Source organism: Pteropus alecto, unplaced genomic scaffold (genome assembly GCF_000325575.1).
Source record: "Pteropus alecto unplaced genomic scaffold, ASM32557v1 scaffold12, whole genome shotgun sequence".
Taxonomy (NCBI): domain Eukaryota; kingdom Metazoa; phylum Chordata; class Mammalia; order Chiroptera; family Pteropodidae; genus Pteropus; species Pteropus alecto.
The window spans coordinates 11,740,084-11,812,172 of NW_006432669.1; the positions used below are offsets into that span (position 1 = coordinate 11,740,084).

Sequence of the window (72,089 nt, forward strand, 5' to 3'; positions counted from 1 at the left end):
TCTTGTCTCAGATGATAAAGGCTTTGACTAAGGTGATGCCTGTGTAATAGACATGAAAATATAAATTTAAGAGACACTTTTCAGAAAAACTGTTCCTAGTGGATAATTGGCTATGGGAAGGTAGAAGGTGGGGAAATGAAAATTAAAAATGTGATTGAGTTTTTGTGATCGGGCTTTGTTACTTTATTATTTGTTTTCACATTTCTATTTCTTCTGTGAAAATTTTCCAAATCTATTATACTGAAGTTCCTTATGATCTTATTCTTGGGGATTCATGATTATATATTCTAAAAGATTGAACTTAATCATTAAGAACCTGGTATGTTTCAAAATAGACCTATCTTGGGAAAAAACAAATGTTACCATCTAATCAAATCAAGTCATCATATGGGTTCTTGGTATTAATTTTTAAAGAAAGTTATCTGCTGTACTTCTTGGATATTTAGGAAAGACCAATTCAGTTGACAAGATCACCTGCCTTTGAAGTTTTATCTCAGTTCAAGGAGTATTGAGCCAGAGAGAATAGAAGTTGCTAGTGCAGGGAATACATGAGCCAAAGCTTAATCAAGAATAACCTCTGTCAAGCCTGTCAAACTTCTCAGGAAAAAGAAAAGTTCCCTTAGGGAGCCATGAGAGGGATGAATAAATCATTTAACTACACAGGAAAGGGTACTACCAGGAAGCAAAGGTATCCTAGTACTGTGGGAAAGAGCACTGGACCAGAACGCAGAAGACCTGCATCCCAGCTGGGCTTTGGTGAGCAAGTCACCTAACTTTCATTAGACCCCAGTGACCACATCTGTTATATAAGAAGGTTGAAGACAACCTCTAAACCGCATTTGACTCAAAACTTCTAGGATTCTAATTCTTTAATGCAATTAATTGAAGTTTTTAAATATCAGCAAAGGAAAACAAAAACATGATCCGTGGTCCACTGAATGGTGTAGAATTCTAGAAAGGATACAAAGAGAGTAAGGCATGGTCAGGAGATGAAGGAATCCATTTAGCGACCGGGACAGTCCACGCAGTAAATCGTGGTCCAGGCCAGGCATCTGCATAAAAGGTCTAGTACTGCTGAATAGCTCACACACACTGAGTATAATAGCCACCAGCTCTTATATTTTTGAAATTTTACTTTAGAATAATAATCATCACAATTTTTAAAGTGAATGATATTGTGAAGTACCACAATCTAGGTAGCCATCGTTCTTCTTGAAACAAAGCCTTCTTTTGTATGATTTGATCACAGATAATGATAGTAATAACAAATGATAGTAGTTTGGGGGTGGGGAATTTATCCCATATAAAATCTAAAAGCACCCCAAGGCCACCAGAAATAAAATTAAATTTACATTATTTAATATGAATAATTGTATTTTTTTCAATATTATAAAAGGGTAACTAAATGTACTTTTTGACAGTTTTTATTTATTTTTTTTATCGATTTAACACAGAGCCCTTTAAAAAGCCCCATGCACCATGTGCTTACAGAATGATCACAAATTGAGGCTAGTACCTGAAAACTCCTTCCCGTGAAATCACAGCTTAAAAACCTTATGCAAAGTTTAAAAACCTCTATTATTTCTAGGCTACGATGAGTCATAGAAATATTTTTATTTCTCTTTTAAATAGGCATACTTGAAAGTTGTCATTAATTAATTTTAAAATAAGTGTTATTAGAATCTAGAACAGATATTTATCTGTGTTCATGATTGCTCATTCAAGGTCTGTGAATCCCCTGAAATTGTATGCCAGTCTGTGGTTTTGTATGTTTGCGGATTATTCCTGAGGAAGTATCCATAGCTTTCATCAACTTCTAAAAATGGTCTATGACCCAAAGGAGAATAGGAAATTCTACTCTGTGACCAAAAATAGGCAAAATCACAAAATTAAACTGTATGAAATATTTGTAAGGATTACATAAAAAACACTCAACACTAAAAATATAATTAAAATTTTCATTCATCACAGTCTCTAAATAGTGCTCTGACTAAATTACTGGCAGACATCCGCACAAAAATCACAATGTTCCTTCAAAGAATCACATTCTTCAGACCTAGTTCTCAATTAGGAATTAGGCAAACTCCAAAGAACAATTTAGAGACAATTCCTGGAATCTAGTCCAGTATCTGCTTAATTTGTTCAGTTCTCTTTGATTCACCTGGATTGCGAAACACGGAGGTCTCAATACACTAACTTAGTTGCATATGTTATCCAAAATCCAAAACAGAGACAATAAATCCTTCCTTATCAAAGTGGTTTTCAAATAATCTTTATAAATCATGTTGGGTCTGAATTGTCTTTCCACATTAAAAAAAAGTTTCTTCCGAATTTTGATACTAAATTATTGATCAGTAGTTTCACTTAGGCAAAACTTGTCATTGCATAAGCAAACTGGATTGAAAACTTAATATCTTTTCTAAAAACGTTTGCATATATATATGTTGAGCGATTTAGCTCAAATTCTGCCTTTTGAAGTGAGTGCACAAATCCAATGAAGCAAAAAGAGCCTTGTGCTTGTTTACTGGAAGGAATAATTTGGGAAGAAAAGTAGTAATAAGACAGCTACAAGTTAAATTGAAAACTTAGTGGAGCATTGATAATGCTGAGAACTGGTTACTCTTCCAGGCCTGAGGAGCTGATAGAGGGTGGGACTATGAACCCAAATGCCTTTCCTCAAGATCAGACATATTCAGTTAACTCTTTATTTGAAAGCCTATTGACTTTTATTTACTTCATAGATTTTCTTAATTGATAAAACAGTTCTTTTTTTCTCAATGAGTTATTAATTGACTTTATACAAAGTTCCAGAATTTATTGTAAATTCTCAGTTTTTCTGCTAATTTTCGTCATCCATCGTTATTTGAGGGACATTACTAATTAAACCACAAAATAAAATTCCATGTGATTTTTGCTCCTCCCTATCTCATCCTTTTATATGAGATAGACTTTTATGTATGCAACATTTGTGACAATACTGACAGCGCAACCTCGTTTAAACAACAGAATGAATAGTCTATGCGGAGTTGTGTATTATTTATTTCTTTAATGAAATTGCTATTTTCTTATTAGAGTAGTCCTGGAAAACTTTCTGCATATATTTGCCTGCTGCATCACAAAGTTTAAATCATATGAGTTTTCCAATCTGGAATTTTAGTTTAATTTTTTAAAAAAGAATACAGTAAATATGTAGTATAGTGGAAGATTTTTTTTAATTGAATTTTTAAAAATTCCTTCAAAAAATCAAAAAAGACTTTTCTTAGTTGCCTGCCATGCAATCTCTTTCTAAAAACTAAGGTATATATATACTATTTTTAATGACCCACTTAATAGGACTCAAGTCTATTCACAATCATATTCATTAAATTCAGCTTTGGGAAAAAACTCACCCTCTTTATGTAAATATATGTGACAGCTAGTCTTCTCTCTAGGCCTCCAAGAGTTCCATTAACCTTCTGCAGGTCCTGTCTGGTGGGATAGGTCTGCTAATTGATGCATTATTCATATTTCTCTGCCTGATCCATTCCCCTCAAATAAGTAGAACCTTTGTAGAAGCCAGATTTATCACATGTCCTCCTGCCTGTGACTAGACAACCAAGGAGACCAAAGCGACCACATAATCAGGAACAATGAATGTTTTTCTGAGATCCTTATGAATAACTCCTAAATTCTGCCTCTTCCTCAATTTTTTTGATCCAAAATAGAATATATACTTTGGTTTGAATAAAACAATTCTATTAGACATTATATTATAAAATAACTGAGAGGTTATTATGTCTGTTTTGTACTGATTACTAAAGTATTACTTCTCACTATAGAAAATTTGGAGTGAGTGGAGAAGCATAAAGAACAAAATGCAATCCAAATCAATTATAATCCCTTTATAGCTATGTTTTCCATTAACACATTATATACACATATATAAAATATTTAATTTTTAAATTAAGATCACAATGAATATACAAATTTGTGGGTTTTTTTCACTTAACATTATACTATAAGCATTTTCCCTTGTCATTAAAAATTTTTAATGGTTGTAAAACATAGAGTCATATGGATTATTGGTGCTTATCAATACCATCACCTGGGAGCTTTGTAAAAATATGGGTACACCGCTCCTAATTCAGAAGAATTTGATATAGCAAGGCTCGACCTAAATATCTATATTTGTAATGAGTGATTCTGAGGCTTGAATCAAGCTTGAGAACCACTGTTGTGCACCAAATTCTCCTTTTCTGTTGGGCGTGTAAGTTGCCTTCAATGTTTTGCTCTATAAAGGTACTATGAAATCTACCATGTTACTTATTAATTTCTTAGGAGTGATTCCACAAAGGGGGAATTGGTATCAATAATTATCAATATTATCAATAATTATTAAGGGTAAGAATTAATTGTTTTTAATCTATTGTTATAGAAAGCCATATTATTATTTCTAATTTTTAATTCTATCATCAGTATATGGAGGCACCAATCTTATTAAATCTTTGACTGTATTGAACATTACTTTTATCTTCCCCAATATAAAGGGGAAAAAAGGAATTTTCATTTTTTTAATTCATATTTGTTTAATTCCAGTTGGATTGAATTATTTTCATATAATTTGTATTTCTTCTTGAGTGAGTTATCTACAAATGTCCTTTACTGATTTTAAAGAGATTTTCTTATTCGTTTACATAATCTCTTGTTGATTCACATAATTTTTAAGTTTTCTAAAAAATATATTTAGATTTATTGGAGACTATAAATATATTCCTAGTATCATTCAGGTAAATATTCTGGACATTTTAATACCTGATATTTAACTTCTATGAAAGTTTAATATGAGAAGAACGCTCCAGTTAAGACAGCGCAGGTCTAAAACTGAGGAGACTTTCTCGTGTGTATGTAACTAATGGATCTTTTCTTAGAAGGATAATAAAGCACTAGCAAAATTATTCAATAGTTTAGACAAATAGACTGCAGTAAGTCCATACATTATTGACATCATCGCTAGCATTGAAATGTTCATCTTATTAAGTAAAATAGAACTGAATTTGTTTTAAACAGACCAAATATAATATTGTAAATTATTTATTCTACAAACTATATATGCCCTAAATATTCTGTATGCAGACACTGACTAAATCTAGACCTTATATATCAGTCCTTTACAAAAATATTCTCAAATGTAGGAAATCATGAAAATACTTTACCAAATTTAAACTTTTAAAATTTTTCCTGTTTACTTGGGTAGACATTTTATCAGATATAAACTTTACAACCTCACTAACAGAAAAATTACACTATTAAGAAGTATGATCTGGAAGTAAATATAATAAATAAAGAATAAAGTAAGCATAAAAGCATATCTACATCTATAGAATTTAGTGATAAATTATTTATGGAAGGGTAGAGGGTAAGAGATAAATATTTCAGCCTGAATTAAGCATGCTTTCAATAAGAATATCTTACTTTGCACTAGATTAATTTACCCAAAATTAATAAGTGGAAAAAGTTGAGGTCTGCTAGGTCCCGTTCCAAAGCCTTTGTTTTATGTCATATTTCAACAATCTTCTCAGTAACAAAAATGGATCTCAGATGCTAGAGCAATCAGGTATGGATTTTCATAATCTCAAATTCAATTGAAGGAAATTTGAGGAATAAAAACCCTTGGAAGTTTTCCAGAAGTCCTGGAATTTGTCCAGCTGAGTGTTTTCTTTCCAACCCTGAATCAAGTTCCCCATCATCTCGCCACTATGGAAAAAGCTATTTAGAGAGGGTTTTTATTAACCTAAAGTTCCCCTAAGGCGTAAAAGACAAAGGCAAACACATAAATTACCTGGGCCTTTTTTCAATCTATAAAAGGTCCTTGTGAATACACCTGGGCTCTTAAATGTGGTTTACACATCCGTCAAGTACATGGTCACGTGTTTCTTCTTCTCTTCAAATTTTAATTGAAAACAATCCGTTTCATTTGAGTTTATTCTGGAAAAGCTGTATTTAATATAACAAAACGAATAATTAATGTAAGAAAAGACCCACAATATTTTTCTTCTGTCTCATCTGCTTGGCAGATCTGATGCTTAGCGTCTCTGATGCTTAATGAGGACAAAACTATCCCTTATTGTCAATGTGTATTTCTGACATTGATTTTGAAATCTATGTCTGAAATGTACAAAGGAGATTCCAAAGCAGAAGTAAAATGTGCACAGCAAGGATCTGCTTTCTATATCCCTCATTTTCCTGACTCCTTAAGACTTCCTTAAGCTTGCTGACAATTACTGTAAGAGTTCCTTTCTTTTTGCCTGCATGAAAAATACTTTTTAATCTAGTCTAGCAAAATGAGTGAAATAACTTTATATATACATTTTTAAAGTCATTTGATGATTCTTATTATTAGTAACATGTAATAGCAAAGCATTCCATAAAATAGAACAGATATTCGAATGGTCCTCACATGTGGTTTATGCTACAGTTTAAATAGCAATTTAAAGAACCTGTTAAATCTAAATGGTTATAAAGAAATTATATCTTTAGTCAGACAATTTAGAAAACAGGCAGTTTTATCATTAACAGAATTATTAAAGAAATCTTGAAATCCTGAAAAGTATCCCTAAATATGAATTATAAAATGCCTTCTATACATCATTAAAGAAAAATAAATTTTACAAATGATAGTATAAAGTGGACTTTATCGAGGAACCACGTTTCTAGTAGGAAAACATGTGGATTAATTGTGAACTGGGCAGTGAATTACCTATTGGTCAAGTGTATTATACTAACCAAATATAGATGTATAGATATATGTATACACACATACGAATAGCAGTGTGAAACTAAACTGTTTTTACATGGCCTATTAGATGATATTAGAAAGACGATGTCTTAGAATAATTTTGTAGAAAGCTTTATTCCAGAACAATTTTCTCAATGTAAAGCTTTTTTTCCTTATCCATTCCTTTATTTTGCTTTTTTGTTTTCTATTGTACTGTGAAACTGTCTTTGGATATGGCTAATAACCCTGTTAAATAACCCTCTCATGAAATGGTTTTAGTTTTATCAAAGGAATGGTCTAAACCAACACATAAAATAATTGGGATATTACTTCATTTAAAAAAAAAAACTAATATAAATATTTCAGGCTAAAGTAGATTATAAAACTTAATTTCTCCAAATAGAAATTTTAGTAGTTAGGTTTAAATATTGAAAGACAAATTTAATTTCTATGGACACAAAATCAATTAAAACAATTCTTTTCTCCTAACAGCATTTTTTAAAAAATAGATGTCTCTATCATCACCTAACTTATTCATACCTACATTTCAGTCTGGTCCTTTTGGTGATTAAACTGACAACCTTATTTTGTTTACTTTAGGAAGTATATTAACTATTTCACACCACTAATGAGTCACTTGGTAATGTAGGAACAGCTAATTATTTAATTATCATTTAATAAATGGCAGTCTAACTCTTAAAAAGAGTTACTATTCTTAAAGTGTGTGGTTTACTCATGAGAAATGTTTACTCTCCAACTGGATCAGACCACCACAACAGGAACATCACGTAAAATGAACATCGTTTACTTGAAATATTACAAACACATGTTAAGAGAATAAACATATGAATAGGCTGATTAATGATGAAATATTATTAGTTGACTTTTATTATTATTATATTATTATTATTATTATTTGGTTGACTTTTTATTAGTCAACTGAATGATATTTCACTTGCAAATCAATGTTCAAGTGCTACTCATTAATATGGTGTAGTTTTGTTTTCTTTTGTTTATAATTCATTTAGCATTAAGTAATCACCAAACTCAGTATTTATCAAACAACACAGCACAAACTGCACCCAAATTCTCTCAGTATATAAGCCATTTCCTAACTTAAGAGAATTTCATTATATGATAGGAAAACGTCTTGAAAGAGATAATTCTTCATTTTAAAAATGTAACTTGAAAGTAGGAAAGAAATCAAATGCATTGGGGAGAGGGCAAAAAAACCACGACACTTTTTTTTAATTCTTCTAGAGAATAATTAGAAAATGCTACTTCTATTCCTCTATAGAGAGAAACGTGGAGAAAATCTAATCTAGAGTGTTTGCAAAGTCCACATCACATGCAGCAGGACTTCCTGGGGTTTAATTACTTAAACAGTCAAATTGGCTATGTGATCCTAGTTTCTAAATAGCATCCAATTTCTTTAAGAATCAACACGTAATTAATTCAAATATAAGAACTTTTCCCTAGAAACTGTTACCACCTTGACTATCCTATGACTTCCAGCCCGAGTAACTGAATCAAACATGGAAATTCTAAATTCTCAGACCAACTAAATCAAGCAAATGAACAAACTAAACTCTCACAAACAATAAAAGGAATAATAATTAAACCATACTCTATTGTCAGGAAATCAGCACACACAAATTAGTGGCTGGCTTGTTGGTTTGTTTATGCCATTATGTTTTTCCTTATGGGAATGAATTTTCATTTCAGTCTCTTTTGAGTCGTTGACATTCTAGGCAAAGGAATTCAAGACACAATTCTTTCTCAATTACTAGTAAATTTAAGGTTGAAAAGAAATTTATGTAATTGGTTGATGATGATGTCGGTTATTTGACAGTAAATGAACTGTGAAAGTGAACAGCACTAAATACTACATGTTTAATACACTTTGAAATTAGTTTACCATTGCCTTTGGTTTGGACTCTGTGGAAGGAGCTGCAGGAATGGCAAAATGAGAGGTTTATTTAGCGTCTGGGAGAAGCTTATGAAAGAGCTTACTTAAGTCCTCATTCCTTCTAACATCTTAACAGCTGTGCAGTTTCTTACAAAATATGTTTTATCGTTTCAAGAAATGCTGTTAACCTCGCAGTTTTAAAACTGAATGAACAAGGCCTCTTGGACAAATTGAAAAACAAATGGTGGTACGACAAAGGAGAATGTGGCAGCGGGGGAGGTGACTCCAAGGTTAGCCTCAATGTCACCAAAAGCGGGTAAACAGTATGTAAAGTAATAGGTGCATCTGCTGGGAGACTTACAGTTTGGACCTACTAATACCACCAGAATTGCTAGTCAAGTCCCTTCACAAACTTAAGTATGCAATTACTGTCAAAGCAAAAATATTTGCAACAGTTATCAATTTAAGGACACACTCACCAACCTAATTAAAATAGTCACTGAAAATCTCTGGCTTTGAAAAGGTTGTGGATCACACATTGTAGTCCTATAAACCTTGGTTTTGGAAAGCAGCAAGGATTGCTAGTTTTTTAAAGAGTAATTTAGTGAAGAAAGGAGGGAGAACAAGAGAGGGTATGTGTTTCTTGTTTTCTTCAATAGAACTTCTATGAAATGTTTTTAAGTAACGGCAACAACCTGGCTTCACCTATATCGGTCTAGCGCACCCGCCAGAAAATCATTTCTCCACCTAAACCCTCAGGCTTCTGTTAAATAACAAGTTAAATAATAAATCAAAGATAGTCATACGAGCTAGATATTTTTGCCTCCTATAAATGGATCAAACTGCAAAACGATCAAGCTCTAAAAACAAAAGCAGTTCAGCTTTGTCTTCACTACATCCATGTCATATTTCCAGCTTCATAAAATTTTTTTAAATTTCTAAACAGTGTCTAAAGAAAAAAAAAGTATACAATTAGAAAAAAAAAACATTAAAAACAATTCAGAGATGGCAATATTCTGATTTTTCTTTTCTTATATACCATCTTCCATTGATATATAAGAACATTGAAAATTTAGAAGTATACATTCTTGTGTTTCTTTTAAAATCTAGAGAATTACCCAAAACAAGAAGTTCTACTTTTCTTCAGGTTCTTATTCAGACTATAAATTCTCTCACTTGGCCACCCAACCCACAAAACAATGCTCTGTTTTCAGGAAATATCTGCTAAATGCCTGCCGACTTCACCTTTTTTCAATGCCACAAACTTCCCCTCAACTCCCATTCTAAAGAGCCTTTGAAATTCAGCTCACTTGTGTATTTCCATCTAATAACTTTGCCAAATGATAATTCTGGCCACAGAGGGAGGCGTGTAAGAGAAAGAAACAATAGAATTGTGTGGACCCACTCCTGATCATCCACATCCTTATTCCGAGAGAGAATCTGAGTTCCTGCAGAACAAGAGCAGAGAGAGGCTAGAAAGAGTTCTTAGGGCTTCCTCCAGGATGGTTCCCCTTCAAGACATCTCTGTTCAAGTCACCAACCATGTTTTCTTAATGCGTATTAGTTCTTTTGATATTATAGAGCCCTAATTTGCCTAGAATATACTGATAGTTTCCATAAAAATATAAATAAATATATGCGTACGTATATATGTAGAGAAAATTATTCAAGTTTACACTAATAATCTACTATTTCTCCATGCAAATTAGAAGTGTAAGAAAATGTGCTCTAATAGCACCAGAGGAAACAAAAGCAAGGATATTCTAGTCCATTAGAAAAATTTTACTTGCAAATTTTAATTTTTTATTACAAATAGAAAAGAAGTATAACACCGCTTAACAGATAAAATGTTCCACAAAAATGAATAATGAAATTCTATTTTAGTGTATATTAAAGACTCAAGAAGGAAAATAAATAAGCAAGCAGAAGCAGAAATGTACACATAATGGAAAAAATCTATGTAACAAGAGTAATTTTAATTTATTTAAATAAGGTCAGACAACGCAGTTGGATTTTAATCTGATTCCATGAAACTCACTGTTTGGTATATAATGGACACTAAATAAATATTTATTGTCTAAAGAAATAAATATGAATCTAAACTTATAATTTCCAAAAATCAAATTACTTGTTCTCGTAGGTATTCGGTGAACTACAAAATGATATTTCAAATCTTAACAAGTAATTTCTAAAATGTTACAAAAATTAACCTAAAATGCTCCCCCAAATAAAATTGCATTATGCTTCATTTTCCCTCAGGAATTTTGTTTTCATACTAAAAAATATTGATCTAGTATTTATCACCAAAAGAATAGGTGATTACAATCTAAACGATAATAATGCCCTAATCTGAATTTGTGATAAAAGGTGATATTTAAATGGCCTCACCTAATTTAGAACAAAGTAAATTACCAACAGGTAGTTGTTGCTTTTTCATTGTTGTTTCTACCTTCTTCAGGTGTCTGATTTTTTCTTTCAACTCACCTTGCCTCTCCCATTTTGCCTAATCTTCAAAAGAGGGAAAATAAGGAACAAAAATGCTGAATTGGAGAATGAAGCTAGATCTTAAGCCTTTGCTGAGTGTAAAGCCAAAGCAGAAGAGCCAATTAAATATTGCCAATTCGCTAGGAGGGGCGGGGCACAGGGGAATACACATTTAGAGATCTCAGCACAAGCATGCTGAAAACTGGTGTTATCTGATTTTCATATACAGAATCTTGGTAGGAGAAAACTAAGGGGAAAACCATGTTCCTCATATGAATAGGTTCCTATAAGGAGAAAATTGACCCACCTGTCATTCACAGGATTTTAACCAGGGAGGATATCTTCAGCCTTGTAGTCAGCAGCAAATTATTAAACTTCTGCTTTAACCAAGGCCATAGCCCCAGTACCTGTGGGAAAAAGGAGAATTCCCTATTGTCCTTTCTCTCAGGGAGCTTATGACAATATAACCAACCAACAACTGAACTATTTAAAGTCTCTGGCAGCTTCCAGTCACACCCCAGGGCTGCAAAATAATTAACATCCCCACTCAATTGATAAGCATTCTCAGAGCATGCAGTTCTGAGCGTGACAGCCCTTGGCCCAGAGGCTTCACAGTGAAATGTAAAAATTTTATAAAAGAAACAAGAAAATAGATTCTACATCTTAAATGAAATAAAGCAGAAAGGCATGATTTTGGGGGTACAAATTTGTTTGTTTAAAAACTTATTCAATAATGTTAACATTATTGCAATGTGGTCTTTTTTATGATCATAAGAAATTCATACTCGTTCTTGTGAATACAATAACAGAGATTTACTAATTGACAATGAACCAATTAAAAATATCATTGCAATGTCTAAAACTCATTTTCCACTTTGGTTAATCTGATATCATTTAGCCTAAGCACAAACCACATACAGAATTTTATGCCAATTGTTATGTAAGTTGTTTAATCCTGGCTCTAGATGGAAATGTTGGCAAATGCCTATAATCATCCATGATGTATAAAATTATATTTTCTGTGTTTTATACTTTATTCTACTTCTATGTGTATAAAAATAGGCTCACTCATGGATATGCATAATTATATAAAAATCATTCATTCTGTAGATGCAATTATCAAATAATGTGCTCTTCGGGAATTATATTAGATCACAAAATACCCAGTTTTTAATTTAGCGCTTTGAAGAATACAGCCCATTCCTGTCTAAAATAGGTTACACTTGTAAATGGCCTATACCCCTTCACAGCAGCCATGGAAGCCAATGCAAGAATAAAGGGGTTATTATAGAAAATATGAATTCATAGCAAGGAAAACTTTTTATAATAAACAAAAGCCAGTAAGAGAAGCTAACTCTTGGAAAAGGGATCTCTCAGTAATAAAATCCTTGCTCAGTGCCTGACATTCCACCAGTCAACCATTAAGTCTGGTTAATAATAAATATATTTAAAATTTCAATCTAATCTTACTCTCTAAAGTCAGGCTACTGGAGTGAATAGAAAAAGGGACAAAGAGGCAAGAGAAAAACAAAAGGAGTGGGAAAAGTAAGACTTTAAGAAGGGACAGAGATAAGCCAAAGGCGGTCTTCATCTAATCCTCTAATTTGCCTGCAACCTCCTCTTCTGGAAGAAACTTGAAGGAAACTGCTTTCATTTTTCTTCCATTTTCAGCATTAAGTCCTCCTCCCATTGCACCCATTCAAGAAGTGCAATATAGGTTAATATAATGTACCTAAATGGGTTTTAAAAGGCTTCGGCAAACCTGGGCTAGAAACCTAAAAACTCTTATAGTATCAGTTAAAGGAAAACTCTTGTTCTGAATTCAAAATAATTTAAATGTAGCAACTTTACAGAGCACTTACACTGAGTTGGATACCCTGGTAAATGCTGTTTTACATAGATGAGTGAAACGTGGCTTTCGCTCTCAAGGAATTCGCAGTTCACCCACCAACCCAAGGTGTGGTTTTATAGGAGTCACTTCAGAAATAGAGGTGGAGGGTGAAGTGTGGAAGTAGGGGAGGGAGTCTGTAGATAGCCCCTAGATTGGGGCTAAATTAACCAAGCACCCCAAGAAACCATAACCTTTACCCCATCTCATCCCAAATTTGGCTTTTAGTAAAAAGTGTAAAATCATGCTCATGTTAGATTTTAATCCAAAAAACAGGATTCTGGGAATGCGGCAAATGCATATTCTTAAATGGAATAATGAACCTTGTAAGATCTTATAACATTCATACAAAAGTTAAATTCTGTTTAGAAACCAGATAAACAAAAAGAAAAACATATTTTTAAAACATTTTTCAGAACCAACAGTACAAAATAAATGGGTTAAACTAAAGCTGTTACCCAGAAAACTCAATAAACCAGAAACTCCATTTCATGAGTCTTCTGTCGTTAATGTTTTTAATTGCACAAGCTGTGAAGTCAGACTGTTACGAATTCTGATTCAGCTACTTCCTAGTTCTGTGAATAGATGAGTTAAACTCTCTGTGCCTTGGTTCCTCCTTTGTAAAATGCAAATGATAATAGCAACTAAACATATAAAATGTTAGTTACCATTATCACCATCATTAGAAATGCATTACCTAGTTGTGTAAATAGGTTTATGGAATTAATTTTCCAGTAACTAAATAAATGCAGCTGCGTTTCTCCAAAAGCACTCAACCTTTCCAAGAAGAAGAGAGGCATTAAGAGATACAGCCAAATAAAACAATTGTGGTAGCCTTATAAATGTCAAGAGGACTGCGACAAGTCTCTCCCTGAGTGTTTGTAAAAGCAAAAAGAAACAAAAACCAACCAACCACAAAAACAGTAACAACAAAAGATGCTAGGAGTTGCCGCTTCCCATTCATCTTCTTGCCCTTTATTTTATACACACAGAGGTGAACATGGGAATGAAAACAGAAAGAATTCTTAGATTCCTTGGATCATTGATGTTGAGAGATGACTGACTCTTTGAGACTCTTTATGAAACATTTAGAATTGAAAGACTCAAAGAAGGTAGAAAATAAAAATGAGATTTTATAGTACGAAGAGTTTTGTCTATTGATAAAGATCTCGTTTACCCCAAACCTATCATGTATTTGTTGTTAAGAATTAGTAGAATATATCATAGTCCCTCCCCTTCATACTTCAAACATATTAATATGTAGACAGAAGATGATTGAAAATTGCTCCTGGTGATAGTTAGTTAAATACTGCAATTCAGAAGGAAAAGATCAGCATGGGCTTAAATTTTAAAATAGTTATTTACATATCTGTGTGTATAAGGACCTTCCTCTGCATGAAGTGGTCCTTAGTAACACTAGAATCACCCTCCTCTTCCAATTCAGTCCTGGATGAGAGTGGTGAAGGAATTCATTTAATGATGGGCTCTGTAGACATCCTTTTATAGCATTAAGTAAAATCCTACTACCTAAATCATAATGCATGTGAGAAATGAAACCAGTCCTATGTACCTTCTATTTAAGTCTGTCTGATAACCTACAACCACTTCCATTTATTTTGAAAGTGGGGAAAAAAGGAACTTTCGGGTTTTGAATGACTCCCACACTTATGTTGGGAAAATTGTAACCCAACCCAGGCCAATAGTTTTGGATTCACAGTAATTGCATATATTTTATTTAAAAATCCTCCCTAGCAGTATGTGCCTGTTACCTAAAGCGATGGAGCAGGCCCCAGTTTTATGTCTGATTCTAAACCTGGGCCTACAGTACAAGACATAGCACCTACTGTGGCCTCTGCTCTGTCACTTTGCCATGCGATTCTAATGTAGTTTTACTTGAATAACATAAAATAACATATATAATGTTATTTATGTTATTTTCCACGTGAAGAACTCCTGTAAACCTTGCCGTTTTGAAACTCAGTGAGGCAGGCGTCTTAGACAAGCTGAAAAACAAATGGTGGTACGATAAAGGTGAATGTGGACCCAAGGACTCTGGAAGCAAGGTCAGTCGCTGCAGTTCGGGCCTCCTCTTGTGTTCACAAAGCAGTAATGAGAGCGATTGTCACACGCACATAAAAAGCATATGGAAACGATTGAAAACTAAACATTTCTCTATACACTGCCTAAATAGAAGCTAATATAAATTTCAGCCACAGGGACTGTCTTTTCAGGAAATTGCAACCTGCTCCCAATATTAAGGCTTTTAAACAAATTTAAATTAACCACAGAAATATATAAAATAATAAAATTCCCTATATTATTCTCAAACTTATGTACCACTAATAAAAGTAGTGCTTTTTGGTCAGGTTTTTATTTGTTTTGGAGGCAAAGACCATGACATTTATTATTTCAAGAACGGATGTATTTTTAAAACAAGAAATGGGAAAACTATCAGCAGTCATTCAGAAAAAGATTTTAAATATTAAATATATCTTATTCAGAAGTTTAGTCTTTTGTCACTATATTGGCAACCATTACACTTTAGTTTGAAGGGGCCCTATTATATTTTCGGGCCGACAGATAAACATAATGAATATTCCAAATCTATTTTATCAAAATGATTTAAATAAATCAATGTTTTCTGACTAATATTCTCAAGTTCTAAGATCTTTTAGTCGTGAATTCTTTTTAGACAAACTCAGGAAACTATAAGCCTGATTTCGTTGAGTACAAATGTAAATAGTGTGACAAATAGTTGTACTTTCATTCTAAAGAAAAAAGTAACAATTTATCAATGAATCGAAATGCTTGCCCACATTAATAGAACATAGTAACAATGCCAGAAAATCATAGTTGAAGATTCTTGGACTCTTATTTTTTTCTGTCTTCTTTTAGAAAGAAAAAAATATACATATACACACACACACACACACACACACACACACACACACACACACACACATTAATAGATACATATTAATCTAAGACTAAACAACTGACTGGTTTAAATAGAAGAGCCTCAATTAATTTAAGAAAGAGACAAAGTACTATTAATTGATCCTTTTTAGGGCTTATCCCTACATTTTAATCACTTTTGTCTGCCTTTGAACCAGGGTGGAATGAGATAAGCTTGGCTAAGTAATGAAATACTTATTCGAAATCCTTATGTAAAGTCCGAGAAGCATAAATACTTGAGTGATTTTTTTTAAAAAATGAAGTTACCCTAAATTTTCGGCCCAGTCAGTTGATGTCATGGCTAAATGCACAGTGTACATGGTACATCTTTTTAATTAAACACTCTCCTAATAAAACTATTTAAGTCTAAATCACATTTTGCATGAAACACTGCTGAGAAGATGGCCAGAGGACATCCTTCAGATAGCCTACCCAAAATATTTTTCAAATAATGTTATATATATAATATACATATTTATAATTTATAAAAAAGTCTGAATTCTTGTTACGATTTTAATATCTTCCAATCATATGCTTGACTATTTCTGAATTTATTATGAGATAATACATATACTGAAGCTCTGGATAATAATATGCCCAAAATATTCATTGATTGTGTTTTTCAGTAGGAATTGAATCACGTTTTTAAACCAATAGAAGTAGTTATAAATTTGTCCATACATAAATAATTTATTTCACAATTGACCATGGTAATTTGTATATTTTAAAAAGTTATCTTTAAAAAAAGTTACCTAAGTATGATGCATATATAATTATTACCAAATAGTATATAATATGTAAAAGTGACACTTTCCAGAAGATTTTCCATACAGATGTGACTGAAAGAACAAATGATGTGTATACTAGCACATTATTTGCATCATTTGGTGAAGTAATGACAAACAAAATATGAAATTGCTAGCTTAAAAACCCTTAGTTCCTTGAGTAGGAAATGTGAAATTAGATTTATTCAAGAGAAATATCAAACATTAAAAGTATGTTTTAATGACAGGAAAGCCAAAAGAGCTCTCTTTCCCATGTAATCATATTTTAAACATGTCATTTTCAAACTTAACAATAATAAGCCCACTTCTGCTACACTATGTAATATATAAATGCTTATTATGGCTAAGTATAGTGCTTTTCATAACATATTTAATAATGATAAAAATGTTACCGATTTTATTGAATGTAATTACACACAATTTATTGGTAATCATCATAATTTCTCTTCTCCTGAGAGCTATAAGCTCTATGTTTAAATCCATAAACCTACGTCAGCGATTTATACATGTAAATAATTTCAGGTTAAATTAAGCATTTATGTTAATTAGTTGTTTGGATTTCATATGTTCTTTTACCTTCTGGATGTGACATTTCCACAGTTAATTAAAGTGTCTTTATCCCCCGCAGGACAAGACGAGTGCCTTGAGCCTGAGCAACGTAGCAGGCGTTTTCTACATTCTGGTTGGCGGCTTGGGCTTGGCAATGCTGGTGGCTTTGATAGAGTTCTGTTACAAGTCCAGGGCAGAAGCGAAGAGAATGAAGGTGGCAAAGAGTGCACAGACTTTTAACCCAACTTCCTCGCAGAATACCCAGAATTTAGCAACCTATAGAGAAGGTTACAACGTATATGGAACCGAAAGTATTAAAATTTAGGGGTAGGACTTAGGGCCTACTACAGTGAGTGGGTGATGCATCCTGTAAACGCGGTGTTGTGACCTGTCTGTCCAGTGGTGGTATTGCTTGCTTCTAATTAGAGCTTTATATTTTTAAAAACTTCAGTGCAAAGTGGTTCGGTTTTCTTTTGCTGCAGATGTACTGTTCGAAACTTTATGTTGCCAATAGATATCTGCATTGAAAGGGTCAGAAAGACAAAAACAAACCTCCAGAATTGCTCTGTGAAATAATTTAAACTATGTGTTCTACTCAAAAATTGAGAGAAATTGGAAATTTGATCTGGGTTTCCTTGTACACAGACTAGGCTATCTTCTCTGGAACAATCCAATTTTAGAATAAGTGCTAACAAAATAAGCATAAAACCTGATTCAAATGATCAAAGTTTAAACAGTTGCCAGATAAGATTTTCCAAGAAAACTTTTCTGAGAAAAAATATATGTAAAAGCTCCATGGCACATAGTAAATGCTCAACGAATTTTAAATCTTATTCTAATTTGTTTTACATTACCCATCATCCTATATTTTTCAGAGTAAAACCTGGCCGTTTGTTTATCTGACAATAGTCCTTGAGCCAGACGTTGAGGCAGGAGTGATCATTAGAATATTGACTACAATTCACATTTGTTAGATGAAAATCAGCTTTTATGTTCACGATATCACTAAAATAAGCAGACATTTTAGGCAATATATAGCAGTTTCTCCATAAAAGATGTCAGCAATATATGTGTTCTTTAGGAGGAACGCTGTAAAAGATAAAAGTTGCAGTGAGTTATTATGAATTTTTAAATTTCAATTGCTTTTAAATAAGCCAGATCAGCCTAACTTACTCATCGTGTCACAATAAAAAATTACAGGCATTCAGTGAAATATAAGAGAGGGAGATCATTTTTTTAAGAATCTAAATGACTACTTTTTTCCTCTAATGATAAAGTTGTTTTAAAATAAGATCTAAAAGCATTTGTTATTGCCCTTCTTAAAATCAGGTCTCTAAAACCCATTTTCTAAAATTATATGTAATAGCCAACTGAATAAGCTTCTCATTCTGATTAAAATAATAAATGAGCCTTTAAACCCACAAGAGACATTCAGTGCTTGATGTGCCCTAGGGTCAAAAACCCAGTATAATTTTCATAAGAATGAGATGTATATCTGAGGTCATGTCAGGTAACCCTTCTTGATTTTAATATTTATTTATTCATATGAAAGCTATTGAAATACATGTCAGTATCTTAAAATGAACAAAAGCCATCCCTTTTAACCAAAATCTTATTACTTTTATCTATAATTTTGAAATCGATGACTGAATATAACTGCACACAGATAAGCCTAAAGTGGTTCTTTCCCAATTTTTGTGGAAAAGAATTAAAAACAAAACCCTCAATCCACTCACATCAGAATGTTTTGAGCATGTCTTCTAATAGCAAAGTAACAAACTAGGATGCTGTCAAGGTCACTTGGCCATTATATGAATGTTTTCATCTTAATATTTATAGAATTGAGGAGAGACTTTCCCAAACTGAGAAAAATAATACTTGACAAATTTTCAAAGCCAGTTATTTGGACTTCATTCTGAGATCAATATTATAAAATGCCTTAAATAAATTTTTTCTTTGGTATAGCAAAAGCATCCCAACCATCAGCAAGATCCAAGGGCAGTTAAGCAAAGAAAAAAGAATATTAGAAAATTCTAGAAAGAAATACTCATAGATGCTAGTTCATTACAAAGTTCTGGGAAGTTTTTTAAAAGAAATAAATTCCCAGGTTATATATAAACAATTTGCATGTATAATGTTTTTGGAGCAGAATCTGGCATTGCAGTTCATCACATGAATTGCCTTTAGGGCTGGGGTGAACTCGTAAGACAATAAATTTCAAATAAATAGAAAAAATTCATATCCATACCACTTTTTAAAAGATTTAATGGCATTCAGGGTAAATGAGATGATCTGTGCCTGTAGAGAAGAGTTGAGAGTAAGCAGTTTTTATCACACTCCCATATTAAAGGACTTTTCCTTTCAAAGACTCTACTGGCCATAATTATGCAAATGATTGATAATTTAGATAACATTGTCCCAGAATCTCAAAACCTGAAACCTCCAATATGTGGTAGAATATTTACTTTAAAAGTGATCAGCTTTCAAAGGGAACACATACAATTAAGGTTATAGCCATTAGTCACAACAATCCAACCAGATGCAGATCATATGGAAATTTTTAAGAACATTTTCTGGTTTGAGCGGCCTCAATAGGTTCACATCAAAATGAATAGAAATGAGCTTTTGTAGAAGAAGCAGAGATACGAGGATAGGAAATAAGAATTCTAAGAACTAAGAACACTAAGATTTAAAGAGAAAATAAGGAATTGGTAAAGATTTATTAAGTAATACCTTCAGTTGTATTGATAAATTACTCAAAACTACCCAGAAACTTTCCTGCTTTGAATGTTTTCCTTTCCTCACAAAGGCAATCAAGAAAAGAAAGGAAACAAAAATAGATACTACAGTAAAAGCCTTCTGCAAAAATTCCTCCAAAAAAACCCACATTGCTTTTATTAATTGTATTTTAGTACTTCCTCTTCAAAAAAAATTAAAATGAAACAAAATTAAACTACTAATTTTTAAAAAACAATTTCTATTTTACTTAATATCAAATGTTAAAGGAAATCTAAAGAAAAAAATTCAGACTTTGGTCTTGGTTTATTTTAGTGATGAGTAGAGTTTCTACAGAGACTGTTTCCTGACTTCTGATTAGGAAGATAAGTATTAATTTTTGAGATGGTTCACTAAAGCAGAACTATGATCGTGACCTGATTTTTATCATAAATATGTCATTAACTAGCAATTTGACTTCAACTTATCAGGGTATCTGATCTCTAAACCTTTTCCTTATAACTTTTCTACGCCAATTATTAACTTCATTATGTAGTGTATAATTATTCAGATATTGAAGTTCTAAGGCAGAATAAATACAGAAATGGAAATTCCTAACAAATTGGTTTTACTTAAATTCACAACAGGGAATTAAGATACATCACAAGTTATGAGAAACTTATGATCTAAGCTATAAAAATGTAAGGAATATCTTATTTACCTTATTTTCCTCTTGAGTTAACAGTAAAATTCAGCTCTAGAAAGAATTTAAAGACAGTGAATAAACAGTAGATTTACATGATAGTGCCTGTTTCTCGTCTGTATAATATTATCTGCTATCTAATATGACAGAGAACAAAAGAATTTAATGAGGATTTCAGAGACCTGAACCCATAACCTCAATCTGCGAAGTTCCCCATTCATAAGGTATTGAAACATGTCCCCTTTTAGTGCACCCCCTTTAAGCACCTAAAGCTTCTTAGAATATAAGCCTTAGCTTCTGTAGTAGGCATAGAATGAACTTTATGTCACTAATTGTGCTGTTCTGGGTCATGTCTATACCTGTTGTGAGTGAATGAAAGTGTCTGTGGATAGATCTGTGTTCTGAAAACAGGAAAATCTGTCATGAACACTCTATGTATATAGTTTGTTTAGAAAATCCGTCACAATTTTAAGAGTATAATCCTTGCAAAGACATTTTCTAGCAAGACGAAAAGACTCAAAATAAAGAAGTTGTCAAATCTAAAGGAGCTTTTAAACTGGACTAGAAGTACTAGGGTGTAGAGTGCAGCAAGTTAAAAGATGTGACCTACCCAGATTTGCTAAACAAAATCTTGTTTTATGATTTTAGGATGAGTTCTTAAACAGGTAGGACCACAAACTCTAGACGGATTCATTCTTCCCTGCAGTTGAGCTTTTCTTTCCCGTGATAACCATTTTTCATGTGACCGAATGAATACGGGAAAAAAAATGCAGATGTCTAATAATTTGGTGTTTGTTGTGTCATATTTTGTTGAAGAAACAGAAATGTTGTAACACTGCACATTCTTTCTGTTTCCTTTCCATGCAACCCAGCTGACCTTTTCTGAAGCCATAAGAAACAAAGCCAGATTATCCATCACTGGGAGTGTGGGTGAAAATGGCCGTGTCTTGACGCCTGACTGCCCAAAGGCTGTACACACTGGAACTGCAATTAGGCAAAGTTCAGGATTGGCTGTCATTGCATCGGACCTACCATAAAAACCAAAAAAATAATTGAGTGCCTTAATTAAACTGTGATGGTGACTGATGGGAACGCAGCCCCGAGGGACGCGCCGCGTGCGGGTCTTTGCTAAACCAATCCTTCGGCTGAGAGCGGGAAGTACGTCCTAATGCGCCGGACTTCAGCAGCAGCAACGTGTGCATGAGCTCAGCTCGGAAACCCAAACTCAGATTTTATATCAGGAAAACTCAACATTTAGGTTTTCTCGGGGAGTGGGTGGGGGGAGCTGGGATGGGTGTATTAACAGCAACAAATTTCACTCGAGTGGACTTAAAAACTAATCAGACTTGCGAGTTAGTGCATCAACTTTGAAGTTCTTGCTCAGAAAGGCCTTGGCCTTCACTGCGAGGGATGAAATAGTTATAGAAGTCAATGAACATGCTAACCTGTGTCTCCAGAACACCCATATAATCGATGAAAGACTACCCAGCTGAGAAAACAAATCACCAAACTGTGATAAGAAAATAATAAACAAACATGTAAATCCTGTGAAAAAATTTAAAGGAAGTATTTACACTTACTTTGGAGAAAAATACTGAAACATGCTTGCTTTTTAACTGACGTAAATTCAGTAGAGAACACGATTCTTTTTTCTAACCATCTTAGGGAACAATACATTGCAATAATTGATATAAATGCCATCACTGTAATAAACTTTAGAGACTTTTTTTTATAAAAGTTGTTGGTTATCTTCTTGTTTGCTGTAACCTTCACTCCGTCACATGAGTTGCTGTCCAGATTGCATTTGTCTTACTACCAAGAACAAAAACAAAACGAAGACGACATTAACGTAAAATCATCAGTCTGCAATGTAGAATCAAAAGAGACTACGGGTCACTCATGGTATCAATATTATTTATAATCTTGTTCTGTGTACAAAATTGTGGTTTTTGTACCCACCAAAAAGAATAAAACAACAGATGTTCTTACAATGTCTACAGAGCTTAAAGTTTTTCTTATCTTTCTCAAAGTTATTTGAGAAATTATAAGACTGAAGGAAGAATTGTACAAGTGTGGGCCATATTGGAAAATGTAGCTAGCCCTTATTATTTTTGCATACTCAGCTACCCTCTTTTACAGATCTTTGCTGGTTAGTGGGTTAAATTGTCAAAGATGGAGTGTTTGAATAGGGGAATGAATCATTGCCATAACAGCAACATACCCTGTAATTGTGTGTTGAAATTTTACTTGACTGTGTTTTGCTGCATAAAATAATGTGTCTCTTTGGGCTTTTCCCCTATTCTCATTATTCCGCTTAAATCATCTGAAGGCACCAATAATAGAATGAAGAATTCGTTCTCGTTTTCAACTGGAAATTGTGAAGAAAATATACCCATGTTTATTTGCAAAAATCACCTTATGTTTTGTATGGATTGAATGAACGTGGTTCAAAAGAAGGTTTGAATCATTTGAAATAATAAGTACTGTAATACAAATAAACATAACAATACTTAGAGATCTTGGCAGAAAGCACAAGTTAGGATGATTTTGGAAGTCTAGCCTTGAAGGATGAGTTGAGTTTTCATAGGTAGAGTTTTACGGATGAGCAGTAGCCTAAAACTATGCATGTCAAAGGCTTGTTTAAGGAGCGTATGCAACTGAATAGACTGGAGAGAGCACAGGGTGTGATATCAGAAAAGATAACATTGGAAAAGGCAAAAGACTGATCACCTCACTTCAGTTCTCAAGATTCCATTCCCCATTCAATCTCTGTGCTGCAGTAAGAGCAATCTTTAAAGTTCTAACCTATAGCGTGTACACTATAGCGTGTACGCACGTGCGCACGCATACACACACAGACACACACACACTGTTCCCTCAGGAAAAATTCCAAGCTCTTGAACAGAGCAAACGAGTCCCTTTATGACCTGGTTCTTGTCCTTACTTATCTCTTCCATGACTTTTCTCACCCCTACCCACTCTCTCCCCACTGCAAGTGAACCTCAAAAGCAGCACATGAGACACTGCATTTACTATTTCTTCCCTATCTCCTCTTTACCTAACTAACTTGTACTCATCCTTCAGTACTCAAACTGACTTTTACCTGCCCTGGGATGATTTCCATCCACCACCCCCTGCCTATGAAACTGAGTTAGGTGCCCTGTTAATGTTTTCTCCCCATCACTGCACTTACCATACCGCATTGTAATTGCCTGTGTACTTGTCTGTATAACTACTAGACTGTAAGCTCCTTGAGGGCAGGGACTGTGTCTATCTTGTTCACAGTTGTATCCCCAGCACCCAGCACAGTGCCTGGCATATTGTAGGTGCTTAATAAATATTTGTTGAATGAATGAATTGAATTGAATTAATTTGATTAAGTGGAAGCAGAAAGACAACTTTCCTCATTAACAGTCTCTAGAATGTGTGCTAACTATATAATGAGTCAAAATGAAGCTGAAGTTTGGCTGATTCCATTGACATTGTCCACCTCACTGGAAAGGAGTAGCTTAAAAAAAATGACCTGATGAACTTTCTGATCTAATGAGAAGGTATTCCATGTATTGTACCTAGCCATGGAATAATTTGTTTAGCTAGAAAAATTGTCAAGAGATAATTAAATAACCCAAAACAGGGTTTTAGTTTGGTCTTCAGCTATACTTCTAAAGATATCTTTCATTTAAATCTGAGTGGATTAGTGATATAAAGTTAAGAAGGTATATTTCTTATAGTTTTATTTCTATATTAGTAATACATATTATATACTTAAATTTATATATTTCTTATAGAATAATTATGCCAAAAAAACCCAAAATTTAAATTTGACATTAGTAAGAAGAGATCTCTCTGTACTCCAATCTGAGGAGATGCTACAAAACTAGAAAATGTGATTTTAAAAACATTTAAGTTAAAAATGTTAAGTTAAAACATTCAGTTTCATAAAGTAAAGAATTCGATTACTAAGCAAGCAAGATCACCATCTAGTGCAGAATTTCCTGAATAAATCAAGCAAAGCCAATTCTGAAGATACATCAACTAGTTAAACGAATACAATGACCACATTTGAAGGATATGAAGAGCCCTCAGGAGAATCGTTTTGCTACACTCAATTCAATAGATAAGTGAAAATACCAGCCCTGCTGTTACTGCACTTGCTTTGGCCTTGCTTTAGGCTGCTCCCTGGTCTCCACACCTGTTGACTTTCAATGTATTCCTTTTCCCTAAAGTGCAGCACATAGTCGGTATTCAATATATATTTATCAGTGCATAAACACAACCTTATATATTAAATCAGCATCAGTTAAAAAAATATTCTAATAATTTTCCCAGAAAACAGACTATCCTAATTGTAACCACAGTGAAGTGCTAATAGAAAAAACTAAATGAAAGTGATATCTAGGAGAGTTTCTGAAAAGACAAGTTGAAATTGTGCAGATTCATTTTCCTTATACCTATTAATATGGTGCTGCATGAGAAGTGTGCCTTATCATTGACATTCATAGAGGTTTTAATTTCAGATAGCCCAGCAGGCTAGAATACTTAGCATTTGTAAAACGAAACACAAAAGTAATAGGTGGCATATTTATGTTTTTTCTAAAGAGCTAGTAGCAAAACAGAACTGTTCTTGAAAAAATTATGAATAGAAAGAGATAAGATTTGGTAAGTATATCTCAAAAAACAACAGAAAACTAAATTACTTTCCATTAAATAAGAATAGACTGTTTATTTATCTTGCTTTCATTTTATTTATTTATTTTGTGGGGGGCGGGGGCAGATTGGGCAGAGGAATGAGAAAAGGTAAAAGAGGAAAGGAGACATTAAGAAAGCAGAAAGCTGGGTAAAAGACAAATAGGATTCCCCTGGATGACCAAGAGAACTTATAACAAGAATGTTTGACATATGATCTTTTCATTGTTTGGTGTGTAATGTCTGATGTATTCCTCTTCCCATGACCTGCATATCTCCATGTTAAATTTTCCTACATGCCTCAGAATGGTGGTATTTGTGGTTAGATTAAAGGAGGGACTCAAGGAGAAAATTCTAAGTCCCTTGTTTGGGTTGACAATAGGCCAGAAATAACCCTAATAATATGTCTCCTTCCCACAGAAATGTGCAGAAATCAAGATTGAGACTTGTTTTTCTTCACAGCAAAAAATGAAGGTTTATTTGATTTTTTTCTTGATCTGAAGAAGATGGTAGATAAAAAGGACAAAAAACAACTATTTACATATAGTTGTTTTTAGGCACTTGTGCTCACCGCAAAGTGTCATAAACAACAAAATAGGCATAAAACATAGATCATTATTTAATTATATAATTTAACAGAATATTATATATAATTAAATAATGATCTATGTTTATGACAACAAAATAGGCATAAAACATAGATCATTATTTAATTATATATAATATTCTGTTAAATTATAATGCCTAATTCAGGGCTTGAGCGAAGGGGTTATTTAGGAGTTTTGTAATCCTGTAATCCCAAATCCCAAACACTAAGAGATCCTGCTTAAGTAGCAGATTATTATGATATCCTCATAGTTCATATGTTTGATCAATACTTCTAAAATTCCTAAACATTTAGTAATGGCTGAAAACTGTGTCTATAGAAAGTTTTTTCTAAAGTTGAATAAATCTGTAATCATTGGCAATCAATGTTTCAATGTATGATTGAATGAACTGATTAACTGAATAAAAATGAGTGAGTGAAGATCATCTAAAGAAGTTAGTAATCCTGACTGGTTGATAGTTAAGTCCTCAATAAATATTTGTGGAATGAATAAAAATAAATAAATAAAGAAGTTAGTAATCATTGACTACATAGAAACTTCTGCCAGCTCCCCAAAATAATTTCCAGAATAAATGCGAATGCTTTCAACATTTTTTTGACACAGAAGGTATTTAGAACAATTTAAGCCATATTTGCCTCCATCTAGAGGTTTACTTAATATTGATTCAGTCACCTAAAACTGGTGCCATTTCAAACTTTTAAAATGTCAGAGGCCACACTTCACTATTTTTTAACTCTAAACACAGTCAAAGTCTACCAGCATTGTTACTCAAGACCGCCACCAAAGCAGATCAGAAATTCTGGATCTTTGTGGGCCTCAGACCTGCACAAGAACTTCTGACACTTTGACTTGAGTGCCGCTTGAAACTTTCAACCCAATAGGCATACATCCATGTCATCGTTGGTCACAGCCTCACATCGAAATCATCCCATTCATCTCTCTCTCATTCCACATTCTCCTCCCAATATTCTCTGCACTTCCCATCTTTCTCCCCATTTATCTTCCCATTGCTTCTCTCTCTCCCTGACTTTGATATCATTCTCTTTAGTCTCTCAATATAAAGTATGAAATTTCCAACATCCTCAACCTTTCCCCAGAACATTATCTAATCTCCTAATAATATCACTCTCTCCTTATTATATCACTTTATACTACAAATTTAGAAAGAAAAGAAATGGTAATCTCCATAATTATACCTTTATCCCATGAATAAAAAAACTCTCCTCTTTGAAGTGTATGTCATTTAACCATGGTGTCAAATAGACTGCCTACTTGTCCAATTATCTGCTGACCTCTCTCATTGCCTCAAGGACTATGGCATTTGGCTTATTCTTCCTTTGTACCCCAAGTTCTATTATCATCTTGAGTTACTTCGAGGCCAATGCAGATTCTGCATTTAGGCTATAGCCCTGCAGTTCCTTGACTCCCATTAGTCTTTGTCTCTATGTTAAGTCACCTACACCAATAGATATGAGGCAGGTATTATGATCAATTATTTTCTCATCTTACTCCAGATGATGACTAAGTTCTTTGCTTCCTTTCATATCCCAGTCATTGAAAAGAGTCGCTTTTAATCCCTTATTTAATCCCTCTATTTGGTTCCATCACTTCACCAAAATGTCCATGCCAAGGTCACCAGTATCTTTCAGCCCTATTAACTTCATTCTTTAGTTTTTCCCCTAATCCTGATTATTCCTTCTCAGTCTATTTTATGTTCCTCAGTTCCTCCAACCAAAACTTACATTTTGATATTATCCAGGGTTGTATCTTGTGCCACTTTCTCTTCTCATAGGATGTGTTCCACCTGGTTGATCTCACCATTATCAATATGTCTACAATCACCTATGTATTATTAACTCAGAAATCTCCATCTTCCAATCTAGTCCCATGCATGCAATTACCTCCTTGTTATTGACTTCTCAGTTGCAACACATCAAACTCCTTATCTTTCACTCTACAGTCCTAGCCCCTCTTGTATTTCATGTCTCAGAGGGCGACACTACTATTTAGCTAATCTCCTTAAATAGAAATATGAGAATCATTCTAGTACCCCTTTTTTTCATTATTCTTACATCCAATTAATCAACATTTTAAATTTCTTGTATCTCCTAACTATCTCTTCACTCCGTCACATGCTCTTCATCCATTCTATGACTGACTTAATTCAGCAACTCATAATTTCTCACTTTTTACTACAATTGTCTCCTAATAGGTCTTCTTGCTCCTTGTTTCATATATCCCCTAGTCATTTTCTACATGGCTGCCAGAGTGATTATCTTAAAATACAAATATGATCCTGCTACCTTCCTAATTAAAATAACTCAATGTCCATTATATAAGGCCCATCAACATCTCGAGTATCTTCTCTCACCTACTTTTCATGCCATTAACACCAAATTACTATTCACAGCTCCAGTTTTCAGAGTGCTTCTGTTTTTTTCTAAGTTTTGCCAAATTTTACCTCTACCTAGAATGCCTGATTCAGACAGGATTCCTAACTATAACCAACAGAATCTATTGTAGTTCAGTTAAGCAAAAAGTGAATTTATTAATAGATACTAGACAGTTCACAGAATCTCTGGGAAAGACAGAGAATTAGACCTGAAGGCAGCCAAGAACACTACCCAAATTATGTCACCGATCTGCCCGAGCCATGTGGAACTGCCAGTGAACACACATATCAGAAGGACACCGAACAAGGGACACTGCCACTAGGTCTTCTGTTTCTACTGCCTCTGAAAGTGGAGTGCCTCCCTAGCATGATCTATTACTTGCTCAGGAAATGTACTCTATGTATGGCCTCTTTCCAATTTAAACCTTAGGCAGGAATATTTAAGTGCTGGTGCTAAGTCACATGCCTGTGACCTAGCTGCAAGGGAGACAGGGAAACCAAATACTGTCTTTCACGATAAGTAAGTGTAATATGGAAAATTAATATAGGATGATATTTGAAGGAAGCTGAGTGGGCACAAAGTGTGGCATATATCATCTATTCCTTTATGCCTAATTTCTACTCATCCATCAAGAAGCATTCTAAAAATCATCTCCTTGGTTACATTCCTGATTCTCAGTTCGGAGATGACTCTGTTGAATTTTCCTGTGTCCTGCCCTTACCTCTAACAGCTCTTATACCACTGTTACATGATTATTTTTATACAGTTCTCCATTTTATCTCTCTAGACTCATTGGTTCTAGAGGCAACAATAAGTAGTAAAAAAAGTTTTAGAATCAGACAGAACTAAATGTAAATTCTTGTTCTGACACTTACTGTCTAGCCTCTGGAAAAAGTCTGTTGTTTCATATGTAAAATGGGAACAAGAATACCTAGCATTTCATGATGCTATGAAGTTGAAAATGACTGCTTATAAATTGCTTATCACAGCACTTGGTAATAGGAGCTCAATAAACAAAGCTTATATTACTTCTTCTCTGTAACTGTGGGCTTCTGCTTCTGCCTAGGAAATAGAAAGCTACAAAAGAAAAAAGTCACTTCCCCCTAGCAGTGAGAAAATGCCAAATAATCCACAAAAATCATAACTTCATGTGCAGAAGAGAACTGCTCATGGTAACCAAGTAAACTAAATTCCAAAGAACACATCACTTTAAGAGATGGGATACACAAACAGTTTTGCATTTGGTATAGCAAACATGGCACTAACATAAGTGAGTCAGAAGAGCTCAGTTAAATATTAACAAATTCTTAAAGGGCAGGTGTAGGCTAGTATGTCACTTTGAAATAGCTAAGGACCCTGAACCCACTTGCAAGCTCTTTCTCACAACCCTTCACTAAATGCTCAGAAGAAAGATTGGGGGCAGGGCGGAAGACTGGATAGAGAGAGATTCCTTTCATGGAGCAGGTATGTGTGAGGTGAATGGCACTTACTGAAGAGGCCTGCCGGACTTCCCAGACCCTTCTCTTTCACAAATCAAGAATCTTAGGCTATGGAGGAGGAACAACAAATCCTTTTGTCTCCATGTCACAAAGAACCATTGCTTCTGGAGAAGGAATTGAAGAAATAATCCTCTACCCCTGTGGGAGCAGCAACAAACTGTCATGGGCCCAATATCCTACACCAATACCATGCAGACGTCTACTACTGTTGGCAAGAGGAAGGAATTTCCCACCCAAATGAACTACAGTTTTGCTTCTAGGAGATAGAAGGATAGGAACATTGAGAAAGTCTTTTCAATGCCAAAGTGAAACTCCCAATGTACAACTAATGCTAGACAAGCACAGCAGAAAATCTTATACTCCTACCACAAGCCCAGTACTGGTTAGCAAGCAACGCCTGTCTACTAATGAGGGGCAGGATAAAAGCATGGAGAGATGTCTCTACTATGGGAAAGATGGGAAGGAATGGCTGAAAACTTACAGGAGGAACAGGGACACAGAAAACCCTCTTGCACCTCATTCTCCATTTAAACCCAGGGCAACAGCAGCCTGCCACTGGATGACTTCGAAGCCTACAGTACATTGAAGGTAATGATAGTAACAACAAGATCCAAATCTAGCACAACCTCTAACGAGATTTACTCAACCTCTCCTCAAATAAATAAATAAATAAATAAATAAAGTCTTGACAAAAAAAGAGAAGGGCCATTTACAAATGTAAATACTACTTATCTTATTTTCTACTGTTCTTATACCTACAATGTTCAGTATTTAATCAAAAATTACAAGGCACATACAAAAAGGAAAAAGAAAAAAGAAGAAAAAATAACCCACTGTCAAAAAGTAAAGTAATAAACAGAACTATACTCAAAGATTTAGATGTTGGTTTTAAAATAAATGCATTAGGAAGAATTCTAAGATGATCCCAATGATGAGAGTACTTATAAAAACGCTTTTAGTTGAGAGTAGGCAAGTCCCGTGGATATGAGATTAATCATAATCTTATACTGTCATTATATGACAAAAAGGATTTTTTTCAGATGTCATTAAGACCCTTAACCAATTGAGTTCATCAAAAAGGAGATTATCCCGGGTAGGTCTCACCTAATAAGGTGAATTCTTAAAAGGGGATCTAGAAGTTGGAGATTTTTAAAAAGTCAGGGAGATGTTCAAAAGGAGACATGGATATTGGGTATCCCCTCAAAATGCCTGTTAATTAAAATTTGTCATATTGCTCGTATAATACTTATATCACAATAGTAAAAGATTCCAGATTTCTCTTTCTTTCAGGACAGACTAGCATGGCTTTATGAGGCAATAACTCCACTTATTTGGTGATGTTTAGCCAAAAATAAAAACCAAACTCACAATTTATTAATGTGTATTTTAACAAGTATGGTAGACAGATACTACCAATACTATTTTGCTTACACTGAAGCAGTACTTTTACTAAAGCGGTCTTTCACATCTTGGCCCACATTAAAAGTGTTAACATTTTATCAGCACAGTTGTAGTAAACTGGAAGATAACTTTTTTTTTTTCATCAGATAATATGTTTAAAGGCCTATCCCACAATTCCCAAAACGGGTGAGATAATCTCTTCAAATTCTTGATAGATGACATCAACCAAAAATGCTATTTGCACATGAAGGTGATTTAAAAAAAAAAGTTTAAACCATTTTTACAACCATTCAAAATTTTATAACTAAAATTATATTTAAAGGCTGTAACAAATCTTCCTTTGGTGGACAAATATTATGTTGAAAGTTCTTGCTAAAATGTGAACAGATTTGAATTCAATCAAACTTTTCTTATACCAAATATTTTTAAATAATGATGCACTATTTTGAAGAATGTATATGCTTTATACTGTCAAGCTGAAGCTGGTTCGGATGCCATTAATGAGCATATGTGCTACAAAGGGATGGAAGAGTCTGATAAATGTTTATAAGGACAGAGATTCTTTGCTGCTGCAGCTGAGAGCTCTGTTTAGTATAGCCTCCCCCTTCTGTCTCCACTTTCCAACCATAGATACCATAGTAAGACTTTGGGAGAGGTGCAGTGATCCTTGGGCATCTCTTCCAGCAGTTTTAGGGGCCACTTGTCCACAGTGGACACTGCAGTTGGCTACAGTGTCCTTTGGCCCTGCTTACACCTCTTGGCAAAGCAGCAAGTTTCAAATAAATCAGCAGAGTCTATAGGACTTATCCTCAGAGGTGCCTTTCATGAGGCAACTCCTATTTTGAGGCCCTTCATCACTATCTCCAGGGCTGAGGTATACCTGGAATCCATTCATGAACAACTATTAGTACACATTGCCCTAAAAGTAGAATGATAATGCCAGATGCTAAGAGCAATCCACATGATATCCTCCTAAATCTTGCTAATAAATAAAACAGTAACAACGGGGGAGATAGTACTTGTAGCAAAGACTGCTATTGTCCCACGACATCTATTTTCTCCTTTCAGAATAATTGAATCCCAAACTTTGATCGTTATCTGGGCACATAGCCAATTCTCAGCTTCCCTCTGTGGCCATATTCTGTCACTTAAGTGTCACTTGAAAAACTGGATGCCTTCTAAGGACATAGCTTCCCCTGAAGCCCTCTCAAATAATAGTTCTTTTTGTTCTCCTATTGGGTCTGAAGATGGGATCCATGACCTTCTCACTCTTTATTACTGCCACAGGATCATTATTCTTCTTTTCTTCCTAAAAATCCAGTTCCATTGAAGCACTTGATATTTCTTCCATTTATTGCAGTTATCTACCATCTTTCTGGTCACTTCTCATTTATTGAAGATTCTAGCCCCCGACTTTCTGCCCTTCTATGTACATTCTTGTCAGTGCTATTGATTTCAGTATGCACATAGAGAAGTTACTCCATTCATGGATTCTCTGGTCCTTGCCCACATCATGGCCATGGTCCTCTTTCCACCACTTAGGGCCACCATCACAGTCATGCAGTCCATGTTTTGCACTCTACATAGAGGCTATAATGAACACCACATCGTATAATGAGACTGCAGTGGCCATCTAGGACAGGGGTCCCCAACCCCCGGGCTATGGACTGGTACTAGTTCATGGCCTGTTAGGAACTGGGCCGCACAGCAGGAGGTAAGCGGTGGGTGAGCAAGAGAAGCTTCATCTGTATTTGCAGCCGCTCCCCAGTGCTAGCATTACCACTTCAGCTCCACCTCAGATCATCGGACATTAGATTCTCATAGGAGCACTGGTCCCTGGTGCCAAAATGTTGGGGATTGCCGCTCTAGGAGACGGGTCCTTCATGATGCTGATGAGTTGTCAAACAGCTCTGGAACCATGTAACCTTGGACTTTCTTTTGTAAAATTGTAGATTCCCTTATTGTTTGAGCCATTTAAAGTTAGTTTTTTCCTTAATTGCAACCAAAGGCATCCTAAATGATACAAAACAAAGGTGAAATAGATGTACCACCCATTATTAAGTAATGCCCAGATTTCTATTAAAACAAATCAAAACATCTGCAAGGGGAACAAAGGATTGGAAGGCAAAGTAGTGCATTAATCCAAATGAAATAATGATAAATTTGGGATAGTGTGTTGACAATGAAAATGGAAAGTAAACAGAATAAAAAAATATTTAGAGGTAAAATCTATAAGACAATTATGATTGATTAAATCTGTGTGAAAGACAGGGATGAGTCAAAAGACGAATACCAGGTTTCTAGCTTAAACACCTGGGAGGATGATATTATTATTTATTGAGATCTTGAGCAGTGGAGGAGGACCAGGTTTGCAGCAGACCATTAGTTCAACGTTGGATGCGATGAGTTTGAGGTGTCTGTGAAACATATGAATGTAATGAAGTAGAAGTTTGGGCTAGAGGTGTAACTTTGAGAGTCAGTATATAAATAGTAATTGAAGCCACCAGAATGGCTGAGCATCTCAGTAGAAAGAGTAGAGCCATTGTTTTCAAATCTTAGTGTGCATGAGAATCACCTGAAGAACTTATTTAAAACATAGATTGTTGGACATAGTCTCAGTTTCTAATTCAGTAGGTGTGATGGTTAGTTTTCTGAACTTGGCTAGAAGTTCAGAAGCCTCACAATTCAGGATTCTAGAAGTCTGGCATCACGGTGTCAGCAGGGTTAATTCCTTCTGACAGATGAAGGGAGAATTTACTCCATGCCTCCCACCCAGCTTCTGCTAGTTACCAACAAGGGCATTCCTTGGCTTATAGCTGCATCACTCCAATCTCTGTCTCCCTCTTCTTCCCTGTGAGTAATCCTGTCTCTAAATCTCTCATAAAAATACAAGTCATCGAATTTAGAGTCCACCATGATCCAGTATGACCTCATCTTAACTTGACTACATTCATAAACACTCTATTTCCAAATAACATTACATTCACAAGTACTCACTGTTAGAACTTCAACATATCCTTTGGGGAGACACAGTTCAACCCACAGCACATGGTTTTAGAGAATAGAAGATGGTGTAGGCTAAGGAACCAGATTGACAGGAAGTGTTGAGAGCCCAGATGGGGCTCTGAATTTAGAGTAACACCAGACCTCTTCGGTATGTGAATGAAATGGTGGCCAGGGAATCTAAGCTGAGAAAGAAGAGTCTTGAGAGGAGACATTGGAAGGATAATTGGATTACAAATCCTGAGTTTGTAAAACATTTGCAGTAAGCTGGAAGACTCGAGAGTTGCAGTCACTGAATTGGTGTTTGTATTTGCTGTTATGGAGAAGCAGAGGTGGCTCAGCACAGAATAATACTGTGAGACAGAATAGGTGTTTGAGATGAAGTGAAAGAGACAGAATTGGTGATGAGGACAGAGAACAAAGTGGCCAAAGCTTTCGAGGATTCTCCACCTAGACACCAAAGTTATCTGGGAAGTTGCTAGGATGACCAAGAGTAGAGAAAAGATAAATCAATGAATGAGTGCGATCAAGAAAAGGAATGAAAAGATGACAGTGATTTTTGCCAGTGGGTGTCAGCCTCAAAGGAGCAGGATTTTTTTTTTTTTTTTCATAAAAGAATGAACAATGATCCAGAAACGCCTTGGGAAGCAAAGAGGACCTAAACCCAACAACTGACCCTCGTCTCATAGTAGAGCATTAGAGTACATAGCGAGTACATATAAATTAAAATCTTTGCCATTTTGTTTATTTGTAGAATCATCAAAAGAAACAGATCTGGGTCAGGACGCAGACCATCTTTAATAGGAAAGAGAATCTTCCAAATGGTACGATTACCTCAGGGAATGCAAGGCCATGCCAGGTCCACTCTTGGTTTAAGTGCAAACAGTATAGCCAATGAAACAGTCACAGAATACACACATGGCTGCCAAGGCCCACTCTTATGGGTTGGGAGCCGTACGCAGACAAGTGGGAAATCAGTCGTAAGCTGGGGAGACTGATGTTGCCTTTAGCATTTCTATTCAAAAGATTTTTGGAGACTTTGGAAGACATAATACCATTTTATATGATAAAATATTCCACTTTTATTCAGTAAAATTTATTTTAATATTTTTAAATTATGGTAGAGAGTTGCAGAAATGATAAAGTCTCTAGATCTGAAAAAACTTTGCTGATTGTCACTCTAGGATATAAAATGGAAAAATCAAGGATGAAAGCAACAGGATCAAAGAAAAAAGGAAGATAAATGCATAGAGTATTTGGAGAGCAGCTTGACAAACATTAATTATGTTGGTAAGGGAAAATCTTAAACAGAGTAGGCAAAGAACAGTCAAGGACTTTATACTTGATACAGAAGGAAATGGGAGACTCATTTCAGGTAGGACATAATTCATAATACCTTTAAGCTGCTATATTTAAACTGCATTTTCACGTGTTAATTTTATAATTCCTTACACGATGAGAGTCAAGCAGGGGATATGTACCTGATGTAATAGAGACAACAACAAGGCTGAGACACCTCCTGCCCCACATCATCCAGCTGGCAAAGTGGAGCTAGGGCTGCACCTATGGTTTTGACAGAGCTCTGCTCCTCTTCCACTTTTCTATGCCCAGTTCACTCTCTGGACATAATGAAAGCAGTATTTGAGGAAATGTATTCTGGAAGTGTCAGACAGAGAAGATTAGAAAGGAAGGCACTAAGACAGGAAGCTGCTGAAATACAGGTTGCCAATGCTACTATGCTAAGAACTACATGTGAGGTTGCAGGAGGTTGATCTGAAACATCAAAAGAAAAGACAGGACTTGATCAACAACTTGGATAGAATGAAGAGGGCAAAGGATTAGAACAGGGCCAATCCAATCAACCCGGTACAAAGAATGCCACTGCGGAGGGAATTTATAGATAAGAGATAAGGTAAGAGATAAAGAAGCTAATGAATTTGGTTTAGCATTCTTCAGGTATTTGAGAAAACAGCAAAATATACAGGGTGAGATATAACAATTGGATGTACTCTTTAAAGTTCAGTTTGAACGTTAGAACTGGAAATTTAGATTCAAAAGAAATCGACATTAGAATAGATGAGTTTTATATTTAAAATTTAAGAGGATGGCTCACATCAGAAAAATAAGTGGTAAACAATAAAGGGCATTCCCTAATGAAATTCACTGTCAAAGGTCTTAATTTCCCAGAATATATTTATAAAAATTCAAATTTATTCATTGTCATTTCTCATTTCTTCCTAGGCTCAATTAGAACACCATGGTCTCAGTGAGTGCCTCCATCTCCAGTGGTGAATTAATCTCTTGATTTAAGCAGTCAATTAATTTTTTTATCAAGTAGTTATGTTCTTCAATTGTCTTCCTGCTATACATAAACTAATCCCTTTCCATATGCATCAGGGGAAATTTTCAAAGTGATACATTTGACAATCCTCATCTGGATTTTAATTAAGGCACTAACAAAATGTTACCTGGTATATTTGTGTATAAAAAATCAGCACATGTCAAAAAGAATTTAGATGTCAAAAAAAGAAAGAGTATTCTGGGAGTTTTAGAAGTTATTAATTTCAGGTCTTAGGATAGTGACTAGAAAGCCTTGACAAATTAAAAGTTATATAAAGTTAAAAAATACTTTGGGGGAAATACAATGTTAAACCAAATGCAAAGCAACCCAGTGAAAATAATTTTGAGTTCAAAACAAAGAAATTTAAGGACAGAGAGACAGGTAAAGGTAGCTATTAATTTAAAATAAAATATTCCAGAAACACTATGACTTGCTTTTATTTTATACCCAAGATAGAAGTGACAAAGCATGAAGAGGTAGAAAAATGAAAAAAGGAGAAGCAAAATAACTTAAAATGGACAAACTAGGTAGAAAATGAAAGAGGTAAAGCAAGAATTCTCTTCAATTACAAAGACTATAGTGTTTCAGTCACAAGAAAAAGTCTGAGAGGATGCTTTATCTTCAAATTTATGGCCCCCTCTTTCTTCTAAATCAGCATTCTTACAAAAGGGAAAGAAAGGAATTCCTGATGACCACAATAACTATAGAAGTTAATGTCCATATTAGGGCATTTTGGTCTAGGACAAATGCTAAACTGGGTAAGCTACCAAGACCATTGGTATAATCAGAAGTTATCAGAGACAAACCAAAAGGCATGTAGTAGATTGACTGCAAAAATGGCCATGATTCCTCACCACTCCCTGTATCCCTCCCTATCTTTGGCAGAACAGCTTCACAGCTCTTCCTGTCAAGAGATGAACTTTATTCCCCATATTCTTGACTCTAGTCTAGCCCTGTGATTTATTTTAGCCAGTATGGTATAGAAGTGAAGAGACACCTTGAGCATCTCTGCTTTCTTTCTTGAACTCTTCTCATCCTCCTTAAGACAAGCACAAGCTAGCCCGTTACAGGATCAAACATCATAAGAAGAGCTGATGACCCCCAGCCAATACCCAGTTAACCCCCTCAGAAGGTGAAACATCTAGCCAATCTGCAGCTGACCATGAGAACCCAGGTAAGATCAGAACAACTGAACTGATCTCAGCCTAATTTTCTCTAAAATTGTGAGCAACACGAGCCACCAAGTTCTGAGTGGTTTGTTACACAGCAATAGTTAACCAGTAGGACTCACTCCAAGTATGCCCGCCACTTCAGAAATGCAGCAATTAAGCTTTCTACTGGAGTGAACCAAACCAAACTATCTATACCTGGGGCAGGGTTAAGAAACCCGAAGCTCTTCAACAAAAGTCATGGAAGATATTAAGCTTTTTTTTTTTTCTCTTACTTTCAAGAACCTGAGTGCTCCATCTAAAAATAATAGAGGCTATCCCCATGCTTATTTCTAAGAAATTGAATCTACTGATCTTAAACCTAACACTAGTATCGCCTTGCATTTAAGTGGCATTTTACAATTCGTACACCACTTAAAAAAAAAAAAACTAATAAGTATAGACAGAGCTGGTATCATTAAGCTCATTTTATAAATAATCAAATCACAGGGGCAAGTTAAATGACTTTCACAAGTACAAAGTGGCAAAGCTACAATACTTACAACTACACCTACAAACTTTCACTACTCTTCCTCAGAGCTCTTATACTAAAATCTTGGGTCAGGATTGGTATATCATTTTTAAAGTATTTAGTTCATTAAATTAATGAGGTACCACTTCTTTTCTTATAAAAGGAGGCATAACATGACTTAGCTTAAGGGTTGTTCTGAGGAGCAAATAAAATAATGTATAAAAAGCACATAACACAATGCCTAACACAAATGCTAGGCTCCCTGTCACCATTCACCATGATAAGGCTCTCATCCAGACTTGATAATCTCAACCCTCATAGCACAGAGCATCACTTGAAATGATAAACTTTCAAATAGTTAGCATAGGCAAATTTTATTTCTATGGTAGAAGTATTTATTTCAGTTATAGAAAAATAACACTATTTCAAAGTCAAGGTAACTAGGCAGAACTATACTTTTTCTTTGTATACCTATATTCAAATATCACATATGGTTTCAAGACGTTCTTAAATTAACAAGGAACAAATGCAAAATCAAGGTAGTATCTGTGAACAGAAGAGATGTATTAAAGCTACATAACAGCCCTGGAAATCAGGAAATACAAAGTGATCTCGTGCAGTGATTCTTAACTTTAGTGTACATTAAAATCACCTGGATTGTGGAAAGAGCACCTTCCGGAGACTGAGGGCAAATCATCAAGTTACGCAAGCCCTTGGTTTCAGAATAAATGCCAAAGAGACTGAAGATATAAACTTTGTTCCTCAGGGAGGGGCAAAGATAAAAATACACCACAATATATGAGATCAGTCATTTATTCACTGTGTGACTTCTCTGAGCCTTAGATTCAGAAATAATATTAGATATACTACTCTCAAGAATTATTCTATAGATTAGGTCAGATAGTGCTTCTCTAATTCATAACACACAACTACTATCATTATTTCATCATCATCATCTGATTCAGCAGACTTTCTCTCCTGACTCTCACTTCTACTCCCAAACAGCTACTATTTATTTTAAAAATCAAATTCACTGAGTTCAAGCTCATGTATTACTGGTACCATTTTTATATTGGTATCATTTTTACTAGCTTCAACCATTCATTTTCATTACAATTTCAGCACATGGTTGAAATGATAATTTTTGTATCTAAACTGAGAAAATGGATTCAAAGAAGAAAGGGAACTAAAGCTTAAAAAATGTGTTGCTTCTAAAACATCAATAGCTACATGAATCAACTGCTTTTCAAAATGACCCATTTTAGACAAACTCTGATGTTCCTTATACTGTTTATTTATTCAGTTCTGAATCTTGGTTTATAGATGGAAACATGAGAATAAAATACCTATACTCTTCATCACTTCCTATAATCTATATACTACACAGTAATGTTTCATAGTTAAAGTTTTTGGCCATTTAAGTAACTACCCACATAAACATCTGAGGTTTTAATATTCTGAAACTATAAAACAAAGCTATAGAGGTGCACAGTCAGGCTAGGATAGGGTTCCTCACCCTTAGCAATACTGACATTTTGGGTTAAATAATTCTTTTTTGTGGGGGGTTGTCCTGTGCATTGCAGGATGCAGGCATCCCTGGTCTCTATCCATTACACGCCAGTAGCAAACCACCCCAGTTCCCAGTTTTGACAACCAAAAATGTCTCCAAACATTGCCAAATGTCTTCCGGGGGCAAAAATCACCCCTAGCTGAGAACCACTGAGCTAGAATTTTACATAGATATAACTGTAATCTCTGAGTGCACAGATTATACAAGCTCTATGTAATTTTACTAATTTAAGTACAGCACAATAGTTTCTGCTATACTGTTTAAGCTAGGGCACATAGTTTTTATATAATACACTACTTAAGCATACAGTTACCCACACATAACTATCTTTTTCCTATTGAAAACACTGACATTGAATGGGGGGAAAAAACATAACTAATCCTGCAACCATTTTCCTATTACCCAATATAGAGAAAATCCTATGGTTTACAAAAATTTGCCAAATGCAGACCTAGATAAATCACTGCAAGTGTCCTTCCTTCTGAATTCGAAGTCTCTCCTTCTCTACTTGTAAGCGTTCCTTTTCAATCTGTAGCTTCTCTGATTCAAATTTCAAAAACTGCAGCCTATCTTTTTCTAGTTGCAAGCGTTCTCTCTCAAGTTTTAACTTCTCTGTTTCTATGTCCTGCGGCTGAAGTATGGACTTCTCTCCTTGACCAAGTTCATTCTCCAAGGATGGCTTCTCTGAGTTGACTATCTGCAACCTCAACTTCTCTCTCTCAATCTGCAGCCGCTCCTTCTCCAACTGAAGCCGCTCGTGCTCCATGTCTAAATGCCGTAGCCTCTCTTTCTCAATCTGCAGGCGTTCCTTTTCTACCTGCAGTCTTTCAGCCTCGATATCCAGCCTTCGTTTTTCCAATTCTAGTTTCTGTTTCTCTATGCTTACAAGCAAATGGGGCTCATCATATGCAGACTTCGATGGTGTTGAGTTTAGAGTGAAAAACTCATCAATGTGGGGGAAATCAGGGAGTTCATTTTCCCTCCTGGAATCCGGGATGACTGATGACAGTATTTCTTCCTCCTCCTCAATTTCAAACTAAAGAAAAGAGAAAAGCAATTTTCAGTATTATTTCTATGTCATGGTTGTTAATTTATCCAAATAGTTCTTAAAAGCTTTTTGTATTGTTTGAGGACATAAAACCATTTACTTTGAATCTTGAATAGTATTTACAGTGAATTACTTGATGTCACTAATATTTATAATCAAAGGAAGTATATTTAGGTGAGAAGAGATTAATGCTATAAAGAAAAAGTGGAATGAGTTGGTTATGTGCTATTCTTAAGTTAGCTTGAAAATTTGGGACCTTCTTAACTGCTCCTGGACTGTAAAAAACTCCCACATGAGAACTGAAGAAATTAAATGAAAAACAGGTCTCGCAGGCTAATACTTACTTCAGGACTCTGGGGATCTCTTTCTTCCTCTTCCACTTTGACCTCAGTTAAGGATCCACCTGCATCCCTGAAATCTGCCACATTTTGCCATTCAAAATTTGTATCATTTCGGAATCCAATCTTTTCATCTATCTCTTCAGTAAGAGAGTCATCTAAATCGGATGTAGGGAGGGGAAACCCCGAACCAACCAGTTTAATGTTCGCCTTCATCCTCTTTCTCTTCATAAGCGCGCGCCAGTCGAGATACCTTCTTTTCACTTCTGTCCCTGTCCTCTGTTCTCCTTCTCCCACAGCGTTCACACACTGCGCGATCTCCTCCCAAGCCATTCGCTTCATCACATTAATTGTTGTATTGAGTTGCTTGGAAAAAATGACTTCTTTCCTTTTTGTAATTTCTTTCAAAAGGGTCTGAGTTTCTTGAACACTAAAATTGCTTTTTCTCTTCCTTTTCAACTGCTTCATTTTTCTAACTTAAATGCAGTTTTACTGTAAGAGATGTGAAAAGAATTTGAGAAATGCTACAAAGTACAAAAATCAAAGAGAATCCCTTGTTGGCACTTTGTTTAAATCAGTTTTCTGTTCATTAGTAGCACAGGCAGGCTGGATAATTCCTAAAGAGAAAAAAGTAAAAATCGATTAACCCACAACTTCTGCAGGGTATCTCAACCCAATAAGCTTCATACATAATCTTTTAAAAAACAGCTCTGAATATGGCTCAAAACTGCCTACATTTCTGTCTTTGCCAGCACCACCATAATCCAAGATGCCATTTTCTCTCACCTGGGCTGCTGTAATGGTTCCTAATTGCCAGCATTCAATCTTGACCTACTTCCTACTTCTCTAGTTCCCTCTCCCACTCTGCTCTCCCCAATGCATCTTTCCTACCCCAACACGGGCCTTTCAGTCATCAATCATAGTCCGGCTCGTTCCTTGTTCAGAGCATTCGTACACGCTGTTCCCTCTGCCTAGGAAAGGGATTCACCCTTCTTGGCCTATTTAATTCTTCCTCACGCTTCAGCTCCCAGATTAGACACCTGTTTCTCAGCGAAGCCTTTCTCAACAAGTCAAATTACTCTAACAGAAGCTATGACTACAAAACTTCCTTTCTTCTTTTTCCTTTTCTAAATATGACACTTGTGCTAAACATATAGCCAAGAGTCCTTCTCTTTCCCATTTCACTAGCAGTTTCATGAAAGCAGCAAGGTTTCTGCTCATCATGTCCCCAGAGCCTAGCAGCTTCTGGCACATGGCAGGCGCAGCATAAATAATTTTTTAATGAATGAATTAGTCGATTTGCCAGATAACCACTAGTTTGAGATATCAAAAAGAAAAATAACTTCAGACTCTGTAGAATAATTTTAGAGGAACATGGAAAGGCTGGGCTACAAAAATCAATAAAATTCAGAAAAGTTAAGACAATGTAATCTGATCAAAGAAATGACAACTACTAATATTTTACTACTTCTCAAATTAAAACTCATTTTTAGGCTAAACCTAAATAAAATTTAGGAATAAAATTTCCTAAAACAATGAAAATATTTTAAGGATACAACAGAATTAAAAGAGTAAGGCAAAAGTGGCAAGGATTTTCCTCAGCCACCCCATCTAATTAATCAGTAAAGGAAAAAGATCACCAATTAAAACAGGGAAAAACAAAACGAAACAAAACAAAAAAAAACCAGTAATTCTTAAATGCTGTGGGGACCAAAACACATTTCATGGTTCTGCCCTTCAGTGCTCACCATATCTTCACATAACCAAACACATAAACAAAAGCTCCTAATACCAAACAAAATAAGGCTGGATGCTATATTTGTTTCTAATTAATGCTTTTAATTGTTTCTCTTTCTTTGAAGAACTTCTCAGTACTTTGTAATGTAATCTCCTGGGCCATTTTAATAGCAGAGTCGAAAATCATGATATAGGCAAGTAACTGTACTTGGAGTCTCTATGAAATTTTAAGATAGTAATGTGGCAAAATTTTAAAATAAATTCTGAATGAGAAAGATCCTCTTGTTAACATTCTTTCAGGTGGATGCAAGGCAGAATGTTTCTCCATTATCCAAAAACTCATTACCAAAGCACCTGAAACTTGTGAGAAAGGCAACATTTTCAGGCCTGCCCCAGACCAATTGAATCAGAAACTCTGAGAGTGAGATCTACTAATCTATGTTCCAATAAGCCCTCCAGATGATTCTAACACATGCTAAAATTTGAGAACCACTGTGCTAGACTCACAGAAGCCAGACAAATGCTTAACACACTTGAATCTCGCACACTTTGATTTCAAGTCTTAAACGAGCGCATCTGATTGGCAGAATCTAAAGCACATCCAAAATCCTCATTACAATGGAGCTAGGAAATATGGTTTTTCTGTTTTCTAGCCTTGCATTATGGGAAAGTACAATAGGAAGCTGGAAAAGACGTTGAATGAGTCTTTTCCTTGGAAAAGAGATTTTAAAAGCAGGTAATGGGGAGAAGGGCTCAGAAAGGGATATATACACAAACCATGTTTTCTGATTTCAAATTCACTCGCTGATCACTATGATAGAACTTACTGTTCCTCTCCTACACAATAAGAGGGTAGGATGAGATTGCTAAGGTCGCTTCTAGCTCTATCATTGTATGATAATAAACATTTCCTATCAATACGAAGAAAAATACCAAATATCCATTGAGTTTCACATCCTGTCATTTAATCCCCACCAGAACACTGAACGCGAGATATCAGCATTTCTATTTATAAATAAAAATCAGAGAAGTCAAATAATTTGCACACTACGCAATTAGTTTAAATGACAGAAGTTATATTCACGTTCCCTTATGACACATCTTCCGCTTTATTAATAGCTTGTGAAAGCTAAGCTTTAGCAAGGTACTGCTTAGGTTAAGTTTTGAGGTGTCTTAGAATTTCAAAAAGAGCAGATTCTTATCTGAAAGATTCTTATGTGAAAGGTTTAGATAAAGTTCTGTAAGTAAGCAGAAAAACACTTCAAAGGTTTAACCAATTACCATGTTTTCTTTAATACCTTAATATCAGCCAATTTAACATTATTACTGTGAAAAATATTTCCCTGGTAATTGGTATTTCAAATGGTATCTTCTACTGAAGTAAAAACAATGGAGTTAAGCTAACTAAATTTAATTGAAAAATGAACAAATCTTTTTTATCACTATTTGAGCCTTTTATTTTTAGGACTTAAATGTGGACACAAATTCCTTATTTCTAAACTCTAATAAAAAAGTGTGTTTTATTATGATTTCACTAATTTTTTTGCAATTTTTCCTTTTCAAGTTCCCAGTAATCTTTATTCAACTGACTCTGTATGTATCTAATAACATCACCAAAAATATGTCCATCACTATATCTTTTTGTTTCTAGTCACTCATGTGGCATAATCATCTCCTGAACTAAAAATTCAAAAGAGCGGAAAATGAACTCTCAGGAAATCACTGTCAATTTCACACACCCACAAAAAGGCCAAAGCATGCAAAAACAAAGACTACAAGCAAACCATTTCTAAAGTAGACTTCCAAAATTTCCCCGTATTTAATAATAAAACTGAAATCCACTAATTTGGAATGTATAATCAGTGGCAGCACTTTTGACCCTTATAGTCATATATAAGCCTCTTGTCACTAGAATATAAGCAAATGTACTCATAAATTAAAATATCACCAAAAGAAGCAGTATAGTACAGTGGCTATGAGCACAAATTCTATAGTCAGATTGCCTGGGTTAGAATCCTGGCTCTGTCACTTCCGAGCTGTGTAGTCTTAGTGACTTTAACTATCTGCAAGTTCGTTTGTAATATAATAATGTTACTTCATAGAGATACCGTAAGGATTAAAGGACTTAGTAAAATATGGAGAATAGTTTCTGGTACTCACTAAATAAGTTTCCTATTATTGCATCAAAGGCAAAATCTTTAAATAATTTTGACAAAGGAAACAGAAAGGTCACAATAAAACTAGTATTGTTCTAGTTCTTAGGTCAAGTGGTAGGTCTGTGGGTCTTTATTATTAGGCTTCAAAACACGTATGCTATATTAAGGATATGTTAGGGCCTGCTGGTGTGAGCTGGCAAAAGTCAACTGTGTACTTCACTTTCCAACTCTACATTAAAAGATGTCATGTTAGGAGCTAGAAATTGGCCAACGTGGCAGTATTTATACTACAGAAATGGACAAATGTTATAAACTAGAATTTATTTTGTTGAGTGGTCAGGGAGCTAGCTGGTTTACTTACAGCTACATTATTTTTGCATATTTCAAATATTACCTAAATGAAATATTTTAACATCTATATCCAAGTCAGTTCAGTGAACATTCTTGAAGACTTGTAATTTTAGAGAACCATATTTAATTAGCACTCTAGCCTAACATTCCTTATGACTGGGTAACTATTCAGCTTTCTTCCAGAGACTGAAGAATACACATAAGGTACAATATTTATAAGCCACTTAAGAAGTGAAGCTGAAACAAAAGAAGAAATAAACAAATTGGACCACATTAAATTAAAAAGTTGTTGTACAGCAAAGGAACCAATCAACAAAACAAAAAGACAACCGACTGAATGGGAGAAGATATTCACTTATGATACATCTGATAAGAGGTTAATATCCAAAATATATAAAGAATTCATACAACTCAACAACAAAAAACCAAACAATCCAATTAAAAATGGGCAGAAGATCTGAACAGATATTTCTCCAAACAGGAAATACAGATGGCCAACAGATGAAAAGATGCTCAAGGTCACTAATTATCAGAGAAATGCAAATTAAAACCACGATGAGATATCACCTCACACCTGTCAGAATGGCTCTCATCAAAAAATCAAAAAACAACAAGTGTTGGTGAGGATGTGGAGAAAAAGAAACCCTCATACACTGTTGGTGGGATTGCAAATTAGTATAGCCGCTATGGAAAACAGTCGGCAGGTTTTTCAAAAAATTAAAAATGGAAATACCTTTTGACCCAGCAATTGTACTTCTGGGTACTTATCCCAAAAAAAGCAAAACAAAAATTTGTAAAGATCTATGCACCCCTATGTTCATGGCTGCACAATTTACAATAGCCAAGATATGGAAGCAACCTAAATGCCCATCAATAGACGACTGGATAAATGAGTTGTGGTTCATATATACAATGCAATATTACTCAGCCATTAAAAAAAAATGAAATCCTACCATTTGCAACGACATGGATGGACCTAGAGGTTATTATGCTGAGTCGAATAAGTCAGACAAAGATAAATACCATATGATTTCAATTTATATGCAGAATCTAAGGAACAAAAAAACAAACAAATCAAAAACAAACTCACAAATATATAGAGGACAATCTGGTGATGGCCAGAGGGGAGGGAGGTTGGGGAGCTGGGAGAATGGAGTGAAGGGTTAGAGAAGTACAAATCAGTTGTTGATAGATGGTCATGGAGATGGGAAGCACAGCATAAGGAATGCAGTTAGCATTGATGTAATGGCTAAGTGGAAAACCAGAAGAGAGAAGGAGCAATTAGGAGGATCATTTTATAAACTATATTAATGTCTAACCACTGTACTGTATACTTGAAACTAATAATATAATAAAAAAAATTTTAAAAATGACCAAAAAAAGGAAGAGAAGCAAACAGATTTATATATAATTAAACCAGCCCCAAAATACTACTTCTTAGTACCTATGTTGCAGTATTCTTCAAAGAATTACTGAAGTCGAAACTTGGCCTTTTCCTTTTTCTGCCATTTGCTCCATCACTATGAAGATCTGAGACATATGCAACCGATCTGCTCAAAAGGCAGTATGTTCAGTATGGAACACCGTGCCTAACAAATATGAGGTAAAAATGTAATTTAAAATAAGAAATCGATTGAAGGATAGGGAAGAGAGAAGTAAAAAAAAAAAAAATAACTTAAACACTGGAAATTCTACAGGCAAAGTATATGTTTAAAAGAAAAAGTCAGCTCAAGTCAATATAGGCAAGAAGCAGTTTATGAGATTAAGTGAAAACTTTAGATAAACTACCCGACCTATAGTACAAATGGTTAACAAGTTACACAAAATCTGAAAAGAAAATTTTAAGTAAACAGGTTATGTTGCTACTTAGGCAGTATGGCCAACGATGGGCAGGTTATAAGACATATTTTCAAAACAGAATCTGCAGGTTAGATGTTCTTAAAAATAGAACAGAGAATTAAGGTTATATCAAATTCCATATCAAATTAAATACTTACCATGTATTAAGAATGACTTTTTGTTTCCAAAAGATATAAAATGGCTCAGCTCATTTAAATAGTTCTTTGAACCATTTAAAAAGCACTATCATATTTTTAAGGCAAAAGCATGATAGAAATACAAATATTCATTAATAGGGACTGGATGAATAAACTATACTATAGCCATATAATGGAATATATGTGATAAATGCCATATTAGAGTATGAATATAGCTAAGTGTAACATTATTCCTGTGTAGATCCTAGCGTTAATGTAAGTCAACAAAATCAGAAAGGGAAATGTATATGTATGTCTATGTGTGTGGTCACACTCACAGCAGCTCAATTTTCAACTTAGGAACAGGTGTAGACAGAATATGCTCTACTCTACAATAGGTTTACTCTCTGTCCACCACCAATCACCTGCTCTAGGGGTCACATAAACAATCATTTCTGTCTCAGCCATACAGCTGTTCGTTAGCCCAGAGAACATTTGTTTTATTTTACTTTGAGGTGATTAACATTATGTTAAAAATACTAATAAGAGATTTTTATTATAGAAAAAGACATTTTTCTAAATCTCTTAAACCCAATACTCACAAATTTGTTGACTTAAAAAAAAAAAGCAAAGTACACATATATGGTTAGAAAAAGGTACAAAACAAAGTGAAAATCTCTCTCCACCACCAAAAATTAATATTAATTTTTTCAGATTCTTTCCAGAAAATTATACATTTATAAGAGCATATATGTATCTATGAACACACATTATGCATTACATATATTACATGAATACATATTCTATTCACAATCATTAACCAAAAGGGCAATGACTACTGAAAATGTTGAGACGTAAAAGTATAAAAAAGAGAATCAGTTAAAAACTGAAAAATTAGATGTATAAGAATGACTCTATAGGACAAATAAAGAGACAAAGAGGGAATTATGAATATAAAAACTTATCGGCTTCTATAATAAAAAATAATCAAGATGAAAAAAATTAAGAAATTGAAAAAAATTCTGAAGATACTGTCAGAGCAGTGTCTCTCAAACTTTGTGTATGAATTGCCTGGAGTTCTTAAAATGAGGTTCTAATACAGTAGGTCTCAAAAGGGGCCAGTGATTCTATATAAATGACAAACTCTCAAATGATGCTGATGCTGCTGATCCTTGAGCTACACCTTCAGGAGCAATAGTTTAGGCTAATACAGCACTGTCCAACAGAAATATGTGACCTGCACATGTAAGTAAAGCAAAAATGAAACAAAAAAGGTGGAATTAATGTTAATATATTTAACCCTATATAGTCAATGTATTATCATGTCAATATATAATCAATATAAAAATTATTAACGAGGAAGCTCCCATTCTTGTTGTTAACACTAACTCTTTGAATCCACCATGTATTTTACAGTTAGGGCACATCTCATTTTGTATTAGACACATTCCGAGAACTCAATAGCAGGTCTACAGCACATCAAAGTCGCCAGAGAGCTTTTTAAATATAACCATTCTATAACCATTCCCCATCTCTGACCAATTAAAACCATCTTTGGAATAGAACCAATAGAACCAGGCGCTGAGAGTTTAAAAAGCTCTCCTGTAAATCTAAACCATTCTCACCACACACACACACACACACACACACACAAACACACACTTAACTATGTGAGGTGATAGATCTGTTCATTATCTCGACCTTGGTAATCATTCTGCGATGTGTTATGTATATCAAATCATCATTGCTGTACAGTTTAAATATATACAATTATATTTGTTAATTCTTCAAAGCTAATAAACCCTCTCCAGGTGATTCTCATTTGCAGCCAGGATCAAGAATCAACCTGCTAGAAAATCAGTGTTAAAAGCTTACTTGCTCGAATGTGTAGAGAGGCAAGGTGGAGTGCAAGTGCTATAGCTAACTACTAAGAAATTTTCCTTCAGAGATCATTAAGAAAAGGCCTCATCTGCCACGAAAGACTAACAACATAGACAAAACTGGTCTCTTTCTAGAAAAATATGCCCAGTAGAATGTCAGATGCAAGAAGAATATGCCTAATTGTAAAGACCAACTCATACTCCTATTTATTGGAAACACATCAAAGGAATACAAACTAAGTCAATTTAGACTTAAGAATCTGACTGCTCTTTCGAGAACCAAACTTCCTTCTAAATAGAATGTCTTTAGACGCCTCCTTATATCTTTATTAGAAAGAATTAGGAGTATACATCAGAAACAACCATTATTAGATTGAGTAATTAAGACACATTGCTTCATTCAATATGTATTGAGTGCTTAAAACCTTCCAAAGCTTCTCCATACACTTAGGAAGTAAATTTTCTCTCCCTACTCTTCCTCTCCCTTCTACTCTCCCTATTCTAAACCCTATCTGAGCCCCATCTCCATGTCCACCTTTGCCAGTCTTATCTGTCACCTCCAAAACCAATCCCAAATCCCCAACCTACTTTCCCAACCCACCCTCTCCAACACGAGTGGGCGCAGAGACACACACAGTACCCATCATTTTGAAATTCCTCTAAATTCTAATTAGCACTGTCCAATAAAAATACAACAAGTCATATATATAGTTTTAAATCCTCCTGCAGCCACATTAAAAAAAAGAGAAACAGGTAAAAATTATGATATACTTTATTTAACCTAATATATCAGAATATTATCATTTCAATACATAATCAATATCAAAAGTAATTGAGATAGCTTGCATTCTTTTTTTGTACTAAGTCTTTAAAATCCGGTGGGTATGTTCCAGTACATTCTACAGCTCAGTTTGGACTAGCCGCACTTCAAGTGCTCAATAACTATATGTGGCTATTGGCTACTGTATTAAACAGCAGGGTTCTAGCTTTCATGATCCCTGCCTTAGGACAATCATACATGCATTTCTTTAGCCCATTCCCCCAACTTTCATGATCTCTGCTCTTCTGTCTGGTCAATGACTATTCATCTTCAGCACTTCAATGTCTGTTCTAGGATGCCTTCACTGTTCCCAGTCACCTAAATCCAATGTCTTTGCGACATGCTTCTACTATCAAGCTGTATTATAATCATTTATTTTACAAAAGAGGCAATAAGGGATGAAAGATGAATATATTACTCCTACTATCAAATAATGTATAACCAAGTAAAACCAGTAAAACACATATGCATAAAAAAATTACGTGAAAAATTAGACTGGAGACTGTAAATTTAAAGTTGTGAATATGGACTATGTAGGCTTGTATATTAATTCTACCACTTACTGACTCTGTGATCTAAAGCAAATACTTAATCTTTCAAAATCATTTCCTCATCTGTAAATGAGAAATATATAATATATTAATACTCATGTTTTGAGGATTAAATGATGTCATCCAGTAAAGAACCTTACAACGCCTAAGATCTAGTAAGCTCTTAATAAATATCAGCTATTATCCATTTCCTAGTAGTGTCTGGACACAGTAATTGACTATTTCTTTACTAGAGTAATAATGCGAATATATGACGAGTGCAACAAGAGCAGTACTAACAAAATACCCTGGGTGCTCAGAAGGAGAAATCTTTGGTGGGATCAAAGAAGGTGGTGAGAAGGAATTAGTAGTATTTGATTTGGATCTTATAAAACAAATAGACTAATGAGGGTCGGTATAAAGGGGAGAAACTAGGTTGGGGGCAAATGTCAGCAAATTAATGTTGGCTTAGTAAGACCCTATACTTTGCTAGAAAACTTACTGCAAGAGACAAAAATGTATCTACAAAAGTTCACATATTTCTGAAATTCAAGCAGGTTACCTTTTAAATGGAGGCAATGTTACTGTAATAATATATAAACTATAATAATATAAAACATAAGTATATAAAATATCAAGTAATGACTACAGTTGTCAAGAGAATCCTAATTTATGTGGATATCCATCATTAGATTTTGTTGCTCTTAGAATATGAGATCAATTTAGTAATTGGATGTGGTAAATTTATTGGCACATGGCAGAAATAACAGCTCTTTTAAAATATGCCTGAATCAACATATTTTTAAAGTTTTGGCAGCAGGTTATTTGCATGTCCTATTTTTTCCCAACAATTTCTAACTCTATACCTCTCTTACAAAAGTGATCCCTTTGTCCCTGTTTTGTTAAAGTGATAAACTATTTCATAGACAAAACACACTTTAACACACATTTTTAACCTCATTGAAATTGGTATCAGGATGTATCTTAGATTTCCAGTCAGTTATGGCTAACTTGTGTAAAAATATTTGACATCTTCTGCTAATATAAGAAGTATCAAAATCAATGCACCTTGAATTGAAATTTGGTAGCTATGCTTACAGGAATAGAATCTATCTTTCCAGGAATTTTCTTTTCTGTCCTCTCCTTTACATTTTGATACTCATATCAACAGAGCTTGGGTTTTATGACATCCATTACCAAATAATTTGCTGAAATATTTATTGAGCTCCTACTATGTGCCAGGCACATATTCTTGGTGTTAGGGATATAACGTTATAAAATGTGAAAAAATACCATTTTATATGTCAAATACTATCCTTTTTATATTGGTTGTCTTCTCTATCTTTATAGAAGGAACTCATTAGTTGCAACCTCTAAAAATTCATAAATCTTCCATGCCCGATCAGAGAGAACAGCCATTTTCCTGAAATTACAATCATTCTTTACTGGTTGGAAGTTCGTATGATAAGTAGTTCACTTACGTAATCCTTGTGAAGATGATGTACCGCCAATGGGATATTATAACTGGGAAATTTTTTTCAAGGACTAACACTTGAGAATGAAGTTCCTAAATACTGCGTGGTAAAACAGAATTAAGAGGTCTGAGGAAAATCAGGCAGTAAATTCTCGGTCCAAAAGAATTTTTAGGTAAATTCATTAGACTATTCAAGAAGAAAAGCATGACGAAATCTGTAAAGTTCCCCCATCCCTTATCCCAATCCTCTTTAAAGTGTGTACCCCAATCCGCTCCCATGTTCTTACAGAAAATTTACTTCCGTGCCGAATAAGATGCTCTTCTCTAAAACTTGTGGTACGTAAAAAAAGTAAAGTTTACTTAGGGTCGTCAGTTATCAGATTAATAAAGTACTCACTCCCTCCCTGCCGCTTCCTTTGGGAACACCTTGTCACAGCCCCTGGGAAGAATCGAAGGAGACTGAATTCCCGGGAGGCCTCCCAGGAGCAGGGGGCGCGCACCAGACTCGGTCACAACGCAGCGGCTGCACCTGGTGGGAGACGTAGCAACCTGGAAGGAGGTTCCTCTCTCTGGATACTAAATCGTAGTTCCGACTAGGTGCCCAGAAACTTGCGCTGCCTTGTTTCAGCGGCCTGGGCCCGCCCCCCCCCCCGGGTCCGGCGGCAGCCGCCGCCACTGGTACTACTCCCAAGCGTCGCGGTCCCGCTACGCTGCAGAGCCAGGGCCAGAGCCAGCAGCGTGAGGCCAGTCACCTGCCGCTGACCCCGTCGGGACCCCCCGCTGCGAGGGCACCCACCGTCAGCAGAGACGCCGCTTCCCTAGCCGCCTCCTTCTGGACGGAACCGCACACCTGCGACCCGGCTGCACCTCCGCCCCGTCGCCTCCAAGGGGAGGTAAGAAAAAAAAGATGCTTCATTGATCCCCTCCCACCTACTTTGCCCGCCCACCCCTTCTGCCACCTATTGGCTAGCGCGGCTGCCACTCGTTCTTTGCGGCTTGCCCATTGGTCCTGAGGGTATTGCTATTCTGGCTGACGGCCCGCCCCAGGTCTGGCCTCACAATGGGATTCGAGTCCCAAACCGGTTCCGGGTTAGTGCCCTTGAATACCGCCTCCTTATGATTTGCGGCCTCCCGCTCTGCGCTGTCTTTGGCACCCAGCTCTGTCAGTCAAATGGGCTTTAGAAAAGAATTGGCCTCTAGCGATCAGCCTACTGCGCTGTTCCGCCTGATTGGGACACTGGCGCTCCATCTCCAAACTCTGCACTTGTCCCTGACCTTCACCTTTTAAAAGGGCGAAGAGGAAGTAGGACCCTTACATTTCCCCAGCTGATTCCTTGCCCAGCGTCTCTTCTGTTCCATCAAGTGCAACCTAGTTTGGCCTCAGCTATTTCTCTGAGACTGCCCCTGCCAAAGGTCACTGGTGATTTCCTTATGGCTAAATCTAGGCGTCACTTCTCAGTCCTTATCTTACTTGACTCCTCAAAAAGCATTGGACTTGTTCACTGTTTCTTCATTGTTTTCCGTAACATGTGCTTTTGGTTTTCCTTCACCTCGATCCACTTTTCTGTCCCCCTTTTCAGTTACCTCTTTTGCTGTCATCGCTAGTTCTTGTGTTACTAATGGGTCTGTCTTCCCATTGACTTTGTTCGGGCCTCTGTTGAGATCCTGAATTGTATCAGTAGCCTCCTAACTGGGCTCTTAGTATCTTGCTAGCCTGACTGTAGTCCATTTTTCATGCTGTAGCCAAGACGGGCTGCTTAAAATTCTTTAATAGAATCACACTAATGATAAACTGCTGAGTCTTTACAAGAGTCTTCTGCTTTTCCCTCAGGCTTCATCTTTTATCAACATTCCCCCTTTTCCTTCTTCTTTCTTCCTTTCCCCAATTCCTTCGCCTCTTTCAGTTCCTGTACTTGACAGTGGCTTTGGAACTTGGTTTGCACTGCATTGTTTCCAAAGATTTCTGTTGGTCTCCTTTCTGCTATGCCCAGGATTGCCTTTAGAAGTTATTTTCTGCAGGAAGTCTTCCTTTCTTTCCATTCACTTTATGTTCACTTCTAAGTTGTCCCTCTAATATAGGTTTTCTGGATAAGAGGATGCTCAGCTAAATTTGAATTAAAGTAAATTCATATAAATAATAAATAATTTTTAGTATAAGTAGGTCCCGTGCAATATTTGGCATCGTGTATTTTTATTTGCTAAATCTGGCACCCCTTCCAGCGTGCTCCCATCACACTCAGTACCTTCCTTCTGACAGTTCTTACATGTTCCATGTGCATGGATTTTTCTTGTTACTGTTGTAATTTCTTTGCCTAGCACAGTGCCTAGAATATAATAGGCACTCAAAACAGATTTGAATAATGGAATATTCTGGATGAATGGTGAATCCTTGCTGGATATTCCTGGAAGAACTCTTTTCCATGAAGTAGGAAATACTTGTGAAAGATGCTCTTTGAAATGTAATGATCAGTTTAATCTTTCAGACTTTTACATAAGATTTTGTGAATGAAGCATGTCTATACTTTTGTCTAAATAGAACAAAAATAAAATTTATTGTTTTGGATAACCATGAGAACATATATTTTCCAGTTTTGTTTTTTGCATGTGGTAGGTGTTTTGGGGTGAGTGCAGTGAGATAGTAAGAGAATTATGTATCCCCATTATGACCAGACAGACACTTTCCCTTTGTCCCCTTGCAGAGTCTGTTCATCATTTCAATCTATTTATTTACTTCTTTAATAGGGATAAGGCCTAGAATCAGTATGTTTTAAGAACCTTCTGCTTTCATGTCATGAACTCTTTAAGCTTTCCGCAATTAACCTCCATCTCCTTGCTGATTCCAAGACCTTTTCTAGATATCCTCACTATTTTTTCTCAGCTATATCTTGTTTGAGTGGATGCGGATCAACAAGGGAGAGATTAATGGTAATCCAAAATGCCTACTATTAGTACCCAATTACCAACCTGATAATCCATTTACTGATTCGGTTTTTGTTAACATTAATTTCAGGCTAGAGATTTGACCGAAAGGTACCTGTACACTTATTTATTCCAGAATTTACCTGTCCAACTGTGGTTGCCACTAGTCAGATGAGCCCTTGAAATGTGGCTAGTGCAACCAAATAACTAAATTTTAATTGTATTTAATTTTAACTAATTTTAATTTAAAAACATTCAATTCAGTGACGAGATAACTTCTAAGTATGTTTGGAAAACTTGAGTTATGTGAATCTACTTTTTTCAACTAAATTTTTTGAAATTTATATAAGATTGAGTATTTCTGATAAAAAAATTAGCATCTGAATTGGGATGCGCTGTAAGTATAAAATATACACAGGATTTCAAAAATTTAGTATACAAATGTAAAATGTCTCGATAATTTTTATATTGATTATGAGTTGCAATTACAATATTTTGCATTTTTAGGTTAATGAAATTATATTATTAAAATTAATATTTCCTTTGTTTTTTTTAGTTTTTAAAATGAGACTAATAGGAAATTTAAACTTACATATGTGGTTTGCATTATATTTCTATTAGACAATTCTGTTCTTGATTGTGCCTCGTCACAGCTTATTAAAAGTCTTAGAACAAGAAGTTAACTAAAATATTTCTGTTTTGTAGGTTATTATGTAACCAAAGGGAAAGAAAAAAAAATCACTTTTTTTCATGTCACATCTCTCCTCTAAACGCAATTTAGTTCAGAATAAAACCCAGCGAACACATTATAACATATACCAGAAATTGCATCAAACAGTATCATGCTGTTTTCAATCTCCATTTCTGCCTATGTACATGCTGTTTCCTCTTCCTTTGTATATGCCCTGCTTCCTCATCTTGTCCTTATGACACACTCATTCTCCTTCAAAACCTGCTCTTCGCTGACAACCTTAGAATAGATTTTCCTTTTTTAATATGAGTTTTATGCTTATACACATTCTATTTATATATCATACTGTATTGCTACTGCCTTTAACCTTTTTATCGCTATCACTTAGCGCATTACCTGGTACTTAGGCTGCCAAAAATATATTTGATGAATTGAACTGAACAAGATAAAACTCAGTCTGTTTTGTCCTCTGTGGTGTTCTACCAAATTCTTTGCAATTTTCATCATCCATCTGGTAAATTATAATGGTTGGTAAAATGACATTGAAAGCTTTTCATCAGCAAATTTCATGTTTCTAAAAAATTTACATTGAATGGAAAGCCAGTATGGTTCCTATAGAAATTATTGCAATTTTTCTTTAGATTTTATTTTTCTTATAGCTGAGAAAAATAGGAAATGTTAGAACACGAGCTATTTAAAAATGGTAATCATAATAGCTAGAAGTAGCATTGGTAGCTTTTAGTCTCAAAAGTCAGTCTGGTATCAAATCTTGAGAAGTAGATGGGTCTTGGCATTCCAACCGGTATCAACTGTAGTTAGGTTGCTATTTTTGTTTATGATGGGAGGATTGGTTTCTACTGGGATAGCCTATGAAATAACATGAGCCAGCGGTTATTAGGAGAATCATTACCAATACTTTTTTAGTAAATCATCCAGTTCTTCACTCTAGTACACCTATAAATGAAGTTGCCCATGGAAGAAACGATCAATTATAAATCTAGTCTTGCAATTTGGAACATATGCCCTGGTGACTTCCTATTTGGATCTCATTTTTAGAAATTGCTTTTGGTATAGACACATTTTTGGTTTATGTCTCCTGTTTGTCAGCCAAAGGGGCCTCTTGTTGAATAATTTAGTAGTTTTGTAGGATGACCACTCTTTTGAATCCCCCGTGGAATGAATTTTAGTTATGCAAATAGCTTATATTTTAAATCACCCATCCCAAATACATCCTGAATATTTAGCGAAGATTGATCTTGCCCTTTTTGCATAATATATTAATAAAAAATATATTAACAAAAAAGTATAATCTTTACATTTAGTAGTAAGGATTAATCATAATGTTTTCTAAGTTTAGGATATTACTGTGACTTTTTGTAACCTCCTGCTGTGTTTATGCATGTGCGTTCTTGAGTTCCTTTTATAGGACTTGTACAGGTTTTTGGAGTTAGGAGGTTTTCCTTCACTGGCGAGTTCTCTTTCCTCAACTCCTTTAAAAAAGAAATATGAAATACTATTCTATGCCAAGTATCGATCTAAAGACTTCATATACATTAATCTATTTAACTATTATAATAAACTTATGTAGAAAGTTATTAGTATTCCTCACACTTTTTTAGATGAGGAAACTGAGGCAAAATGATGTTAAATTGCTTTCCAAGATTGCAGATAGTAAATAGCAGAGCTAGAGTTTAAACTCAGATAATCTATACACTTAAACCTCACATTGTACCATCATTCAAAATGAATGTGATTGCTTACCTGCAAGAAGATTACTTTAAAGGTAGTCAAACATTTGAAAGATTTTTGTGGAGTAATGGGATAATAAAACTCCCTCCACAAAACATCATCTTTTTCCTAATATTTGTTGGACTGTGTTGTGAACTCCTCAAAGGCAGAAATCATGGCATTTGTCTTTCTTTTATCCACAGCACCTAGCACACCTTGCATTCTTGTTTATTCTCAAATAAATTTAGGTTTTGGGTAATGGAATGGACAATAGTTATATAATTCCGTTGAACCAGTAGCTTTAGTCAATGAATCTATCATTAGTTAGCAACTGATTAAAAGCTTTTCTGTACTGCATTGTCTATTGCTTTTACTTCACTTCACCAATGTCCATGGAATACCCTCTAAATACCACAGCCTGTTTTGTGCACAGTCAAATTTGTTCTCGATTTTTTTTTTTAAATTCAGATTCTTTGTCTGTGGGGAGTAATAGAGGTTGTAATCAATATAACCCAACTTGCCTTGGGTTACTCTACTCCTTTAAATTTTTTAGAGACAAGAGCTTTGATTCTTGGCATGACTTTTTGGGTGGTTCAACTACAGAAGCAAGAGAAAAGGCAGAGGGAACACAGGAAAAGTGGGAAGAAAAGCATTTCACAGGATCCAGAAATAGGGAGTACCTCAAGTTTTAACTTATCCCACATTGCCAAATACTGCCTTTATACTATTTAATACATTACATCATATATATGTCTATATTTACAAGATATGAAAATACAGATTTAAACTATAGTTAAGATGGATGTGGGGAATCCTGGTGAGTAATCACTTTTCAAAATAATTTCTAACTTTATACGAAGATAAATCCAAAGACTATTTTATTAATTATTATACTTTTATTTATAATCTGTATTGTTTCATTTCTGTTCTTAGGATGTTATCTTTTTATCCCTATTTTACAAAAGAGAAAGCAAGTCCAAAATGACTTGTGGTTTGTCTAATCACTAATTAGTGGTCAACCTGAGACCAACCACATCATGAGTCTGCTAGCTTCTGCTCTGAGTTCTCTCCACCATATTGTGTTCTACTTCAAAGAGTCATGTTCTGCCACTTCAAATAGCATGTTCTTCTACGTCAAATTATATGATTTCTTGAAAACTTCATGACTTGAGAAACAAAAGATGAAAAATGTATGACAAAATAGACTCACATTGTATCCTTTCCAAATTCCTCCCATTCTCATGATTCCTAACTTAAAACACAACAACCACTGTACTTGCTAGATGCTTACTAAGTACTAGACACTACTGAGTATATTATACATATTATCTCTTTAAAGAGATTTACCGTTAGGGAATCTGAGGCATGGAATTTAGGACGTATCACCATTTTATGAAAAAGGAAGCCAAGGCTCAGAAAAGTTAAGAGGCTTACTCAAGATCACATAGCAAAGAAGCAGTGGAACTAAGATAGCTCCTTGTGATTCCAGCCCCATGCTTCATCTAGCTGTTATGAATTCTCTTAGCAATCAACATTTTTTCTAAACTACTCTAGAGCTGAATAAACATTCAGAAATCAGCGACAACTTGTACAGCTGTTGATAGTCCAAATAAGGTGATAATATATCAATAACCCATTTGTCATAAGCTATAGGTCATATAAAACATCTCTCTCAGAATTTTTGGCTGTCTTCTTTCAGATTCCTCTGTCTACATTTTTATATTTTTTTAGTTCTTATACTGCCTCAAGTTCTGTTATACTATCACTAACTTTCCTCTTTAATATCCCTTCTATACTACATTCTCCCCACTCCCTACTTTTCCTTCCAAACATCTTCCTACTTTTTCTCCATTAATCAAAAATGTGTAGCTGAAGTATGCTTCTACAATTACATATAATAATTTAATAATAATGTAATAATATTCTGGTTTCTATTAATAAATTTAAAAGTGGATGAATAGATCATATATTTTCTTAAGCATAAAAGCTCTTCAAACCCTCAAGTAATTATTAACTTTTGTGGCCCTTTAATTGCCGTTATTCTGTTTATTTCGCCTAGAAACTAAACAGATTCCTCTTAGCCATTAATATTTGATGTTAAATTTCAGTATCGCATAAATTAAAGCTATTTTTATACATGTTTAAAAGGCTGATTCTTAATAACAAAACTACTTTTGTTGTACTTTGAGCTTTTCCTCTATATTTTTGTAACTTTTAAGCATGTTTTTTAGTTTTATTAAAGTGCAGTAAAGTGTGTCTCGTCTATGTCCTAGTGCTAAAAAACATTCTTATATACCTTGTGCATTAATAGTACTGGCCCTCTCTCCTTCTTGGAGCTTGAAAGTGGCTTTATGAGCATCGGTTTTTATTAACCCTTAATAACTCCCTATGTGGGGTACTCAGAATTAGCTCTTATCTATATGAAAAACTAAAGCCTTTGAAATAGACCCTTACAAACCAGAAAACAGCCCTTAGTTTTGGAACACCTCTGAGACAAACAACAGGAGACTAAACTTTGAGAAACAGTGCTTAATCATTCTTCCTGCAAGTTTTATATAATAAATTGGAGAGGAGATGCCCATGGTGTAGATAAGGTGAGGAACCGTGAAGAGAGGTTAAAGGTAGGTGAAAAAATTTTTTTAAATTTTGATTTCTGAGAGATGATTCCATTCATTACATAGGTAATTATAAATTGATGCTTTTTCTTAGAACACTTAGTTTTGAACTTTTGTTTTTCTTCATCTATAAATCTTTTAAAATGTATATCTAGAAAGTAAGGAATATGATGTTATCACAATTTATACAATTAACAGTTGTTACAATCAGATCATTATTAGTGATACCCTGCCAGATAAAAAATAATGTGGTTGTGATACTTTATTTTATAAAAGCTCCACAGAAAACTGATAATAGATGTTTTAAATATTAAGATGGGAACCACTGAATCACAAGAATGGAAGGTTCTCTACAGATTATCTTGTTCCAATAACTGAATGTTTTATCCCACCTCTTCAGCACCACTAAAAATTTTCTACCTAAATTTTCTCATTTCTGTCCGAGTTTCCCCAATTCCTTTAATTCTCATAACAGGATTTCAAGTCTCTTTACACCTTGGTCCTTCAGAATACTTTTAGTATTCTTCCTTAAAATGTAACATGCAGTATTATAGCTATGAAATGGATATCTCCCTAGAGAATAATCAAACCGTCATTTTCCTATTCTATTAATGAATTCTAAGATTACTTCAATCTGTTGTTTATCTATTTTGATTGCCATATTTATTCTTTCAGCAGTTTATTGAGGATCTACTATGTGAACAAATCAAACAAAAATCCCTCCTCATGGAGTTTACACTCCATGACCTATATCATTGACATATAAATGTATAAGTCTTAAATTTATTTTGTATTTTTTTGAAATCTACTCATCTAGGTTCCTGCCAGCTTCACACTCTCTATAAGCCACTTTTTGTCTGTGTGATGTCTGCCTCTTCTCTCTTCTGAAAGCATTTTTAAAGATTTTGTAGCTTTTGATGCGTAAGGGTTACCTTTCTTTTATAAATCTTAAAATGGAAACATTTTTATCCACATTTTGCATTTGTCATTTAATTCAAAATTATTTACTATTTCCTTCCTAAAAATAATAACATGAAACGAATGAGCAGAACTATAGTGAGATGTTTTAGAAAACAAAAGAACAACAACAACAAAAGAACAAAAGACACAGACACAAAAGACACAACCTCGGCCCTTTGAGAATGATGAAAAACAAATTATGCACAAATGGAAGAAGAACCTAAGTTAATTGCCAAAACAATAGCAGTGCATTACTGAGGACAATTATTAAGAAGAACATCACCCAGCATACTCTATGTTGGCCAGTTGTTTTTACTTGTTTTCATTCATGCATGTGGACTTTGGACATTATTTTAAATTATGCCATAAAGAAAGCCGAACATGATTTTTGTTTTATGCAGAAAACAAAATGATCTTGCAGAATCACTGACTAAAGTCAAAAGCATGAGGCATTACGTTTGCTGGGGACAAAGATACCTAAGGTCATCTGATTCAACATAAACTAAACTACAGGGAGCTTCACAGCTAACAAAGGAAGGGCCTTGTTAACATTCTAACATGACTGGTATTTCTTCCTCCTCCAAATCTAATCTTTTTTTTATTTTCCTCCTTTAGTATTTTTTAAAAATGATTACATTCCATGTCTTCTGTGTTCCAGTTCTCAATGTCTTTTGCCTGTAGAAAGGAAGGGTCCCCAAATAATCTCTCTGCTCCAAATCATCCTGTTTAATGCTGTTGAGATTCTCATCTTGAAGCATAGATCCCATCTTGTCACCCTGTTCCTCAAGAACCTCTCTACCTCTTATCCTGCTTCCTATTGTTTCTTTTCCATACTAACATCTCATTTACAACTTCTGAGTCTTTAGGAGGTAATTTTCATTTTGTTTTCTTACCACAGCTAAGTTCTTTGTCTCTGCCATGTGAGGCTTTTTGTCTCTCTGTATTGTTTGCTTAGGGGAGGGGGATATGAGAGAGGATGGGGGTCTACATGTTTTTAGGCTGTGCTACATTCTAATGAATGAGTAGGTTCCTGTCTCTTTGGCAGGAAGGTAGATTATAGTATCTTGGACAAGCATTGAAAGTTAGCGAGAAGAGTAGACAGGACAGTAGAGTCTGTCTGACAGGAAAAAAAAAACAAAACTCATGGACGTTATAGGAGGAGGAATAAGAAATGGTGAAGAAACAGCAGGCAGAGTTGGGGATCTGGTAAGTAGGAAGCTGGACCTCATTAGACAAATGGGTGTCAGGATCACAGCAACACAGGGTTTATAGTAGAGGCTGTATAAAAAGTGGATTTGGGCCATTTCTCTAAGCATAATTAAGCTTCATTAGGAAAAGCAGTACAAGATACTTTACAATCAGTGGTTGAATTAGAAATTTAATTGGATATATCTTAGCCATTAATACGCAAGTTTAAAAATCATATGCATTTATTGATTATTTTGTTGTTGTTGTTCCTGTGGAGCAGTTATGTGTGGTGAAGGTATTACTGGATATAGATTAAAAGAGATGTGGGTTTGTGGAAGATTATATTTTCCAACAATGGCCCCAACAATATCTCCCATGCCTTGTGCTCTTCTGCAGTGTGATCTTGCTACTCCCCCATTAAGAGAAGGAGTCTATTTCCCCTTCTCGAAACTGGGAAGGTCCTGTGGCTACCTTGACAAAAAAACAGAACAAACAAAACCAAATAACAGCAACAAAACCAGCAGAAGTCTCGCTATGCCAGTTCCAGACATAGCCCTTAACTGGCTTGGCAGATTCCATTTCTGCCTCTTGCAAGGCAGTGCCCACATAAGAAGTGTGGCCCCTCTGATACTACCAAGCATGTGAAAAGTCCACATGTTGTGGAGAGGTGACAGAGGATAAAACGTGATGTGGAGATGGAAAGATGCCAAGAGGCACTGTGGTGTCAGACATGTGGGTGGAAGTTGAATCCTTACCATCTACCCACACCGATGCTTCTTGTATCAGAAACAAACCAAAAAGTCAAACCCTCTGGAGTGCCTGATTCACAAAAGTAGAGAGATGGAGATACTACAGTGGTTCTATACCACTAAATTTTGACGTATATTGTTATATAGCAATAGTTAACCAACATAGGGTTCTTGTTCCAATTCTGTCATTTAGTAATGCAGCGACTAAAGAAACTCTTTGTCTACCTTTATAAGATGTGGATGCTGATCCTTGCCAATCTACCTCATGTACTTGCTGTGGTGTTCAAAGGATAGGTAAAAGAATTGTAGAGGCGAGATATTATTATTGCTCCTTGAAAAATTTCTGTATGTCTATAATACTTATTTCTGTGTGCCTGTCTAGGTATGTTTTCAGAACATCTTGATCATTCTTTCCAATTATAAACATAAATATTTGAGATTATGTCACTGTGTTCCTTTTGCAGCCTTTCTGGTAGCTTTTAAGTTAGGAGAATTGTCTTTTATTAAATGCAGAAATTACCCTATTATGTTATTTGAATAACAATCTTTCAATTACTAGCATTTTCTCTTACAAATATATTTTACATTTCAGTTGAATATGATTAAAAAGCACCCCTACATTTTTAAGTCACCAAAATGATTTTCCAGTCATTTGAACAAATCATAAAGCCTTAAAAGAATGCTATGGCTCATCGTTTCTTGACTAAGGTAATTTGAAAGAGGAAATAAAAATCAATTGTGCTTCTCTAAATAATAGAAAAGCAAAAGAGAAATCAAAAAAGCAGTAAAATTGTATTGGCTGTTTGTTTTTATTTCCATAGAGTAAGCATATTTTGAATTTATAGTCAGCTGAGAGACTTAATCTGAAGAATTGGTCAATAATATAGTTCAATCATTCTCAAACTTTGAGGCATTCCAGTTAATAAATGAAAGGCTGACTTTTCAATAATAATTCCCATGATTGATAACCTTATAATGTTGAACAAAGGCTAAATTTCTTCTAGTAATAAAGTAGAAAACATTGTCCAAATAAAATTTCAAAACTGTGCTATTTCCAACTATGGTTTCTTTGAATTAAGTAAGTGTTTTAGTCAATAATCTGGTTAATAAAAGTTTTCATAGAGAGGTAGTGTAGGTTAAAGAAAATAGTTCTAGGTTCTGTCCTGAGCTAACCTTCTTACTAGTTGTATGTCTTTAGGCAAGGTATACAACCTCTAAGCCCCACTTTACTCAACTCATGAAATGGAGATTACGATATCTATATGCTTAGGGTTATGATGGTTAATGAGAAATGTCTGTGAAGCACTTATCATTATGCTTTATATCTCAGAGCTTTAATTGGAATTTGTTGCTTTAATATGTATGTTGGAGGGAGAACTGGCCATTTTGCTGCCTGTGTCACTACTATCAGACTTGTCACTTTTATAATCACTGTTATCCACCTTACTCCCATTACTTGTTATTGCTATTGATGGTTCAGAGGCAGACCCCTGGAAGGGGTTATTGCTATTGATGGTTCAGAGACTCCTGGAAGGGTAACTTCATATTGTATCTTTACTTATAGTCTCCTTTTTCTAGATAAGCTTCCCTTGAACTTGGTTAGTAGAAACTTGAATCCTGCCCCAATTCATCCTCACACCTGAACTTCCAGAGGTTGAGGCAACCAATGCTGCTTCCCTCTACCTTGCCCAACAAACACAAAACACACTTCTTTGAGACTCTTAATTCTAGTGTCTCTTATTTGACAATCCCAAAGTCTGTAGGCACACGTGAACAGGACTCCAAGTGACTTACCCCTCCTCATGGAGGACTTTCCAATAGGTGCAAACCCTCTCCTAAAGGCTTAGGGACACCGCATCTAAAGATTCCAGATAGCTCGTAGATGATTTTCTACATGGCAGTTCTTCTTTTGGCACCCTCTAGTCTTTACTCCGAAGTCACCTATTATATCAAGTCAGAGATCAGATCTAGGGTCAAGCTTGCTTTGAGAGTATCATAGGGCTGTGAAGACAGCCTAGTAAAAGATGTTTCTTTTTTTTTTTTAATTAATTTATTTTGGGGGTGACAGTGGTTAACAAAATCCAGTAAGTTTCAGGTGTACAATTTAACAGTAAGGCATGTATATATTGCATTGTGTGTTCCTCTCCTATAGATAGATTTCTTTCTGTCACCACATATTTGACCCATTTTATCCCATCTACCTCCCTCCTCCCCCCTACCCTCTGGTAACCACTAGTCTATAGTCCATGTCCATGAGTCTCTGTTTGTTCTGTTCGTTTGTTATTTTTAGGTTTATATCCCACGTATAAGTGATATCATGTGGTTTTCAACTTTTTCTGTCTGGCTTATTTTGCTTAGCATGATTATCTCGAGGTCCATACACATCGCAAAAGGCAGTATTTCATCTCTTCTTATGGCTGAGTAATATTCCATTATATATGTACCACAGCTTCTTCTTTGATTTGCCTTTCTAATACAGCTAAAAATAAACCAGGACAAAAAAAGGAAAAGAAAGCAGTGCCTTGAATTTTATTCCACTTAAAAGAAAACATTTCAGCAAGCAGGCCATATACATATTTGCATCTTTAAAAAATTAAATCGGTCTACAGCCATGCCACCCTGAACAAGCCCGGTCCCATCTGATCACGGAAACTAAGCAGGGTTGGGCTTGGTTGATATTTGGATGGAAGACCACCTAGAAAGACTAGGTGCTCTAGGCATAAAAATACATACATACATACATACATACATACATACATACATACATACATACATAAGGGATTGTAAGCTGACAAGGTCCTTGCAAACTGTGAGGTCAACCAAGGGTTACCTCATCTAAAAAACAATAAAAATAGAATAAAAATAAAAATAAGTAAATAAAATAAAAATTAAATCAATGCAGTAATCAAACAAACCCACTAAACTATGAAACAGCAGAGCTACAAATCTATGTTGTCTTTAAGGAATAAAATGTTCAGAGGTAAGGCTGAGTCCTTGATTTTAAATAGATTTAACCTGGCTAAAACCCTTTGTATATGCAGCCTCTACTACTAAAAATACATGATGGTCAAAAATGCAATTTATTTTACCAAAAGATACCAGAACAAAACATAAAATACTGTTTTTAAGAATGCTGAAATATTATCATTAAATGTTTACAGAGCATCCACAAGATGAACTGTATTGTAATGTACTTTGGGAACACTGTAATTTTAGTAATAGCAATCCTTGCCTCAGAAAATTTAGAATGAGATAAGCAAAGAAGCAGGTAAACATTAGGTATAATATATTAATTTATGTAATATTAAGTATAAAAATTACTTCTTAGATCATTGAGCAAAGCTACTATTTAAAAATTAGGTTACTTCATATTATTCTCTTCATCTTTAAATTGTACCCTAAATTAAAAAGCCATAGAATTATATTTGGAAAGAAATATATAACTTAAAATGTTTAAATTAGAAAGAGAATCAATAATAAAAACTAAGCCTTATATGGTGCTATTATGGGCCTATTATCCAAACTGTTCTGTATGTGTTAATGCACTGAATTCTCAAAACAATCCTATGAGGAGTGGACACTTCTATCATTCCCATTTTTCAGAGGAAGAAACTGAGCCACTAAGATGCTTAAGAGCTTAGCAATACAGCCCTCTGGCTCCCTATATCAAATGAAGGGAATTAAGAGTGAAAGAGGAACGACTTATTCAAATGAAAATAATTTCACATCAGAAAATTGATTTTTAAATCTATCGAATGTTCACAAATATAGAACAATGAAAGCATAAGATAGAAAACATTAGTTTAAGAAAACTATGAGTTTTGAAAATAAAATTTTTTTTATAGGCATTTTTCTGATGAAATACCTGCTTTAAGCCATTATGGATTAATACATTAGCAGGAATTAGATTATGTAGCAGATTTTTTTTAAGATAGGATATAGATAAGAAAAATAAGATAAAGAGAGAAGCCTAGTGGAGGGAAAAGGGTCGTTAACCTTTTTTGATAATTTAGTTTGGAAATGGCCTTAAATAAGATACGAGTTACCTTCAGAACATAATTTCATCACCTGAAATAGTTAATATTGGCTATCAGACTGCTCTATAATATATTTAAGTTGGTTTTGGTATTGGTTCTGATATTGGTACAGATAAATATGCAGGTTTCTAAAACCTTATCTAGTTATTCAACAAATATTTATTAGTCACCTATGATGTACCAAGTACTGAGATATATTGTGAAACAAAATAGACAAAGATCCTGGCCTTAAAGGAACTTAAAGTCTATCAGAGGTAGGCATAAAGTATAGTTATCTGGTATGTTAGAAGATAAGCAATGCCACGGGATAAAGGAAGAGCAGAATGTGAGAAGTTGGAGACTTTAGGGATAGGGGTATGGTCACGGGTTTAAACGGAGTATTAGGGTAAGCATCACTGAGAAGGTGACGTTTAAGCTGAGCTTGGAAGGTGGGAAAGAATTTAGCCATGCAGATAGCTGGAGGAAGAGCATTCTTAGCAAAGAAAGCAGCCAGTGTAAAAAGCCCTCTGGAGGAACCGCTTGTGCTGAGTGAGTGAAGGGGAGAGTAAGAGAAGTCAGAGATAGGAGGGAATGAGTCCACTGTATGGGCTTTGGTTTTCTCAGAGAGATTTGGAGCTATTGGAGAGTTTTGAGAAGAAGAGTGGAATGATCTGACTTACATGTATCTTAATGGTGTCAGCCTGAATGCTGTGTTGAGAACAGACTGTAGGAGTAGTAGTGGAAGGAGAGAGACTAGTCAAGAGGCTCTTACACTAATCCATATAAAAGATGATGGAGACAGAGGAAGTGGTGATTCTGGTTTTTGCCTGAAGGGGTAACTTACAGGAATTCTTGACAGATGGGACGCAGTGCTGAACAAGAAAAGTCAAATGGCTATAAAACTTTGGGCATGAGGAAATGGAAGGGTAAAAATGCCATTACTGAGTATCTGAGTTGTAAGAGAGTGTAGGAGTTTACCTTTGGAAATCTTATGTTTTTCATGTCTATCAGACATCAAATGAGATAATATGTAGGAATCTTGATACATGAACTTCAGGAGCGGTGTAGATTAGAACTATGTGTTTGGAAGCCATCAGCAGATAGATGGTATTTTAAGTCTTTGACTTAGATGGGATCACCCAGGGATTTAGTGTAGATGGGAAAGGTAAGTCTTAGAAGCCGATCGCTGGGGTACTCTAATGTTAGGAGCTCAGGGAGAAGGAATCAGCATAGGAGACTAAGGTGGAATGAGGCAGAAGGAAAGCCAGAGGAGGGCAAAGTTCTCAAAGTTTCATGAAGAAAATACATCAAGAAGGAGAGACTGAAGAACTAGGTAAAAAGCTGCTGATAGGTAAGGTAAGAGAATTTATCAAGAGACTAATGGTGGTCTTGACAAAAGCAATTTGGGCGAAATGGTTGGCAAAAGCCTGAGAGAAGAAAAATAAGAAATGTATGCATACAGAGAAATGAAGCAGTTGTTGGAAGGTATATGGAATCGACATGGTTGTTTATGGCTCAGAATGATCTATAAAGATGGGGAAATGGATTCTGAAGGAGAAAGGAGCAAGAGTTGCTGAAGAGAGAGGGGATGTGATGTGCTGACAAGTAGGGAGTGGACACAACAGCAGTTCCTCTATTGTGGAAAGGGGGAAGGCAGAATATATGGCTTAAGATGCTGGTAGATGAGTAGATGTCAGTGGTAGTGGGAACTCATAGAGAAATATGACAAAACAAGAGAGGGGCAAAAATTTGAACACGTAAACATGGGATTGACAGTGGAATTTAAGCAATTTTTACCTCACAGTATAATTTTACCTTGCTCCTAAAATAAAAGAGAGAGAGAGAATATACAGGCAGAGGTTTGAGGAAATATGGCTGCCAAACAAGGATAGTACATGGAATGCAAGACGGTGAAGAGAGATGAAGTGAAAAGAGGTCAGATTCTGACGTATGTGTACTTACTTCCTAGAGAGAAATTACAGTTGAATTTGATACGGTGGTGATTGTTAAAAATGGCACTCAGTGAATCCTGCCTCTCTGTTTCTGCACCCTTTACAGTATGTCTTTGCTATTTGCTATGGAATCTATTCCCCACACCTGAATCTGTGCTATTTTGTAAATTGCTTTGACCAAATAGAATGTAAAAGTGGTGACTGGGATATCCAAAGCCAGCTATTGAGTCCTTGTAGCTTTGCTGTCAGTCAGAAGCCAGGGACCATGAAAAGAAGTCCAGGCTAGCCTGCTGGAGAGAGACCTTTTGGAGAAAAGGCCCTAGAGCAGTGCTTTCCAACAGAAATTTCTGCTGTGCTGGAAATACTCTACATCGTCGTCCAATGTGGCAGCCACTAGCCACACATGACTGTTGAGTACTTGAAATGTGACTTGGGACTAAGAAACTAAATTTAGCCACATGGAAGAGAACTGAGATGTCCCACTGACTGCCAGCACCAAGGCACCAGATGTCTGGTGCCTCCAGCTCTAGGTGAATCTCTCTAGATAACACCATGTGGGACAAAGACAAGTTGCCCCTGCTGAGCACTGCCCACCACAGAATATGAGCAATAAAATTGTTTTACAACATTAAATTTGAGGTAGTTAGTTATGTAGCAATAGAGGTAACTAATAGAGACAAGAGTCTTGCCATCCTATGAGGACCTGTCTGGTAGCCAGCTGGCCTTTTTTAGGTGACACCTTAATGCCATGTGCCTTTTCATTCAAATTGTGATGCTGTTATTCTCCAGAAATATTGACTGCACCTAGGCCCCTGTTTAAGAAATGAAAGTGCTTGAAGTAGAATGTGCAAGAAGAAACCATTGTCATTTATTAAGCATCCAGGCATTCATGTGCAGATTTCTCACTCCTGCTCAGAGAGATCACTATGATACAAGGAAAGTTCGTAACCAGGAGATCCAGGCCTGGCCACTGGATTTGAATGTCTCTTCTTTTACTCAACAGAACCGGTGAGTTCATATCTCTCCTATTCCCCATAAGATACTCTACAGTCTTTTTTTTTCCCCCTCAAGGACATAGATTGTCATAACTCTTGGCCATATATAAGTGTAGCCTGCTTAAGGCCAGAGATGCTGGCTAAGGAGAGCAGAGTTGAGGCATGACAGTTTACAGCAGCTGTTGATCTAACTTCTCTTATAGAATCGCTGGTTTCTATCCTTTAGCCCTCTCCTTTCCACTGAGGTCCCGACCCAGTATTGTATAGATTCCTTCGATATTCCTGGTCACATGGAATTTATACTATTTGCCTCTGCTTCCTTTTACTTCCCCAATGCTGCATTAATTACAGTTGCAGGATCCACAAGAGCACTTAAATTATTGAGAGATCATTATACATCAGTAGAATTTTTTGTGACTGACCATCTCCATTTTTATTTCCAAATATAAATAAACTGACCTCTGCATATTTTCTTAAGTCATGCTATTTTGGTGAGGATGCATGCTTGGAGAACTGATGAGAAATGGTAATTATACCAAATTTACCAGGTGCAAAAATATTAAAGTAGTATTCTGCATGATATCTGAGTGTTTGCCAATATGGCACATTATATAGGGCTGGATACATATACAAAGGTGGGAGATTATTGAGAAAAATATTTTTGGATTTCCTTCATTCAAAGATTTACACATTTTCTACATTGCAGTTTGTTAAATAAAATATTCAATAGATTCGAAAGACTTGTAGACTGCTAAGAGCTCTCACCTATTTTATAACTGCTCTACGGTTCTGTGATCTGGTTGTCTGACCTCATGTGTGTGCAGGAAATCTGGGCTTCATTCGCCATCTGACATCAGCCACAACTTGAGAGCTGTGGGTCAAGGAGCAAAAGGGATTTCTCACCTGGGCAGGGCAACACGGAAACCAAGGAAGTGACTAAGGCTCAAGGCCGTGAGAGAGAGAGAGTAGAATACAAAACTGGGGCCAAATCGAAAGTGTTAGCAACAGAGATCATGCAAAATCAAATCTGGAGACACTCACAGAAGCAGCTAGATGCTCAGTGAGTTCAAGGAGAACAGGGAACACATTTGATTTTCTTGCTATTACACCTCAAGCCTAGTATAGTGATGGCATACATTAGATACTCAAGAAATGGTTGTTGAGGGCCAGGCAGAAATGGGCATTTATAAGTTTGAGGAGTAGAAGAGAACATTGCCCCTTCTTTTTCCACATCTTTTCACACTCCCTCACCTTCCACGGTCTTCCCGATCTTAGTCTGACTTGAGGAATAGAACATTGGGCTCCAGGTCAGTGCCTAGTACAACCACAAGTTCTCATTTCCTGCCAATAATTTACTCATTCATTTATTTGTTCAATTACGTATCTATAAAATAAGATAGGAAGGAATTACAGGAACTCAGTGGTTTCAAGGAAAGTAAAGAAAGAAAACCACAGTTGAGACAAATTACCCAGTCCCTGGTCCAGCTATTCCAATTCTCCCTCTCCTTTTCCCTCCCCCACCCACCCCAAAAGAACAGAAAAAAAAAAAAGGAAAGAAAGAAAAAGAAATGATTGTTGAATGAATAAATGAATACACGAGGAACTGAGAAACTTATGATTGAGCTAAAGAGGGAATGTTTAGGGCCAAGCCAAAGCTAAACTGTGTAACAGACAAAGTTCTGCTTTGTACCATCAATTCCATCCCCCAAGGTAGAACTGGATACTTTTCAGGTTTAAAATTTTATCTCTAATTGTAGAATGTGTAGCGAGACTGTGTAGCATGTTGGAAAGGTAGGGGAAGATAGCTGCTGCTGAAATCAAACAAGAAAAAAGGGAGGAGACAGAGACACTTACTGAACATTTTCTATTGCCAAGCCTGTCACATAACACTGCTTGATTTAATTCTCATTTTGTGGGAGGTACAACTATTATCCCAATTTTAACAGTGAAGAAACAAGGGCACAGAATCTTTAAGTAACTTGCCTTGCTCACTGATAATAATTACTTGCAGTGCCTGTTAAAAATTTGAGTTCCCAGGACCTG

The 72,089-nt window shown here is 35.3% G+C and overlaps 2 protein-coding genes and 1 pseudogene across 12 annotated transcripts in view; 2 read left to right on the forward strand and 1 right to left on the reverse strand.

Moving 5' to 3' along the window:
- The window catches only part of GRIA4 (glutamate ionotropic receptor AMPA type subunit 4), a 317,944-nt gene extending 293,847 nt beyond the window's left edge, over positions 1-24,097 (forward strand). For 2 of the 4 annotated variants that reach the window (XR_001516487.1, XM_006907522.1), the window contains exons 15-17: positions 14,984-15,098; positions 17,404-17,538; positions 21,615-24,097. Coding sequence is in view for 3 of the 4 variants with exons in the window: in XM_006907522.1 (XP_006907584.1) it covers positions 14,984-15,098; positions 17,404-17,538; positions 21,615-21,779 (415 nt within the window). In the remaining variant the exon portion in view is untranslated. Of the gene's footprint in view, positions 1-8,838; positions 8,954-14,983; positions 15,099-17,403; positions 17,652-21,614 lie in introns of all 4 variants that reach the window. The other 2 variants (XM_006907524.1, XM_006907523.1) reach the window with 2 other exon arrangements.
- Positions 24,098-38,708: 14,611 nt separating this feature from the next.
- Positions 38,709-53,159, reverse strand: MSANTD4 (Myb/SANT DNA binding domain containing 4 with coiled-coils). 8 transcript variants are annotated; one of them, XM_015586000.2, is made up of 6 exons: positions 53,030-53,151; positions 52,631-52,762; positions 52,241-52,333; positions 46,998-47,142; positions 41,316-41,926; positions 38,709-40,959 (listed from the first exon to the last, which is right to left on the reverse strand). In XM_015586000.2, the coding sequence occupies exons 5-6, from the start codon at positions 41,775-41,777 to the stop codon at positions 40,384-40,386; spliced, it is 1,038 nt and encodes a 345-aa protein (XP_015441486.1). In that variant the 5' UTR covers positions 41,778-41,926; positions 46,998-47,142; positions 52,241-52,333; positions 52,631-52,762; positions 53,030-53,151; the 3' UTR covers positions 38,709-40,383. The 8 variants fall into 8 exon arrangements, with proteins under 8 accessions (XP_015441486.1, XP_015441485.1, XP_024899537.1 ...); XM_015585999.2 differs by lacking the exon at positions 46,998-47,142; XM_025043769.1 differs by lacking the exon at positions 52,631-52,762 and having other exon boundaries at positions 53,030-53,138.
- A 12,525-nt stretch (positions 53,160-65,684) lies between these two features.
- Positions 65,685-65,803, forward strand: LOC112476225 (annotated as a pseudogene).
- Positions 65,804-72,089: the final 6,286 nt, after the last annotated feature.

Excerpts from the sequence above, each read along its gene's own strand:
- MSANTD4 (XM_006907526.3), bottom strand. The coding sequence starts at position 41,777 with ATGAAGCAGTTGAAAAGGAAGAGAAAAAGCAATTTTAGTGTTCAAGAA. Across the intron at positions 40,960-41,315 it reads GAGATCCCCAGAGTCCTGAA|TTTGAAATTGAGGAGGAGGA; the intron begins GTAAGTATTAGC and ends TCTTTTCTTTAG.